The sequence below is a fragment of the Pholis gunnellus genome (genome assembly GCF_910591455.1).
Source record: "Pholis gunnellus genome assembly, chromosome: 16".
NCBI classification, from domain to species: domain Eukaryota; kingdom Metazoa; phylum Chordata; class Actinopteri; order Perciformes; family Pholidae; genus Pholis; species Pholis gunnellus.
This window is the reverse complement of record NC_136543.1, coordinates 19,031,788-19,102,572: the sequence shown is the minus strand read 5'-3', so window position 1 is coordinate 19,102,572 and position 70,785 is coordinate 19,031,788. Positions and strand designations below refer to the sequence as shown.

The 70,785-nt window shown below is 43.3% G+C and overlaps 5 protein-coding genes across 8 annotated transcripts; 3 read left to right on the top strand and 2 right to left on the bottom strand.

Moving 5' to 3' along the window:
- Positions 1-2,766: 2,766 nt before the first annotated feature.
- Positions 2,767-14,131, top strand: fndc5b (fibronectin type III domain containing 5b; the record flags this gene model as incomplete). 2 transcript variants are annotated; one of them, XM_079175746.1, is made up of 5 exons in its annotated part: positions 2,767-2,974; positions 5,891-6,009; positions 7,611-7,809; positions 11,698-11,787; positions 13,992-14,131. In XM_079175746.1, the coding sequence occupies exons 1-5, from the start codon at positions 2,893-2,895 to the stop codon at positions 14,129-14,131; spliced, it is 630 nt and encodes a 209-aa protein (XP_079031872.1). In that variant the 5' UTR covers positions 2,767-2,892. The 2 variants fall into 2 exon arrangements, with proteins under 2 accessions (XP_079031872.1, XP_079031871.1); XM_079175745.1 differs by having other exon boundaries at positions 2,767-2,978; positions 5,877-6,009.
- A 19,317-nt stretch (positions 14,132-33,448) lies between these two features.
- On the bottom strand, positions 33,449-45,076 carry ldlrap1a (low density lipoprotein receptor adaptor protein 1a; the record flags this gene model as incomplete). Its single annotated transcript, XM_079176659.1, has 9 exons — positions 33,449-33,624; positions 35,758-35,792; positions 36,322-36,449; positions 37,001-37,096; positions 37,278-37,350; positions 38,127-38,241; positions 38,413-38,525; positions 39,306-39,448; positions 44,992-45,076. 9 exons carry the CDS (start codon positions 45,074-45,076, stop codon positions 33,480-33,482), a joined length of 933 nt encoding a protein of 310 aa, XP_079032785.1. The 3' UTR covers positions 33,449-33,479.
- Positions 45,077-46,219: 1,143 nt separating this feature from the next.
- Positions 46,220-54,417, bottom strand: maco1a (macoilin 1a). The gene is made up of 11 exons (XM_079175703.1): positions 54,242-54,417; positions 53,286-53,427; positions 52,857-52,983; positions 52,605-52,728; positions 52,277-52,455; positions 51,290-51,848; positions 51,017-51,175; positions 50,394-50,576; positions 50,110-50,230; positions 49,026-49,200; positions 46,220-48,127 (listed from the first exon to the last, which is right to left on the bottom strand). The coding sequence occupies exons 1-11, from the start codon at positions 54,319-54,321 to the stop codon at positions 47,925-47,927; spliced, it is 2,052 nt and encodes a 683-aa protein (XP_079031829.1). The 5' UTR covers positions 54,322-54,417; the 3' UTR covers positions 46,220-47,924.
- Positions 54,418-54,553: 136 nt separating this feature from the next.
- Positions 54,554-57,823, top strand: srfbp1 (serum response factor binding protein 1). 3 transcript variants are annotated; one of them, XM_079176068.1, is made up of 4 exons: positions 54,554-54,638; positions 54,798-54,916; positions 55,289-55,768; positions 55,866-57,823. In XM_079176068.1, exons 3-4 carry the CDS (start codon positions 55,301-55,303, stop codon positions 57,273-57,275), a joined length of 1,878 nt encoding a protein of 625 aa, XP_079032194.1. In that variant the 5' UTR covers positions 54,554-54,638; positions 54,798-54,916; positions 55,289-55,300; the 3' UTR covers positions 57,276-57,823. The 3 variants fall into 3 exon arrangements, with proteins under 3 accessions (XP_079032194.1, XP_079032193.1, XP_079032192.1); XM_079176067.1 differs by having other exon boundaries at positions 54,769-54,916; XM_079176066.1 differs by having other exon boundaries at positions 54,557-54,638; positions 54,780-54,916.
- Positions 57,824-59,047: 1,224 nt separating this feature from the next.
- e2f3 (E2F transcription factor 3) lies at positions 59,048-62,830 on the top strand. Its single transcript, XM_079176474.1, has 7 exons — positions 59,048-59,277; positions 59,684-59,789; positions 60,364-60,604; positions 60,802-60,933; positions 61,219-61,333; positions 61,761-61,947; positions 62,104-62,830. The coding sequence occupies exons 2-7, from the start codon at positions 59,759-59,761 to the stop codon at positions 62,418-62,420; spliced, it is 1,023 nt and encodes a 340-aa protein (XP_079032600.1). The 5' UTR covers positions 59,048-59,277; positions 59,684-59,758; the 3' UTR covers positions 62,421-62,830.
- Positions 62,831-70,785: the final 7,955 nt, after the last annotated feature.

Sequence of the window (70,785 nt, the reverse complement as noted above, 5' to 3'; positions counted from 1 at the left end):
GGTTATTTGTGAGTGTTAAGTCAGTATTAAGTGTAAAAAAGTGTCATAATTTCCCTTTATGGGCATCACCAATTATTTGTATGTAAAAACATTATTTAAATAGACAAGGTTGTTGCTTTAACTTATCATTATGAAGTAAATATTAATTGCACACTATAATGGCTTTAGAATAATGGCACCTTCGGCGTTTAGATTCCCATTAAGCCTCGCTTTCACAATGCGATTCTGTCTGCAACTGTGTACGATCACCCGAGAAAATGGAGGCTTAATTTACAGCACAAAGGACGTGCGTCAACCATTGCACAACAAAAACAGGAGGATAGCACATTTATTTCCCCCGGTAGCCATCGGTATCCATCCCCAGTTACTTGAGAGTGTCAATGTAAGTTCTTTCCATTTACAATCCCCAGCAGCGGTTGAAGAGTCAGCGATTGCTGCTTAAGATTTTTTTCTCTGTCTGAAACCACTTTTTTCAAACCCAATCATCTAAAATTCCAGAGATAACATTTGTGATATATACTTAAATATTTAGTTTCAAAAGTGATAAGCAATTCACCAAATATCAATAATCCATAAAGATCTAAGCACCATTGTTTTGTTTTTTAAAGCCAGTTGCCCTCAACTTGTGTTGCCAATATGACAACCAGATGTGTACAGAGGTGGGCTGTGTGTAGAACAGAAAACAGCCCGAGACTTTCGACTCAAAAGCCCCCTGGAGATACATCACCACCAAAATATAGCCACAACTAAATATATCCTCAACGAAGATTAGACTAGATTCAATTTGTAATTATGTTCCTTAAAACTCCCGACTGATAACCGTCTGGGAATAACGTATTTTCTGTGTGAATGGTTTGAGTTTGTGATGAATGTGAGCATGCGTTTGTGTCGAGGTCAAACAACAATCTTCCTCACCTCTTAAGTAGTTTATAAGGGATTCCTCTCGCATCAAATCTGCATATCGTTATCATTGCACCAAACACATTAACCTCGGAATGGAGTTCTGCAAAAATATATAAATCTGTGGCCATCTCGGCCCACGGAAATAACAGACGAGAAAAGGCGACCTCGTTTTTGCAAAAGCTGGAGCTGCTGGCACCAGAGGTCACTGGAAGAGATTTTGCTCCTCTGAATCTTCGTTGAGTGATAAAACTGTCAGCGGCAGAGCAAAGAGATATGACTGTTGTCGTGCAAAAACGGTCTCACAACCTTCAGGTGAACAGGTGAGGAGCGAAGAAGAGGAGTGGGAGGAGATCGGCTCCTTTGCCTCTTCTCATTGAAATGAACGAGACATTAAGAGGCTTCTGTTAGGAATGTTAATGTTCATCGATCTGTGTGAGCAACTCTTGTCCCCGGGTCCCTGTATGTGTGGGCGATGAACGTCAGTCCTCCACACCGTCTGCCTATTTTACTTTAATAAGGTGCATGTACTGTAGGACCCCTGCTTCCTCTGCATTGACTGGACAGTGTATATTGCTTCTATGTCCTTTTAATTGACCATATAGGACCCTATTTGGACCTGTTTAATTTTAATGAGGAGTTATGGCACCCAGAAGTCCTTCTATTCTAAATATGACCCTTGTATTATAGAACACACTCAGTGTTGATTTCCTGTTTTCATCGTGTATATCTTTGTTTTTTGTCGATAAAGCAGATAGTTCATGTTTTATGTAACAGATAGGGCCAATGATTCATACATATATACATCAGGAATCCTATTTACTGGTTACATTCCAGACTCAAGGGAATTCGGGTTAATATGTTGGCCAAGGCCGGACAGAATGTGCTGAATAAAATTTAGAAAATTGTTTTAATACATAGACTATATGCTGCTGCAGGGCTTTCCTTTTGGTGTTGCACCAATCGTTCCACTTTGCAAATAAGATGTTTAAAGGTGGAGTGTGTAAGATCTGGCGGTATCTAGCGCTGCAGGTTGCAGATTGCAGCCAACTGAAACTGTACATGTGTGCCAAGCGTGTTGGAGAACTTCAGTGGCCGAAGCAAACAATGTAACAGGATCTCTCTGAGCCAGTGTTTGGTTTGTCCATTATGGGCAGACTACCAGAAGAGGACTTTAAAAATTATCTTTTAAATTGACAAACGTCATGCCGCAATTCATACAGTCTCTTATACAGTCCATACATATATTTTTACTAAAGAAGGGGGACACTGGAAGGGGACAGGACTTCACCTCTCTATTGGTTTTACTGGGAATTAACCCCGACAGGAAAGCTTACATGGAAGCCAAGAAGAGGAGTGAGGTGTGTGTCTATTATTTTGTGTGTTCAGATGCTCTGTGTGGAAAGTCATGGAAACATATGACAATCAGATTTAATGAACTATTTATTCAGAGAGAAAACAACAATAGGGTTAACTGCAGGTGTGTGTGTGTGTCAGAGAAAGAGAGAGAGAGAGAGAGAGAGAGAGAGAGAGAGAGAGAGAGAGAGAGAGAGAGAGAGAGAGAGAGAGAGAGAGAGAGAGAGAGAGAGAGTCACCGGCTGTGGAGGCACATTGCTCTCTGCAGCACGCCTTTAACGCTCCGCTCCCCTCTCCGCGTAGTAAAAGCGTCCGCGCGTCGCCGCCCCGTCACCAGCAGCTGGACTGAGTCCGCCGGTGGTCCGAGGGCCGTCGCCGAGGCTCCGAAACGAAAGAACGCGGTACCGAAACGCCCCCACCCCTCTCGTACCCCCATCCCCCTCGTACCCCCACTCCTCCGCTGGCCGCTGTTGTGCGCGCTTCTGCTGCAGCGTCCAAGTTCAGGTGAGCCTCTATCGTCGCGGGCACAACAAGTCCTCTCTTCGGCACCGGGGGATGCTGGCTCCTTCCCGTTAAAATGGAATGGTTATAAATGGGCCGAGCGGGATGTGAAGCCTCGCCAGAAGAAGCAGGAGGATGGCTGAACCGGGATCGTCTGCGGCGGCGGTGGTGCCGCTGCTCCTGCTGGGCTTCCTCTCGGTGTCCTCCGTTAACGCCGGTGAGTTTTACCACAGGTAGACGGGGGATGACGTGCCGGCCCATCAAACAGCTGCGCGGCCGCTGTGTTTGTTTATGGCGTTTGGCACCAGAGCCGTCTGATGGGACGCATGTAGATATATATACATAGTAGATTCTAGTGCAGCGGGTTCCTGACACGACACATTGTTACCGATGAGTTGAGCAAAAAGCGTTGTAAAATGGCAAGTTAGTCTCATGTATCAAGACTAATGTGCCGCGTTATGTAAGTTTCCCTTCCTTTGTTTGGAAGATACTTCTAGAAATAAGTCATTTTGAAATGTTACCCCTTATTTATATTACTCTGTGGTTGGTTTAGGACATTTTTTTAAAGAGATAAAGCTAATATTCCCTTAATTTATATATTTTTAAAAAGATGTTAAAACTCTTAACACTAAAAAATACATATAGAAGTGTTAGAGGTCAAACAATTACTTGATTGATAGATAGTCAGTCAATTAACCTGCAACAAATGCTAAACATTAGCTTGCTCTAATTATATATATATATATATATATATATATATATATATATATATATATATATATATATATATATAATTATACAGCATTTGCTGCATTGTCTTTGTCATATATGATAGTAAACTGAATATATTTGGCTCTTGGACTACCGGTTGGACAAAACAAGACATTTGATGATGTCGCCTTCTTGATCAATCAAGACAATAATCGATAGATTACTGTAAACCTTCAGCTTCAACATCCACCAATGTCCTGAAGGGTTATGAAACAGTATTGGATTAAACTAGGATGAGGTATTCCTACTGAAGGCCCAACATACAGCATACAATAATCATGTTATGCACGGTGGATATAGAACATCTATCTTTCATGGTGTTGCATATTTTTAACCTGCAGCCGCTTCAATTCAATGAGAACATTCATCTCGGGCGTAAGATCTCGGTTACATTGCGTCCCGATGATAAGCCGAGAGATGACAGATAGTCCTTTGAGAAGCCAAAATCTTGGCGATAAGATCATGTGGGATTTATCTCGTCCTCGGGAGATTTGATATTTATCTTCCCGAGGCTTGAGTTAATATAGTTTTAAGAGGGAGTTTTGAGATTCCGCTCTTTGGCAGCAAATGGCCTAAGAATGGATGGGAATGCCTCTCTGCTATTGTTTCTGTGTGTATGTGTGAGTGCTAGAAAATAAACAGTCAAACAGGGAGTAATAGCATTGTATCACACACATACTTAAAACTCTGCATCAACAAACACACACAGAACCTTTGGGAGCCAATGGGAGATTTGGGCCAACACCAAAAACACGATTTAACACTCTGGGCAAGGAAACAGGGAGCGCGTTATTCTACCTGTAATGCTAGTATTTGACTCTGCGAACATGTTGGAGGCCTGATGTTCAATATTTGCACAGGTGGGACAGCGTGACGATCTAATTGGCAAAGATGAGACAGACAGCAGTTCCTGCTGGTGATCTGGAGGGTAAACGGAGAGAACGAGCAGTGTAGCGCCATCGGATCACGCAGGAAGGAAGCTGTTGGTGATAATTATCTTTGGGTTTTCTGAGCGGCCACTTTCACAAAGTAGTCTTGTGATTCATTAAAAAAAGGGGCGCACACCTGGAGGGGAAGGTTAAAACTGGAAAATGGGTTTGATCTTTAAGCATTTACAAAGAAAGACGGTTTGTGTTTTAAGGTTTTGGGTTGTTTATTCCCGTTAAAACAAAATCTCATACGTCCACCTGGACTCAAGGATGGACTGATTAGACGTGGTGGTCAAAGCTCACCTCACAAAAGACCTTTTTGGCCTTAACGCAATAAATCATATGCTAATTAAGAATTTAATTAATTATTATATCACACAAATGTCTAACAGGATACAATTATGAAGTGATGATATTTTGGACAGGATATCATGGATGTAAACCTGGACTTGACTGGTTGGCGAGGCGGTAAATCTAGTTTCCCATAATTCCTCTGATGGAATTAAATGTGTATATGTGCTTGTCCATTCGTAGCATAGAATAGCACCTTTCAATGCTAATACTGTGTGTGTGTGTGTGTGTGTGTGTGTGTGTGTGTGTGTGTGTGTGTGTGTGTGTGTGTGTGTGTGTGTGTGTGTGTGTGTGTGTGTGTGTGTGTGTGTGTGTGTGTAATAATGTCAAGGTATTACTCGTCTTTTGCTTTTACAAGTCAGGCTCATGGGAAATACAACCCCGCCTCATAGAAGACCTTGAGTTGCTCTCAGCTCTCACACAAACACTTTCTCTCACGCACATTACAAATGTGTGTTTTTTTCCTCCACTCTGTGTCATTTTTACAGTTAAGAAAGGAAAAAAAAAAGTTCAGCAAGGCTGTAATTTAATCGGTCATAGCTAATTTTTTATTAGCCCAAACATTAAAATCAATTGGCGGCATGACCGAGGAAACACATCCCCATGAGTCACACATTAATGAGATGCGTGGGAGAAAGAAGAGCGAGAAGAGAGGAGAAGGTAAAGGCAGCGCAATGTGTGTGAGAGAAACACGAAGATGGCTGAGAGAGCGAGAGCCTGTTCGAGGGAAACGCCGAGAGACCTGTGTGTGGTTAATTAGGCCTGGTGTAAATAAAAGCAGAGAGATTAATCTGCAGGAGGAGAAGAGAAGGTTTTAGGGAAGGCGGGGCGACACAGCAAGAGGAGAGAGAGTTGAAAGAGAGAGAAAGTGATGGAGCGGGAAAGATATGTGTTCAGCTCTACAGTGTCATCTTTTTTTTATGTATTACAAGGTGTAACAACAGACTATCCATGACCTGTCTCTCTCAATGAATTTGTTTCCTGTGGCCATGCTACATGTGTTGTGTGTGTGTGTGTGTGTGTGTGTGTGTGTGTGTGTGTGTGTGTGTGTGTGTGTGTGTGTGTGTGTGTGTGTGTGTCAGACCCCCTGCTGTCAGCTCCGCTCAATGTGACCATCAGAGAGATTGAGGTAAACTCTGCCATGGTCACGTGGGAAATCTTGGAGGGGGACCCCGTCATTGGATTCGCCATCACCCAACAGGTATTTCTATGCCTGTCGTGTCTTTAAATTGATTGTGTGTGTGTGTGTTGAGAGAAACACTTTGAACAAAGGGTTACACGATACACGAAGCAGAGAAACGGCGTGAGGTGAAAGGGATCAGGTGCAGGCCGGAACATCTAAAAAACAACAGGAGGTTAGCTGTAGTTTCGCATGCTGCTCATCAACACGGTCAATAGTTGCAGCAGCAGCAGTGATACAGATCTCGTTTAAAACCTTTAGTGGGTCATGGTTGCAATTAGCTTATCCATCTCCTTCTCTGAGTCACAATGTTGTCAAATCTGGACACACAGACATGATGGAGAGCACATGTACCTATCAAGAATAAAAGTCCATAATTCTGCCTAAAAGATGCTCCTTATAACTCCAGAACTTGCCTGAGAACTATCACATTTGTAGGTTTGCTTCAGTATTAAAGTCACCCAGTGATAGCAGTCTGTACATACATGAGTACATTGCAAAAAGGATCTGTTAATAGATAACTCGGCATAATTGGAATGCTGCCAATTTGCCAAAAAGTAAAGGAGTATTGGCGAAAGCAAACCGTTCAAGGCTCAAGTTGTAGCCCACAAAGTAACTCACTGAATCCATGGCAACATCATGTCTCCTGCTTACATCCCACAAAGTACTCTGGGAACTGGATTTCCAAAATGTATCCCCCAAATAAGAGTAAGGCAAGGAATAATAATAGGAGTGACATAAATCAATTAATAATTACCTTTTTTACTGTTACTGACTGTCTTGATTTTTTTAAGCTTTGAGATACTTTTCAAAATGTAGACTTTCTATATGTGCAGTTTAGAAAGGTCAATCAATTGGTTATTTGCCGGGTAAATAAAAAAGCCCCGAAAGAGATTTACTCTTGATCTAGCAGGAACCAATTGACCCGAGCAAGCAGTCCTAGCTGGACAGAAACGTACATTTCAATCAGAGCGCACACGGACAGAGCAGCACTCTGTTTCGTCCCAGTAGATTACATTGCAGGACAAAACCCTGGAGACTTAATTTCAGCTTTTAACTGTCAACTGTTCAAGAGAAACTGGTTTGCATTTGCACCATATCTGCCCCGAACCAGAGGTTCAGCTTGTTGAATATTCTCAGGTGGGATCATCAGCAGGAAATTCAGAGCACCAGAAATCTGCATTTGATAGAGCATGGATCCAAGGGATCTCTGCTAAGAAGTAAAAAACTCTTTTATATCCCCTTGAAGGAGCCGGCTGAAGCCGAACTTGTGACTTTAGTTTGAGTGATTCTGATTGCAGATATTGCTACTTTGAGCCCGTATTATCCGTTCATGTCAAAGAAATTACAAGTCGTCAGTGGTTCCCTCTTGGATTCTTCCTGGCGCGTTGGAAGAACTTCAGAAAGATGTAGAATCAAACCCCACTGTAATCTGTGCTTACAAAATATCAGACAGTGGCTTGATGCACCAGTCTAACCCTGACCTGTGACTTCTACTCTGAGGTGGTGCCAAAGAACAAGAGCCTTTTCCCCTGCAGGGATCAATAAAGTATCACATTACATGGAGTGTCCTGGCCCTGATTTCTCTACCTCTGCAATTCTGTTCCTCGCTTCCTCTGCAGAAGAAGGATGTCCGCATGCTGCGCTTCATCCAGGAAGTGAACACCACCACGCGCTCCTGTGCTCTGTGGGATCTGGACGAGGACACGGAGTACATCGTTCACGTTCAGAGCATCAGCATGGGAGGCAGCAGCCCCCCCAGCGAGCCGGTCCTCTTCAGAACACCCAAGGAGTCGGAGAAGATGGCGTCCAAGAGCCCAGGTGAGGGACAACAACTCCTTATTGTTCTATTTTTACTTGGTTATCGGTGAATCTGTCTTTATATTTCATCTGTACAAATCTGGGTGTAAAATCAATTCAAAGCACAAACGCTCTTTGGTTTCTCTTTTACTTACTGAGAGAAACACTGGTGCTTAATAAGCAGCTCATTTGTCCTGAATTCCATCTTCACTTACTGTTACTGGAAGCTCTGAGCTGTCAATGCTGTACGAGGAACTCGGTTCCTTGGGGACATAAAATCTGTGCAAAAACCCTTAAAGTGATGAACTGGTTTGCAAAAAAATCATGCATTGTTTTGTGTTACAAATCGGCAAACGCTAAACACAACGATGAGCCTGACATCAACAGAAAAAGCACACAGACGCAGAAGCGATGATGCATTACATAACACAGGAGCACTCACGTGCAGATTCACACACATATCTACACACATGTACCTGAACATACATATATATATATACACGCACATATTTTAAAAGCAGCTTTTAACCCGAGGCTATAACCCAGCGTAGTACTGTTTCAATTGCATTTCAATGCTTTATCACGACAAAGAAAATGGTTATTTGACAATCTGATCCAAATAAAAGGCAGGTTGTGTCTTCGTGAGAACCCCCCCCCCACCACCACCACCACACCTCCCATACGATGCACCGTTCTAATTCTCAAACGCAGAGGCTGCTGTTATCTGGAGCGGCTGGCTGCACTTCCAATTTTATCATGTCCGACCCAGTTACGCTGCCGAGAGCAGCTGCTCATCAGAAGCAAGGTGATAAGGAAACAGGAGACATTAGGGACCGTTTGGGGGGTGCAAGACGGGGAGGCACGTCAAGTCATTTTTCGGCAGTGGGGAAGGACTTACGTTTTTTTGATTTTGGCATGCAACCTTAACTTACCATCCTTCATAACTGGCATGCAGTGGAGAGTGCTCATATCCTTCACAGCCCCAACAGGAAAGACACCTGCTCCTCCAAACGTTTCAGATTCCAAGCGGCTGTCAATACCCAGAGTGCAGTTTGGCTCCCCGGTGCACAGGGAACCCACTGGACCTGTTCACTTGTAAAAAATAATTGCACTTTATTTTAAAGGCTGCCGTGCCAACTGAGAGGGCCATGGATTCAGAGTTTTTTCCAATACTCCTTACCTTAGGTGTGAAAATAATGAAAATATTATTCATGGTAAAGGCGGGGTTATGCAAATATGATTTTAAGACTCAATACTAGACCGGAATATTTGTCATGTTAGCTGTATTTTCCATTAGCGGTTAAATTCATCTTGATGTCGAGGGGCTGGCTGGCTTGTTTTGTTTTCTCAGACTTTGACTGAAGTTCCCTGAGTGCAAACAGTGTGTGCGTGTGTGTGTGTGTGTGTGTGTGTGTGTGTGTGTGTGTGTGTGTGTGTGTGTGTGTGTGTGTGTGTGTGTGTGTGTGTGTGTGTGTGTGTGTGTGTGTGTGTGTGTGTGTGTTTACAGAAGCATTCATTAGCTGCTGATTAAATCTCCTAGCCATTACTGCTCTCCTCCCTCTTCTAAGCGGGTATTAATCACCCCGACACCCTTTAGTATCTGCAGGCGCAATGCAACACGACACACAACTGTCTGTTCCTATCTGTCTGTTGATCTGTCTGTTCATCTGCCTATCTCTCCTCTGAAGCTCATATCCAATAACAGCAAAATATTGCACCGAAGTTTTCATAATGTAGGAACATCTTTGATGGCTAGCGTTAAGGTGTAATTAGGTTATACAAGGAGCTGCAAAATCTGCAGTTTTGTAAATCAATCTCTGACAGCAGTGAAATATTACAGAGACTCCTCACTGTCGGAACAGTTTCCACCTTTAATTTATCTCTGACGGTGGTGCAGCAGCAGCAGCATGCTGCCAGTGTTCACATGCTGTACAGTGTGGAAGATTCCCAGCACAACCAGGGAGCTCTGTCAGGTACACTCAATTTTATTTGGCTTGATGTTTTCTACATAGAACAAAGAACAGATGCTTTGGCTTATACAATTGTTTCCAATTATACTGTTTACACACTTGTAAATAGGAGTGAAAGACCTCATGTATTGGATTTTGTTGTTAACCTCAGGTTTGGCACGACTCTGCAATTATCAATGGCAATAATTAGATTATAGCCCAATTGGAGATTATCGCATCTGACTTGCTCTTAGTTGACATTGTTTGCCCTGTCAGACATTAGCGGTAGAGGTTTCATGCTCTCTGACCAACTGGCTGACTGAGGTGGCGTTGAGGGGGGGGGGGGGGGGCACATGAAACCCTGAACCCAGAAAAAAACCCACTCGACCTTCCACCAGGGCTCTCGTCTTCAGTGGCTGCTGCCAGGACGCCTCAACGCACTGCCAGATGTCTGGTAGAGAGGGCGATAGGATAGACGCCTGGGCTTGGGGGGGGGCAGTGATCAATGCCAAGACACTCAAAGTAGGCGTCGTGATAGATGTGGGTTCGATGACAGAGGGTGGATGAGTGGAAACCCACGAGTCAGTAACGACATTTCTGTAGACACATCATCCTCCCCTCTGTATTACCAACTTCATCCTCCCCTCTGTATTACCAACTTCATCCTCCCCTCTGTATTACCAACTTCATCCTCCCCTCTGTATTACCAACTTCATCCTCCCCTCTGTATTACCAACTTCATCCTCCTCTCTGTATTACCAACTTCATCCTCCCCTTCTGTCGAGCCGGTGGCCTCAGCTTCAGCGCAGAATGATCACCATGGCAACAAGAAATTCGGAGAGCCGGCCTGCCGACGGGCGCTTCGTCTTTTCTCGACTCGTCCAGACAAGATAGGCGAGACGGGGAAAACTCAACCCATACTTTTCATCTGTCTTTCCAAAAAAAAAAGCGTGTTCTTGTGGTTTACCATCAACGTTGATGACGTTGATGACTTTGAATGAGGTTTTCTTTCTTCTGGAAAAGAACCTGGAGCGTTGATTAAACATTTAGACTCTTTGAAAGGCTTCAGAGGTTTGTTGGTGTTGCTCTTGAGCTGCAGCCTGGATGTTGACTTCATGTTTAAATCTGCTCTCCTGGTGAACTATGGGAGAATTATCTGCACGGTCAGAACGAGAAGGCTGTGCTAAATCATGATTAACGCGCTGTGTATCCATTAAAAACATTATTTTCCAGTTGACTAACTCACAGTTTAATAATGTTTCTTTACTTCTAAATGTAAGAACAACATTAAATGAAATACCAATTTATACATACAGGGTTGCGCTGCCAAATGGGTATTTTATTGCATTGAGATTTTATTGACTGTGGTAATTCCTTAAACTGCAGCAGTAAGCTGTTCTAGTAAAAATAATGCTGTATTTACAGTTTTATAGTTGCAAGGCCAACCCTTTCACCTAGCTCTATAGACCCCTCTTAAAAAGCAAAGACTTCTCAGTGGCAGTGAATCATGCGACCCCTTTGATATCATACAGCGCTATGCCAGGGAAATCACCAGTTTGACCGGGGGAAATGTCCGGTAGCACCAGACCTGCTACACAGAGAGTGAGAGGTTGTGTTGTGTTGTGACTCTGTTCAAAACCTTTAATTAAGTTGTGACTGGTGTAACGCTGCAGCTGCCTGTCAGCAAGAGAACCACAGTGAGTGATGGGGTTTGGGATCTTAGCCTCTCTCTGTAGACCTCTGCTCTCACTTAACTTTAATCACAACGGACCAGAGTGGAAAATTTACACCAGGCGGCCTCTCTGCTCTCCCGTCTCCCCGCTTTATTCTTTTATCTTTCCCTGCAGACTTTTCAGAGTGATGCCAATTTCACATTCTCTCTTTGGGACAATGAATCGCAGTGTGGCACTGTGTTGACTCTTTGTGTGTGTGTGTGTGTGTGTGTGTGTTCTCTCTCCAGACGAGGTGACGATGGAGGAGGTTGGTCAGGCTGCTCAGCTGAGGGCTGGAGAGCTCATCATCATTGTAGTGGTGCTCATCATGTGGGCAGGTAATATTCCTCTTCAGCGATGCACATTTATCACTGCAGTCCTTGTAGGGAAACACTGTCTTTGGGGCAAATAAGCTCTCTGACTGAGGGTCTGTGAAGAGACAAACACACCGGCGGTCTCTCTGATGACTGTTTTGTGCCCTGCAGTGCTTTTCAGGTGATTAAATCATTTTTGATGTGACCCGAAAGCATCAAATCAAGGTTTTTAAATGTTGTCCACCTGTCCAGATAGGTAGATGGGTCAAAAGTGTGTTTATTCAAATGCTAATTGTCACCAAAAACAATCTGTAAGATATTTTCACTGACCTTTCTGAACTGCATATTTTTTAGCTACTGGGAATTCTCAGTTCATTATCTTTTAAGATGTACCTCCTCGAGGCTTGAAATTTAGCAGAGTCACGGACAAAATGGTGTTTAACAGATATAAATGATTGAAAGGCAGAAGCATATGTAATATTTTTCATTACTGGCCAGTACCCCAAAGTATATACATAGGCACTTTTCCATATCGCCTGCTAGAAATATAGTGTTTGATTTATGTGCCAAATATAACGGGCTCTGACATCATAAGAAAGGTTGTAATGGAAGAGGAAGAGGTGTTTTAATCATAAAAAAAACATTTCATTTCAGTCTGAGGTTGAACTTTACCCCTAAAACCAGCAAATATGCTCAGTCTGTCAGTAAACTGAATTACTCCCATAAACTCGAGAAATGTTAAAGCGAATACTTCTTTCCAGCTTCAGAAGCTCTGACTCCCACATGTTTAAAGAATATATTGATGCCAGTCAGAGAGGATAAACTATAGCTCTCTGTTACATTCACATACAAGCTTACTTTTTCCCCCCAATGGGAATGTTCACTGGTCTAAGGATAAACAATAAGGACAATTTATTCCAGGGCTTCACATGAGTGCGTGGCCACTTGCAAAGTTGCATTTACTTCATCACATCATAGACTAATCTTTGCATCTTTACAAAAACATTTTTATATTTATTACAAGACTGTGGCTGCTTCCTATTGAAGCCTCCCAGTCGTTAGCTCCGTGCATCTCAGCATTGCTTTACTGAAGAACACAGCTCTATAAATACGTCTTCCTTAACCCACTTCACCAAATATAATGAGATACAAATATGGCCCAAATACTGTACGTGGCATATACATTAACAGCAAGCGGGCTTGGATCTCCCGTGAGAGGACGAGACGCTGAGATTCAAAGAGAGTTGGAGAGGGAGGGAAAAGAGAGAAAATCTGAGTCTGGAGAAGAGAACAAAAGAGGGCAGGATGGTGAAAAAGACTGATGGTGAATTGTGTTCTTCAGCTTTTAATTGGGCCTGGTGGGGGATATCACAGTGAGATACTCCACCTTGTCCTTTGGTATTGCAGTGATCAGATGAGTCTGACACAAGCCGATGAGCCGAGACTGAAGCCCGTTCGGGCCAGATTCCTCCCTGCCTCCCCGCGCTCCTCCGCCGTCATGAATTATTCCCCTTCTTCTTCTTCTTCTTTTTTATGCTTGTTCTCTATCGCTCTCAGCATCTACAACTCCTCTGCTACGTTTTTTAATCTTCATGACTGAAGGCGGGCCTCAAATTGGCTATCTTGTCATCAGGTCCATATCTTCGTCTGAACGTTTCCCCGTGTTCTGTTTCTCTCACTTCAGTTTGGTCTGCTTTATTGACACATCAAAGACAGTTGAGTGAAGAGAGATAAATTGCTACATATCATCACTTCCTCCACCTGTTATTGGAAAAATGTGTTGCTGGTTATCAGTATTTCTAGGCATATAGGGCTAGAAACCAAGTTAAAGAAATGTTTTTAAGTGAAAAACAAAGCAGTATAGTAGCTTTAAATGCTTCTTTTACAAGCTTGACAGCACATTGACAGTTTAAAGCAAAAACTGTGTTGAAATTGGCAAATCTGTTTCCATCCAATATCAATGTCATGGAACTGTAGATGAGAAACATTATTCTCGGTACATTTTAAGATAGATTGTCCATGTGAAAAGTTGAGATTGAAAATATGTGATTAATGCAGGTAATTTAGAGCTAAGAAGCTTTGATAGATGGCTCTTATATTTCTGCTCTTTTTTGGAGACACGGTTATTCCCTCTCTTGCGAATGGTTAGATGAGAAGCTCGATACCATCTGTGTCAAACTATTCCTTTAGCTTGATCAGCTAAAATCACTTGTTTTTATCTATCCCAGGGGTGATCGTTCTGTTCTGTCGTCAGTACGACATCATTAAAGACAACGAGCCCAACAACAACAAGGACAAAGCCAAGAACTCCTCAGAGTGCAGTACTCCAGAGCACCCACAGGGGGGGCTACTGCGCAGCAACGTCTAAGACCAGCCCTGCATAGCCTTGTGCAATAACCAACTCCTCCAACCTCAGGACAGGTGAGGAACAGGACATTGACTGTCATCCTATGTAATACCTCATATTCTAGCCTTTTTTTTGTGTCTTTGCTCCATGTTGTTATATTGCTTCTGCAACAACCTAAAGGTCGAACATGAACAACACGTATAACACTCTGTCATGGGCTTCCAGTTTTCAGATGAGTCCGCTGGAAACAATAAGCAAGCGAGAGAAAGACTTTCCAGCCAACTCAGGGACTTCAGAGCTAATTAGCTAGCTAGCTCTAGCGGATAACAACAGTTGTCGTTTCGGCTCAGGATCCTCGTTTGGAATTCAGAAGCCGGCTTTTAAGTAGTAAATCTGCCACTATTATACTGCAGTTTCTGCAGTGCTAAAAAGCTTAACAGGTGTAGCAACAGTAGACAAATCAAACACTTTTAATGATGTCGATTTTTGGCCTGGTAGGTACTGTTGTTTCCAGTCTTCCTGTCCTTGTATCTCTCATTAAGTTCAGTAAATGTGTTTCCTCCAGACGCTGAGACCAACAGAAAGCCATTCTCAGACACCATCATACCGAAGGAGCGATGAACCATTACAGAGACTCTTCTCTACAAAAAGAAGAACTCTTCAAAAACAACGGACACGAGTCTGAACTTTCAGAATCAAAGGAGGGAAACAGAGGAGGACGAACCTATACTTTGACCTTTGTTGTGGCCAAAAACTGGACTTGAGTGGACAGTCGATATAGAGACATAACATGGCTGTCACTCAAAGCATAGGAGGGGACATCATTTCCTCTTCACGACAACTGCTTGATTCATACGTTCTGGATACTTTCCATCAGTGGCATCGAATCCCAGGAGTGGATCATCAATCATGAATGTCTGAGTATTTTTTTTTTGTCCACTTCTGCTTTATATCACTGGTAAGATATAGTGGAAATGTAAGGTGCCTCGCAAGAATAGCTGGTCCTTGAGGTCCAGGTATCAGTCGGCACACAACTAAACAAGCTGAGCTCTGTTTTGAAACAAGGACTTTCTCTTTTTCTATCCCTCCATCCGCATTCCCTCCTCTCTGTCTTTATTACAGCCCTTTGTGTAGCAGCTCATCCCTCTCCCTGTCTTTCCGTGTCGGTGTCTCTCTAATAAGCACATTGACGTTTGGTGCTCCTCCTATTGTGATTGTCTGAGCCCTCACAATCCCAGTCTTGATTGCGGTATCATTCTTGTTCTTGGGTCAGAAGTATTGCACGCTGAGTCTTGTCTCCTTGCCATCAGTTAAATGATGCATCTGTTTTTTCTGTCCTCTCATGAACTGGTACCTTACCGCCCTTGTCAGTTCGGGGGATAAAAATGTGACACTTTTTTTACTGCGCACCATATTTTCCTTACGCGGGTTGGATGACATCGTCTGATTACAGCCGTGATTCAGACGAAGTTCAAGGATTGACCAGGCACTCTCTTATCGCCACGTCAACATTTTACAACAACTTCCAGGTTTTGATTATTAGAAGTTAACTTCAGTGTCAAACTTTGAAAAGACTGGCATGGCTGGAAAAATGACAGATTTAGGTTCACATCGAGGTTTATGGTTCATCACTGCATATTCAGCACCATATGCTGTCGGTGGGCTACAACAGCATGCGCAGGGAATAAGGACGGAGACATGCGGGGCATCATTCCTAATGACGTGAATACACCAGGCGACGTTTGGCTGAGTTTCCGCTCTTGTTTCGTCTGGAGAACAGCAGGGATGCCAGGCTGTCGAAGCACACAGATAATCCACTGAGCTGTGTGGCTCTTTTGAAATGTAAACCATTTTCTCTCAGATCCCCTCTTAGAAGTATCATTAAAATGCAAGGCTATAATGGGATGAAGGGAAAAAAAATGCATCAAATCCAGGTGTAAATTCACTAAAGACCCACTGCGGAGGTGATCGCCTAAACTGCCAACACTGCGTAGAACTTGTGCAGCTTGGCAGAGCAATTACAACTTGCATCATTTTGTCATCTACATGCCGAGAGATGAGATTCTTATCTTTTCAGTCGTTGTGTCTGTGGACATCGGGGTGTGATAACTGATCGCATTTGTCATTATCTTTGACATTTCATCAGGGAAATCCATTTACTCAATTTAGAGTCAATATTCCATATTTCCATTCTTGTCAAAAATCTAACGAAAAGTCCAAAATCAAAAATGAATCGATCCTTCGGTTATAACAAGTTTTGTCTGTTTTGCCAAACCTTATAAGTAGGTTATTGCTCCGTGTCATAGAGCTCCATTGTCTTTAAACTATTTTAATGACACCAATGAGCAATGACCAAACCAGTTGATGGAAAAGCACCTCATTTGCATTCGACATTTCAAAGGTTTGCTGAAGATTTGCTGGACAATTGACTGGAAACACGGCTAGTTTCACATTTCTTCATTGCTATGAACACGCTGATTATTTTAAGTCAATCCCACAGCATCTCAATCCTGTAAAATCTCACTGGTGCACCGAATGTGTGTTAATACGCAGCTGAAATTAGTCCCTAAGAAATGCACTATTTATTCTTGTTTAAGTAACATTTGCTTAAAAACTACTGTGCCGTGGTGTTTAAGGAAAGTACTGAGCTTACAGGGCCACAGGCTAGGGAAGTGGGAACGTATTGAGAGACGGACTAACAAGTTGTCGGTTTTGGTCTTTTCATGATAAAATAGAACAATGGCACCCTAATGGATAGATTATTCAATGAGGGAAAATCATTATTATTTGCAGCACACTTCCCACCTGTTTAGTTTCTACTTCATCAAGGGTTTCATGTGAAGGAGCAAAGGACTTCATCAGAATTATCTGAGATAAAGATAAAGCGTCATTGTCTTCTTCCTGCTTCCCCATTAATTATGATGTGTTATCCACATAACTGCAAAACGTGTCGGACCCCCGACCCCCCGACCCCTGAGTACTGACGCTCACCAGCTGAGTGCACAGAAAAGTCAGACAGAACATCGCCGCGGAGCTGAACTCAGCACACTTGCAGCCGCATTAGACATAATGAGTGAACGTCTGAATGCCTCGCTGGGTTGAGATGACTGCTAATCAGCAACACGTACACACATGCTGGATTTCACACAATGCCTTGACCATTTAAATGCGTCCCCGTGCTGAGAGAGTCAGCCATTACTTTCTCATCTCAATCGTCGGTTGTGCCAGCACACCCTATCTTTCACCCTCTCCCTCCGTTATCAGCCTCTCTTTCCTCCTCTTATCTCCAGCCGCCCACATCATCCGCCGTCATTCTCCCATTTATGACTTTCCCCTCTCTCTCTTTATCCCTCTGTCGCAATGCTCTCTTTCTCGTCTATCGCTCCATCCCTTCCCGGGTTTCTCCCCTTCACCGGTCTTGTCCTCACTTCTCTCACCTCCCAGCTTCCCTCTCCCCAGTTTCTCATTATTTCCACGCTCAGACTCCCGTTAGCCGCCTTCTCCCTCCACGCATCAGCTCTCTCTCTCTCATTCGGGACCCGGCTCGCTGCCTATCCCTCGCTCCTCCGCTCATTTATCACCTGTTCTTTGCTTCAGGCCGGCCTGGATGGACGCTTCACCTGGTAAACAAGAGAGGTGGAATAGAGTAAAGGGAGGAGGAGAAACAAAGAATCAGTGAAAGGAAAGATAAGGGATAAGGAAGGAAAAGGAAGCCCTTTATTTACGCTAATAATAAGCACACGTGGAGTTCTTTAAGTGCTTTTTAAAAAGGCATTGGAACAAGATTTGTCACAAAAACTGTGACTTGTTCGCTGAAGTCCACCCCTGAACGTGTTGAGGCATGGAGCCAGTATTGGGTGTTTAAGACCGCACTTGTTTTAAGACGAGTCAGCTGGAAATATAACAAAGTAAGCCAGAGAGCGCGTTTCAATCAACTCATGGATCTAATGTTTAAAGCTTAATTAGCTAGCTGGCCACAGCTGATTAAAAGTCTACCGGTGATAGACATCAATTGCTGGCTAGAGACGAGACGTTATTCTGCCTCCATTTTTACTGTAAACTACATACGTGTCGTACAAGAACAGACAGCTCGACTACTGCAAATTAAATCAGGTGGGGCTTAGCGAAACGTCCACTGGAAAAACATTTAAAAGTGTTTCAAATGAACAGTTGAGCAGTGATCCTATAGGTGTACCCCAGGGTAACGTGACATCACCTTTTGGTGTGGTTCTTGTAAAACAAATGCATCTAGAGTGAAAGAGATGTAAAAACAGGACTGTGTAGAATGAATAAGTGACTCCAATGGTGGTCTGTTGACTCTGACATAAAGAAAGAAAGAACCCGCACACACAGAGAGAGAGAGAGACCTTGGGGCATGGTGGCTGGAGAGTGGAACGCGGCAGAATTAAAGAACAAGCGCGTCCGACAAAGTAGACACTTTGATTTGAATGTCAAGGTTTTTTCAAGGGGAGTGTAGCTGGTGGCCGTCAGAAGCTGGAGTCAGAGTGGTTGTTGTTGTTGCTCCCGTCTGCACAGGTGGGCCAGGGGAACGCAGGGAAAGACTCCAGTCAGCAAATCAGTTTCCTCGTGGCTGTGATGCATTTAGTCTCTTTCTGTGATGAAGAAGAAAAACAGAACACGGACCCGATTATTATGTATAGAAACTCTCCCAGCATTTCTTTCTGACATCTGATACGTATAGTTTTCCGAAACCATTGGGCCAGGATTAGACCTTCTCTCACCAGCTCCCTTTTTTTCATTCTTGCCACAACTATTTCTGTCACTTTTCATATAAATGACCATGTGCAACAATTTCAACGTCTTGAATGGCTCAAGTGTAGCGTTTCATAACAACTCTTCCAATTTCCGACGCGATCAGCCAACACGTCGTACGAACTAGTTTGATCGAGTGTACTTTAGCCCCGACTAGCCTGGTTCCAGACCTCTGATCTGCTGCAAACAGGTGCGGTGTTGTTCCATCACCTCTGGTTGGATCCCATTAGAGCTTGTTGGAAAATGTTCTTTAAAAAGCTAAGTAGCTACTTCCATTGAAAACAGCACAATAATAATGGCGACAGAAATGTCAACAAGCAATAATGAGGATTTATGCAGCTGCACACGTTTTTGTAAGTAAATGAATAAACTAACAACTCTTGAATTGAATGCTGCTACATGGACTGAGACTGGCAGGGCGGATAAACGTCAGCATCATTCAAACAAAACAATACATCCAACAACAAATCAGCCAACATGAACACAATGACGAGCTCAATGAATGATGGGAAACTAAATGGCAATTCAGTCTGATTGTCGGGCTACACTTGACCATGTCCAGAACCTTTTGTTCTTTCAAAAAGGGGATTTTCTCACCTGTCAAGAGTTTGAAGTCCTTTAACTATTGACACCACACTCACAAAGTAACGGCTGCATCCTGCGATGTCTTTGGGAAACAAGAGTCTCTCTTTTGTGATTGATCACAGGAAACACGCTGTTGAACATCTTGTCTCAAACATGACACGGTGAACTTTTTCTACATTTCTCATTCAACTGTGTTTCATGGGGGATGAACAGTATCTGGATCATTGGACATTAATCTGATGTAGTGCGCGATTAAATTACGGACGTGCCTAATAACCGTAATGCTATTGAACCTGAAGTGGTAATTGCCCTGTATCGGGTCTAATCCAAGCACACACTTAAAACTCTCACTGGGGGCACCAAGTCCATTCTCCAGGCTGGCCGCGGTCCAAACTGACACATTTTTGTGAAGCAGCAGAAGGCAGACATGGCCCAGACAGCTCTGTCTCTGCCTATCTGAGGGCTGCAGGGGGCGACTCGACAGCTGCTCAAGGTGAACGACCTAAAGAAGGGGAAGATGAGTCAGAGAATCCGAGGGAATAAAATTGGAAGTGACAGACACAGAGAAAGAGAGAGAAAGAGAGGATCAGTATGCTCAGCTGGGTTTTGAGTGTCAAAGCACCGAGTGCAGTCCTGAATGATGAGCTGTTTCAATGTGAACAGAGGTGTCGGTGCGTCGTGGGAAAAAAACCTGTGCTGTTCATCATTCTAGCAAATATGAAAGGAATGTATTTGGAAAGCATAAAGGGAAACATCAAAATGGTGTACACAAGGCATGAAATGTCACTGGCCAAATAATATCTAATCGAAAGCAACATCATTTATAGGTTTTAGTGAATTAACACCCCTGGATTTAATTTCAAACAACATGCCTGCTTGCATTTACGCTCCCTCCAAAGTACGATTATCTCACTTGATTGGATGTTTAAGGCGCTCAAACGTAAGAAATATTAACATAATAGATAATCCAGTAGTGCAGTTCGTCAAACTGCTACACAAGTTTAGCGTCTCGTTAACCCCAGCCTTAAACCAAAGCCCTGCTTACCTAATCATCATGTGCCGATGGAAGACTACAGAAGCGGTTAAAGTCATCACATTCACCCTGGTTTGCCTGTTCTGTCCACGACTGGACGAGTGACAACTGGGAACCTTGAGTACTCACCCTGACGTCCAACACATAGTGAAGAATAAGGCCGTTTACTTATGGCGTATATTTGTACTTGATGTCGAAGCAAATAACCAAGAAGCATGGATTTACAGCAGAATAATGGAGTCGGTGTTTTATGTACAATCATGACGTCTGTGTTTGAACCATTTTGATGTTCATGGGATAAATCCTGTTCATGAGGGCTAGCATGACTCTGCTATTGTTCACACCCATGGTATATATGCTATTTCTATGAAAATATAAATGTCTAATTATGTATTAACACAGGAAAGAAATAAAATATTTTCAATGCACCGTTCATGTGTCTTGGTGTTTACTGTACATTCTGTCAGTTAGAGAAGTAGGATGACGGGAAACGCTGAATGTAACAGAATGAAAAATATAATTAAAATATATAAAATGATCGATGTTGGAAAATGATTATTATTATGAATCCACAGCAAAGTTTTTACATAAATGTAAATTACATTTTGGTTGATAACTTGTCATGGAGTTGATGTTCAAATTTCCATTTCTTTCTGAGAAATGAAAGGACTTTTTGTCCACGTTGGCTCATTCATCACAAAGTCCATGATCTTATCATTTGGTCTTCATCGGGAAACCACCTGACAGCCAGCAGATCCTTTCAGTAAAAGTAGAAATACCACAGTGGGAGAAATACTCCATCACAGGTAAGAAACCTGCGTTCAATATTGTAAAGTGTTATCAGCAAAATGTACTTAAAGTATCAAAAGTAAAAGTACCAATGAAGCAGAATTGCTCATGTCAGTGTCCTGATATGACGCCTTGTTTTTGTATCATATAATCATGTTTAATCCATAGTAATGTATTATATTTTATATATTGTGTACCTTCATCACAGGTGTTTTGTTTGTAGTAACGATAGCTCGCAGTACAGAGTACAATATTTGACTCTCAAATGAAGTGGGGTAAAAGAATAGAGTAGTGTGAATATATTCAATATATATATATACTTAAGTACCTCAAAATTGTGCTGAAGCACTTGAATACGATGCATTCAGAAAGTATTCAGACTTCTTTCACATGTTGTCATTATGCTTCATTGACATACATTCTCCGAGCGTTTGCTGTGACTCTTGAGGTTTAGTTCAGGTGCTTCCCGTTTCTCTTGATATCTCTTTGAGATGTTTCCTTGATTGGAGCCCACCTGTGGTTGATTTAATTGATTGGACGTAGATAGGAAAGGCACACTGCTGTCTATATAAGGTCCCACAGCTGACAAAGCCTATCCAATGCCTAGCCTCTCAATGAAAGACACGTGAGAGCTTTAAAGGACTCTCAGACTGGTCTGATGAAAATAACATGAAACAGTTTGGCCTCAATGATATCAAGCAGGAAAATGGGCACTGCTCATCACCTGTAGAACACCATCCCAACGGTGAAGCGTGGTGGAGGAGGAGTCATTCTGTAGTGGGGGGGTTAAGTTGACTGGTTAAAGTTGAGAAAGATAAACAGATCCAAGACAGAGTACAGAGATACCCTTAATGAAGACCAGGACCTGAGCACACAGCCAAGACCACACAGGAGTGGTTTAAGAACAACTGTGTGGATGTCCTTGAGTCCCAGCCAGAACCAGGAATTAAACTCATTTGAACATCTCTGGAGAGACCTGAAAATCACTGAAAATCCCCAAATCTAAGTGTGCAAAATTGAGCCCACTTCGCTCAAGATGTAATCCAGCCTTTGGGACAACTGTGATGGGATCATGAACATGTGCATACTTGTATTGAATCCAATCAAACTGCAAAATTTAAATCTCCCACTTTGGTCCGGTTACCTTCCCATCGCTCCAGGAACAGCTGTGAACCTTTTGAGTTTAAATATGCAATCAAACTGAATCACATCCATCAAATAGTCCGTTCATGCTGGCCCGCATCTGATCATTATGGAAGACCTGAATCGGCCCAATACATCAGCTCACTTTAGTGTTTGGCGGATGCTTTTCTCTGTGAATGCTAATGAAGGCTGTGGGTGGCCAAAGATGGCCTCCAGCATATGGGGCGCGACAAGGTGCGATTGGGATTGATGTGGCACCAAGCTTTCAAACGCAAGACTAGTTTATGAGACTGGATGAGCAGCTGCCGTGTGTCAATATTACATCCCCTAACACACACACACACACACACACACACTCCCACACAGTCCTGGGCATCCTGTGGAACCGAAAGCATAAATTAGACTATGTTCACACAACCGCAGGTGTTCACAAACTTGGACGCTGCGCACACACACACACTCGCACATGAGCTAATCTGTGTCAAATAAAATGGTCATATATTTATATATTGCTTCATAATGAATGGGGTAGCGGGTAAATGATGACTCAGTAGATTGTCAGAGGAGGCCGACGGAGCCTAATGATGCAAACACTTCTGTTCTCTCTTCTAGCCTTCGACGGCAAGAGGCGCTGGTGTCTGTGTGATGTGACGTGGACGTCAAAGACAAGAACATGAAGACGAGGACATACAGAGACACACACACACACACACACACACACACACACACACACACACACACACACACACACACACACACACACACTTCTAAACTCAGCTGTATCTCCAAGTCTTTAATAAAGTCTCCTTAATCGAGCTGCTTCTCTCTCAGCCTGCACTCACTGCTGTTATCTGAACATCTAGAGGGAGCAACAATGCAAAATTAATGTCACCACTTCTCCATCCAACCGCTCCCATGCATTAACTGCGGCCGCTGGCAGGCCACATTATGCAATTTATCAGATATGTGAATTAAGAATGGCATCGATTTGCAGCCAGCGTAGATTAATCGTCTTGGAAAACCAGAGCTATGGATTAGTTCCCTTGAATGTTTGCTCGATGCTCAGCCAGTTTTTACCGCAGTGCTCGTCTCGGCTGAACAACATCACCACCGAGCAAACAGCAGTGAAGTTGTTTGTGTGCAGGACATAACCGCCGCATACCCCTCTTTGACCGCTGCAAAGTCTGTTTACCCATGAGATTTTACAGTCTGCCTTCATGTTTAAAGTGAGCAGGGTGTTCATCATGTGGCTCTGTATGTTTGCCTCTACAGAGCGCTGCAGGGAGGGTGTTGTTTTTTTTGTAGGCCAGCCCTGAAGTTAGCGTCGCGCTGGTTCTCTCGCCATGAAGCCGATGGGATGTTTCCACGGGTTTATGGATTATTGCAGAAAATATGCATAAATAAGTTTATGATACTCGCATGTTTTGCTTAACGAGATAATCTTCACAAATGAACGCCACTTTTTATGACTTTTGAAGCGTGAATGCAATCGTTAGAAGTAAAAAAAGTAACGTTGGGCTATAAAGAAGAACTACCCCACCGTGGTACGAACACGGGGCTGTTAGCCATTTGTTTGCAACCTTTTTAAAGACTCATAAAAAGCTTCAAAATTCACAAGAGGAGTATTTACTGAAGCATTTTATGTCAGAGTCAGTGTTCTTTTCAGCAAAAAAAAAAAAGGAACACCAGTTAGTTTAATACGGGGCAGTCAAACAGTGAGTTTTGCTGCGAATAAACACTCGTCCATCCGGAATCACTTGACCTTGATTCCTAAAAAACCTCACCATGAATCTTAAGCCCTTATTGCCGTTTAAGTGCGTATCTGTCCCCTTTCCTGAGACTTCTGCCTGGCTGTATCGCACTGTGCATGGTTTCATCAGTTGGAGCTCCCTTTTGAGGAAAGACTGTTAAATAATGCAGGTGGTTAAGTAAGCTTGTCGGGGCGAATTGTAAAAAAAAAAAAAAGCCTTGCTTCACTGAGTCAGAGCCTGTTAGAGAGAGAGAGGGGGGGGGGGGGAGGCTGCATGACTTTCAGCCCCTCTAGAGTCCTGTTCATATACACACGGCTTGAATACAGAACATGGCAGGGAACGTGTGTGTGTGTGTGTGGTTTGGCTAGCCAGACAGGCTGAGGACCCCTGCCATCGTGTCCTCTCACTGGTGGTTTAAAGATCAGTCTGACACAAGGGTGGTTTTACCTCCTCATGACATCGTTATTGACCCACACTGCCACTTAGACTGTAGGGACTGGAAGAGAACGGGCTTATTAGAATTAGACACGTTACAGCATCATCGTCTGCCAACTGGAGAACATCAGATACTTCTGCAGCCTCAAACGGCAGTCCTCTTAACTGTACTGTGTGTGTGTGTGTGTGTGTGTGTGTGTGTGTGTGTGTGTGTGTGTGTGTGTGCATCACATGGTTGGATAGTGCAAGTCTGCCCCCTGCTGCTGGTAAAAACAAACTGCACCCTCATGTTTTAAAGGGAAACTACGCCCATTTGAAAAGAAATAAAATGAAAAAAATGTATTTTTATAGACTAAGACATTCCAAAAGATTTTAGTAAACATGAACTCTCACAACTGCAAAAACAAAACATTTTGGTATAAATAAGAAAAACAACAAAGTCGGTCTCCCATGCATTGTCTATTTAAAAGAAGTAAAGACAAAGTAAAATATTACTTTGGAAGAAGAAATTAAATTGAAGGACATTCAGCTACAACTAGATCAAATGTTTTTAGACTTGACATAAGAAGTGTTCATTAGCTCAAGAGCTAAGTGGCTAGAGGAAGGGGAAAAGAACACACATCTATTTTAAAGGAAATTATTAACGCTCCTTATTATTGACGGTGCTTCCTCAAACATCCAAAGTTAATCGCCAATTTTGTCACAGCATTTTATGAAAATTATATAAATCCAAATGTAATGCAAACAATTTAAGTTATCTGGAAAAAGCATCTACCTATATCCCCTCAATTGATGAAGAACTTAAATCTATGTGTGACTCTGACTTGACAGCTAATCAAATCAAAGAGGCATTATTCTCAATGAACAAAGACTAATCCCGGCTAATAATGGTCTATCTCTAGAATTGTAAATGCATGATGGGAATTTATTCAAAATCTATTAATCTGAATGTACAAAGATTGCATCAGTCGGGGAGAGATGGCAACTATGATCAAACAAATCATTATAAGTCTTATCCCGAAACCCCATAAAGACCCTTTATTAATAGAACAATGGCAAAACTCTTCTAACAATAGAATTTACGAGTTTGGCCTTAATATATGCAAACTGATTACAGAAAGGGCTGGATCCCATTATTATTTATCACAGGATTAATGAAAAATCGACATATTAGTTGTAACAGAAGGATCATTTTATATTTGTTGGATTATACAGATGCAGTTTAAGTCTAAGACTCTTATTTAGTTTCTTTTAAACGGCTTTTGACACAATCAAACACAAATTTACTTTACAGTCCCTGAAAACATTTGGCTTTGGCAATAACTTTGTTTACACTGTCAGTATGTTTCATGAAGGTATTAACAGCTCGGCTATAATTAATTTAAATACCTCAAAAGATTCCAGGTCAGTGTTTTTTCATGTTCCCTCTTTATTTAAGACCTTACAAAAGGTATAAAAACAAAACACATTGTAAGAAATGACTTTTATACAAGAATTTCAACTGATTATTAACTATAACTATAACACTCATTTAGAGAATCACACATTTCAAAGACACAGCAAGCGCTCATAAGACATATAAGGGAATAGTTTATGAGGAGTATTAGGAATACAAATTAAATACGACGAAAACCAAACATGTTTATATTTTTCAAACTAATTTCAAACCTCCCTACATGCTCTAAAGTCACGAGAAGAAATCTTCTTTTTAACAGCAAACATGCAAATAAAGTTCTATTTGCAATGGACTGCAAGTGATACAATGAACAGATAAATGATATATGAGGTTCTGTAGATACAAAGCATGCAACCAAACATATTAATCCACAAAAGTAAAGTAAAATATTTAGTGAAACTGAAATAGGAACTGAGAGATCGTGTTGCAGTTAAAACCACGATGTCCGCTGCACAACGAGCACTCAGCCGCACGACCCTAAAAAAAAGCAGAAAAATATAAGTCAAACTATTATTGTCTTTCATGTAAAAAGTCAGACAGGAAGATCAATATCACTCTTGTATTTGTACAGCTATCATACGCTTAGCTTAGCACAAAGACTGGAACCAGAGGTAAACAGCTGGGCTGGTTCTTCCCAGAAATCTGTCTTGCTGCACCTCTAAAACTCATTATCATATCATGTTTGTGCAACTTGCCAGGTATACGCTAGCTGTTTCCCTCTATATTAAGTCTCTGTACTAATAATATTAACTGAACAGATATGACAGTGTTATTGATCTTCTCATCTGACTTTCAGCATTAAAGCAAATTTGCTTATTTTCCAAAATGTCCAACTAATGCTTCAGATATGCAATTCAATCAACCAACCCACAAAATAATTGTCTCCCTTGTTTAGAAAAATACAAAAAGTACCTTCATCTTTCTTCTTCTTTTGCTCTTTGTGAAAAGCCTGCCCATCCTTCAGGGTCCAGCGGAGTTTAAAGTCTGATATCCCACTTTTCTCCAGTTTAGCATGCAGCTGTAGAGAAATGAAGTGAAATCTGTGAATATCACATCATTACCTTATAACCTTTATTACACATCTCCCTTTGCTCTCCATCCACTGAAGAACATAAATATGTTACCCAGAGATGTCTTCCTTTCTTGAAATTTTTAAATTGTATTTTCATTTGTGTAAATTTTAAATCTTTGTGTAAAAAGACTTGTGCACCAGTGTCCAGAATCTAAACAAACAAAAGAGCAAAGTTGTAAGAAAACCCTGAAACGGTGTGTTTATTTTCTCTGAAGGAAGCTGCAAATGTTATCATGGCCTGCTGCTAGTAGTGACCTAGTTTACACCCAAACCAAGGAGAATACCATCAGTTTACTGAGGTCATTTGTGGAGTTACAGGTTACTTTAGAAAAAGCTCCATTCAGGACTAGCACCACCTCTGTTATGGAGCCGGTCCAGGATGCTCCTTCATGAGAGTTTAGCAAACGTTAGAGTTCCTGGGGAAGTTGACACTGCAAAAAAGATTGTTACCAGGGGGAGCGTTAGGTTAAGCAGCTTCAAGATTACTGTACCTGCTCTGTAATCTGCTGCTGAAGGGCGGGATCAGTCAGGTCGGCCTCAGACTGGAACCTTAACTTGAACGTTTGTTGCTGCTGACGTGTATAAACATTTTGACAGATGAAATAGTTAGTCACGTTACAGCCAACATCCCACCACGTTCCTGTGGTTGGCTTGACCGCAACACAGGATTTCACCGCATCCCCTATGTTTTTAGGCTGGTACTGGTTCCAGTTAGTGAAGGTGGTGGGGGTCTGGTCGGACCAGTAAGCCCAGGTATGTCTGTGGAGACCGATCCAGGCGAAACCAGCATATGTGAAGATTGAGGCGATGTCATTACTCTCAGACAGGTTCCTCACACTGGCGAGGTCTGTGTAGTTGGACCTACAGTATGTCCTAGCATCGTACCAGTTCATCTTTGTGTTCACAAAAATTAACTTGGTAGGACCATTTTCTGAAAGAAAAAATTGAGTTTGTCATTATATCCATTAAGGTAAAGACAGATAATCTTACAATAGATTCACCATTGAAGTCTCTGCAGTATTTTCTGACTACAAATAATTGTACTTTCGTGCGGCAAAAAAATTCTACAACACCAAGATTATCGACTTTCTCATCTGATCGCTGTCATTGCTTGTGTGCATGTGTGTGTGTCTGTGTGTGTGTGTGTGTGTGTGTGTGTGTGTGTGTGTGTGTGTGTGTGTATTGAAGTGGTGAAATAGATGATCTTGTTGTTGATGAGCGGAAGAGAAGGTACTGACCACTCTGCCCAGGATAGGATATGCTGATCAACACAAACAAAAACTCACCTGATCCAATTAAAAATGACACATGTTGTTCGGTTTATAACCTGTAGGCTATATTTCATGACACAAATATCTAGCATAACTATAGTGTATTAATATAGTATTATTGTATGCATTATTATTGTAAAATACACCATTTTTGCTTCATGTAATATAATTCAAATCTAACACTCAAACATAAGATTGAAATTAAGATGGTATATCAAATTTTACTAAATTATTTTCAATACACGTTCGCATGAGAGACAAGTTAGGAGTGAGAGTAATACAGAGGGTGAGAGGGAGAACAGTTTTACTTGAACATTTTCATTAAACATTGTCAACAATCAGTATCAAATGTTTTGTGATCAATTTAGCCTCTTTTGTATTTTCAGATTGTAGGGAGGAACCATTCAATGCAACATGTAACCTATTCTCATGTTTTACTGCTTGACATTTATACTAATGTCGACTTTAATGCTACCGTTATCAAATTGTTGCACTGCAAACATTTTGAAATGGACCAAAATCCCCGTACTGGACCTCGGTATTTCTAAAACCAGATGTAGGACTATGAGTCAGTTCAGTTTAATAACAATAAAGAACATTTACAGTAATGTATTTACAAATCATGTAAATATTCAAATGCTACATGATGGATATAATGGTTATTAGTGATTGATTTTTATTGTAACATCCATTTTTAGTGTTGCTATAGGGTTGGAATGTTGGTTGTTTCAACACTTTGCTGTTATGAATCTTTTTTATGAATAAAACTATTTTAGTGATGAAGATCACATGAGCTGCAAACCAATCAGAGTTTAAAATCATTATGTCAAACTAAATGCAAGCTTTTAATCTAACTTTTCTCCTTGCTTGAGTCCCTGAAGAATATTTTCTTTTCTTTGTGATAAAACTGTTATAAAGCAACTTGCAACTGAACTCGGTAAACATCTTTCTCACCATAATAGCAGACTGCACGATAGGGATCTTGACACGGAAAGTCAATCCAAAGCCCATCTGACTGAATCAAAGTGCAGGTCTCGTTGTAGTTCTTATTGTCAGGCTCATCTATCTTCCAGTTACTATACTCATACGCATTTCCCAGTGCCCACTTCCATCCCTCCATGTTATCATAAAGCCCTATCCACGCATAGTCTCCTATAAGGCCCTTCAATTCACTGAGCAGCCTGTCGTTGTCGCTTTGATTTTCTACGGTGGCAAGGTCAGTGAACTTCTCTCTGCAGTAACTCTGAGCGTCGGTCCAGGTCTTCAACATCTCTACATAGTGGTACTCTCTGATGACGCTGGTAGACCAAGCAGACAGCACTGGTGGATAAAGGACTGTTTTTAATTTACACTCATTTATTCTACTGTACTTCAATAACCATGCAACAAAAAACAACCATTGTTAAATGTATATCATTATCACCACTGTAAATATGTGTTACTGACTCCTTTACACACAACTTCCACAATCATTTCTCTGACCTGAGAGAGTGAGCACCAACAGCAGTGTCTTCTTCATCCTGGAAATAAAAACATAACTTTGTGCAGTTGTTTGTTTCACAGGACACGGGACAGGAAATATTTTTTTACTAAAAGTAAAAATGCCTGAGATTACTGAAAATGTACATAAGCAAAGTCAAACAAATGCAATTTTTAAGACAAAAGTCCAGGTTGATTTGTGGGGAGTGTTGATAGTTTGACTCATTGTCGTGGAGTTTACGTTTGTCTGCTTCCATCGATTTGTATGTACCCATGTATTTATTAATTCCATTAGGACAAACTTTGTGTTTTTAGAAATGTTCTGCATCATGATACTCTTTATAGTTGTGTTTTAAATCCCTAATACAAATCAAATCCATTCAAATGGGATTAGTGATGAGAAACATTTGGGAAATGCAAGTTTTAAATCGAGGAATTATAGCTTAATTATTGGCATATAAGGTGAAATTGAAATGACCTAAAACTTTACAACTAGATCACTCATACATATAACAGGTCGAACAGTTGTTTAGTGAGGTAAGCCTATCAAACTCAAAGAAGAAGATAGAAAACATCAAAGAAAGGAAGAAGATCATCAGGTCTACCTCAGAAAGTTCCAGCTCTTGTTCCTTCACGTTGTTTCAACACATCTCAAACCTTTAGTTAGTATTCCCTTAATTTTATTCACTTTCTCTCCTCCGTCTCCAAGGTAATATGCAAAGTAATGTCATTGATTTGAATCTGACTTTGGACTACAGGATGTAGAAATATACAAATCAAGGTGGAGAAATTGAGCTTGTGACCTTCAACTCGGTCACGAGCCAACAGGCATGAAAGCAGCTGGTATTAGTATAAAGAGTAGTTAACCCATATGATAACGTCATTTTAGAGAATGTCTATCAAACCAGCACCTGCATATCTTGAACTGGAGAGAGAGCCTATCCCAGCATGCACTGGTGGAGGAGCACAGACAGATACCCGAACAATTCATTACAGAGCTTTTTGTTGATTGAGGAGTTCATACATTCACTTTGATAATTGATAGAAACCTTCATTATGAACATTATTAGATATTTATTTTAAAAGCAGCAATACTACAACTTTTAACATTACAAGTGAAAGTTCTGCATTCAAAACCGCATTTGAGGAAAAGTAACTATGAAGAGTTAAATGTACTAAAAGTCGAGAACAAGTAAAGCATCAAAATATGTCATTTTTTAAATAAAACAATTCTCCAAATACCATCTGTTTAAGCCCATAGTTTAACCCCACTAACCCCATAGTTTAATTTCCCATCTGGCAAAGTTGACTGGGAAATATCTTTGGTTGCTATCAGTGGTTTAGGAAATACTAAAGTAATTATGTTTCAGTCAGGAACACTCTCGTTATAGATTTTTACCATTTATTGCAACAAATGGAATACAGTTAAACTTGGCGATAATGGCTCCGCTCTTTGAATGCTCCCCGGATTAGCCAGCAGCTACTGAGCTAAGACCGGGAGCACGAGCAATAACCCCCCTGGGTTTACAGGACAGAGGTACATTTTTTTAAATACATTTCAAACATTTGCCAGAAGATGAACTAACAAAGAGGTGGAGGCTGGGGTGGAGGAGGCGAAGCTTCGCCAGCAGTGAGGTCTGTAGCAGCGTAGATGTAGAATGAATCAGTGAGAAGGAAGCCATATTTAAATAAACCTCCGTGAAGTGAGAGTGGGCTGTGATTGGTGCGTGGCCGATCGGAAGCTATGATTCAATCGGCTGGCTGTCAGCTGGTTACAGCTGGGGCGTATAACTTCCGTGTCCTGCATGAATTTACGCAAGCTTCATAAAACCCAAACTCTTCATCTCACTGGTCATTTATTTGCAGAGCTTGAACTCAGATTTCCATGAACTATCAGGTGGTGAAATGAATCATACGACCTACTGCTCCAGGGTCATTCACATCATTAAAGAGGACATATTATACAAATGTTCAGGTTCATATTTTACATTTTGTTGTTCTACTAGAACACACTTGCATGCTGCAATATTGAAAAAACACTTTATTCTTCTCATACTGTCTGCCAGTGATGTAAAATACTGTTTCATAGTCAGGATGTTAAATTACTTTGTGTTTCGTTGCCGTCTCTCCCTCTACATAATCGCTTCCTTTAACATAAACACCTACAGCATTACATGTATGACAAGAATAAGAAGCATGGAGAGGCGGTCTGCTTTTTTTTAAACATTTTAAGGACTTATTTTCCATGTTAATTTAAGACACCCCAGATAAATAGGGTCAACATTTTACTGAATAGATATCACTGAACGTTGCCCAGTTGATATCTACATTTAGACAATTATTGTAAGAAATTGTATGACAAGTTTTTTGAAATTATAAATATGCAAATGAGGCACTCTTATCAAATACGTGCAGAAATCTGAACATTTGAAAGCCTTCTTGTTTTACAAGAGTCTGAGGAAAAAAACCTAATTTGGAGAAAAAACACCTTTAAAGATATATTTCTTAAAATTAGACATTTTGAAGAAAAAGAAATATCACCATGGCACATCCCCAGTTGATGACGGACATTAAGACAATTACAAGTTCTTTAAAATGTTATTATCTAATGCTAACTTTTGGTGAATTTGACGTTTTCACTGGGTTGTCTCCTCTTAAAAGTTCATTCTTGACCGTGGCAACAATCAAAAGCTCCAGAACAGCTACTGAATTGACATTATGGTAAAACTGTAAGAACGTCGCCACTGAACTGCAAATAAATTACATTAATACACCAGAAAAGTAGATTTTTTTTATTCATGAATATATTTTAATTCTTTATAATGGCGGTAGATTACAATGTACATTAAATGGCCACAATGGAATCTGATAACCTTGAACACATCTGGGGCTTCATTCGATTGCGTGCCGTCAACGCTGCAGTGGATAAAAAGCACCGCCTGTAACAACACGTCCCGAAGGAGCCACTGCTACAAAAAGGGTTCTTTATAAATACAACTAGCTTGATTTTCACACGTTTAGACATAAAACAATCTTCAGTTTACATCCGAGGGGGTGAAAGAACAAATCCTCGCATGAACGACATCCACTGACACATGAAGACATCGTGTGGCTGATTGTCCTGCTGTTATTAAGGCCTGTTGATACAGTCTGTACATCAGTCGGAATTAAATCCTACTCTTCATCCATAAAAAAATAATTACAACTCTATAAATTATAACTACACACACATACACATAAACACAGAGTATGATGCCAAAACTACTGAAAGATATAAGCAAAAGGTGACATAAGTTTGTGAGGATGTTTGCGGTGTAATAACAGGACAGATGCAGTAACCTTAATAAGGATGATGTTATTGCTTTGGTGTCCCAAAGAAGGGAAGAATTGTCCACGTGAAGAGTGCAGCAACAAGGTGAGGAGGCCAAACGTTATCTCACAACTACACTTATTCCCTTGTGGACTTACTGCAGCCTCTTAAATACACAGTGATGCCTTGTTAATTCATAGGAAGACATGGAGACACCTCCCTCCCTCCCTCCCTCCCTCGGTTGTTTTCTCTCTCTGCAGTGTTGTTGGTGGTCAGAAGCCGAAGATATCGTCCCCGAACGGACCGAGGCCGTTGGGAGTGTTTCCGTTGGCGGTGTCCCAGTCGGGTTCGGTGAGCCAGTCCTGGGGCGTCACCCCAATGTCCAAGACCTGGGGGTTAGTACGCGACACTGCCAGTCTGAGGAGACAGAAGGGGGAAAGAAACAAAGATGAATAGACCAGTAAAACAACGACAACTCAAGGGAAAGGTGCTATTAGCTCCCAGGTATCAGAAGCTAGCAGTGTTATTTGCATTGTCAACTAAAAGAAAAGAGCTCCGTTTCATGTTGTAAAAACATTCAAACAAGATAAGGCTGATGTAATTCTATTTTCTTCTCTCTTGGTCCCATTCATAGACCAAAGGCAACAAAGGTTAGTCCATCTCTCAATACTTCACTGTGACTTTGAATCTCTGTCCTCCAGCTCCTGCTGAAGACACACATCTTTAAAAATGGCCCACTAATACACTGCACTGTAGCTTTTAGCAAAGGTTACTCAGACAGGAGTAGATAGTGCTTTTTTTTTTTTGGGAGACTTATTACATTTGCAATGTGCAGGGGCAGTGCAGAGGATTTGCTGGAGACAATGTGCCAGACTGAGATATACAGGAGGTCAGGTCTCATAATCCTGAGGCGAGAAGCTTTCAGAGAGTCTGTCTGTGTTGGACTTGTTGTAGTTCTTGTTCTGCACCGTCTGGTGTAAAAGTTTCAAGACCAGTAAGTGATGCCTGTTAGGATGTAGAAGGCCTACTACACCGTCAGAGAGACTCGGGTAAGACACCGCTTAAAAACACTCAAAATACAAGTATAAAATGATTTAAGGAGGTGCTGTATTATTTACACAATATTATCATATGTGTATTATTACCATTATATCAATATTTCACTTTTAAATATCACGGTTATCTTCAATACTGGTACGTCTCAGCACCTCTATGCCTGTGTTCATGGTCATGAAAGAAGACATTATGCAGCTAATTGATGTTTTTGGACAACAATGGAGGCCTTTGGCTCAGAGGAATAAGATCGAGCTTTGGAATAACAGGTAAAACGTGTCAGTAGGATCCATTCATGGTAGTTTTTAAGTCTTGTTGTGAGATTTGTTGTGAATGGGAAAAATACAGAAAAACACCAGCCTCATCCTTTAAGACAGCAGAATAAAATACGGTTATGACATAAAGATTTTAAAACTAGCCTAAAGATGAAGATGTGTTACACGGAGCAAAAGCAAAATCTGCCAAAGTAAATCAAATTTTAAAGTACACTGCACAGAAAACGAAGATAGAAAAAAACAAAACTACTTGTTTGCCTCATAATGAACAGGCCTGGGAACGGCATGCAGTCAGAATAGCAGCTGAACGGTTGTTCTTTAGTTTCTCCCTTTAAAGTTTGGGTGAAGCAATACTTTGAATGCAGCTCAGCCTCACAGATACTTCTGAGCAACTAAGGCCTCAATCTCTTCTAAATAAGGTCCCTCCACCCTTTTCTCTCTGGGATAATAATATTTGCAAAGCCCAGCTGGAGGTCAACCCGATTACTTCGAGACATTCAGTTCACTCGAACCACGAGATGAAATTGTTTTATCGGCCACTAGGCTCAAGTGACCCAGTGCTCCACTTTCACACCAGCGACCGGCGGAGAGAATAATTGCACAACAAAGCCTTCAGTGTGTAGTGGAGTCACATTACTCCCACTGATCCAGTCCATTCATTGAAAGACAAACAGACTATGAAGAGGGTTATCAGGGGGGGGAAAAGGCAATTTGTGTGAAATGAGATGGGAGGTGACGATACTACTTTGAATCAGCTTTCTTTTCAGTCCACGATTATTCCATCTGGGAGGAGGTAAAGGACACAGGAAGCTACTGATAACATCACTGACCCGTTATTGTAGTATTGGGTTTGGTGGTGATAGAATGGAACGGGTTAGTAATTAGGACTACTACACTAAGTAAGGCTTGTAACAGCTGATAGTGGTACTCTACTTTACCTGGACATGAACCATAGCTATCCAGAGCACAGCTGGAGACACAAACACACAGCAGATTGAGGACAGTTTTAAAAGTTTAGCTTTTAGGATTTGTATTCTGCAGTACACAGAAATCAGCAGTAGGTGGCGCTGTAAGGCAAAGCAGCACAAGCATGGCTGACAGTGCACAGAAAGGATGTGAGGAGGCAGAGGTTGGGGACGGGGTAGTTTATTTTAAACAAGCAGCAGAGAGAATCAAGTAGGATTATTCTTATTATATATTAAAATATGAAGACATGTCTCACCTGGAGAAGGCTTCATCCAAACCATCTTCTGTCTCCTGGAAGAAGAAGAATGTTGTGAATATCAGACAAACATTTGTGGTAATGGTGTTTTATTTAACTTAAGATTAGACTTCATGTAAAGAAATCTCGTTATTGTCAACTGTATTTGACATACGCTTAAAGGGACAGTACACCCCAAAACCAATGCAATCAGTGCAATTTATCAATCTAGATTGCTTTGATGTGAGTTGCCAAGTTTTGGAGATATCTGCTATTTTTGCAGAGTGCAATATCGTCCCATTATATTGTAGAAAAGGCAGACCTCTCTACAGCAGATATCTCCAAAACTCACACCAAAACAGTGTAGATTGATAAACAGCACTACAGGTAAGAGGAAAAATGTGTATTTTAGTTTTTGGGGGTGAACCGTCCCAAATCAATTTGAAACACAGAAGACTTGAGATCCAACCGTCAAACACAAGTTTAAAGAAAACTTAGTTGAGCTGCTTGAGCCTCACTTGTCTACAGGTGTAACATAGAGCACAGAGGGGGGGGGGGGGGGGGGGGGGGGGGGGGGGATCTTACACAGGCGGGGTTGTTGTTGTTCTCAGGGGGCCTGTGGTTATCCAGCTGATCCTCCTCTTCATTCCCATTGTTCTCCACGACCACATTCACACCGTCGTCAAAGTCCAACAGGTTGTCTGTGGCAACATCTACATGAGAGGTGAGGGAAGGACAACCCATTAGCTGTTGTTGTGTTTACTAAATGTATGTTAAAGAGGCTTAAAGTTAACTCTCATGTCAGCATGCTGTCCTGTCAGGCTGTAATCTCTGTAACCAAATAAATAACATTAAATATGTCCTTTTTGTCCCCACCAAACATCAGAAAATTCGACAAATGAAGTGGAAAACTTTATCAAAAAGTGTAGATTTCTGGACGCATTAGAGTCAACTTGGGTCTCTATAATATTTTGTCATTGAATCTTATTCATCCTATATTTTAACCCTTATAAATCACATGGTTCTTTAGGGTAAATTAAGGTTGTACTATGATTGTTTTACCTTTTTTATGTGAAGCCCTTTGAGATTTCTCTGCATTTTAAAGTGCGCTACATAAATTAAAGTCATTATTATTGTTATCAACTTGTTAGGCTCAGTTTCAAATTGTAAGAGCTCAACTTTCTCTCTCAGCTGCACGAGGATTTAAGAAGAGAAAAAGCGGAACACTATCGATGTGACTCGAAGTCTTTTGGGGGCCTCTCACCCGTCCCCTTCAGGCTCCCCAAGCTGTTCGATCTCTCTGAATGGGAACTGCTGCTGGCCTCTCCGGCTGAACCGGACTTCACTCTTTTCCCTTTCTCTAGAAGAGAGAAGAGATGCGACACAATGAGGCAACAACGTGTTCGTTGCAATCTTACAGCAGATAGCAGCGTCCTTGGAGCTTCAAAGCTGATTCAGTACAAACAAACAACTAGTACTTTGTAGATGTCACTGCGTGTGTCATTCCCAGAACTTGAAGGGTTTGGGAGTTTGGTGCCTACCTTCTTTGGCCACTTGCCAGAGTTCAAAAGCTACTGTGAAGGCCTGGGCTACCGTCAAAGCCACGGCCTGAGCCTGGAGAACAGAAAATACACTTTGTTACAGATTGGCCTAAAAAAAAAGGACATTTTGGTAAACTCTAAGTAACTGAGTAAAGATGACTCGCTCTGGAATGATTTAAATTGGAATAATGCTTTTCATTCATTAAGACTAGACCTCGGGCTACTTAGACGGATGGAGAATGTATTTTAACCTAAATGACATCAAAGGTCAATAGTCATGTCAAAGTAGTCAACGCTGGGACTGAAGAGCGGTAGACGAGGACAAAGAGTTCATCACCACCGTCTCCATCAGCAGGACCAGAGAGAAGCAAGTACTGAGGAAGTAGGGTATTATCATTAACTGAGAGAGAGAAGGGGACGAGTGTGGAAGCAGGTAAGACGAGAGGAAGAGTGCCCTTCTGTTTTTCAACACACGCACACAGGAACACAGGAAGATGACAGACGGTTCGGGCAGCGAGACTTCTAGGGTTTCCTCTTAAGAATGGAAGATGAGAAAGAGGAGCCATCGTGTCAAGAGAGGCACCGGAGAAAAAAAAAGCAGAGTTGCAGGAGAAATGACGTCTCAAAAGGAATGAAAAGCACTCGGGATGCTGGGTGTCGCCCGGTTTTCACTCAGGAAGTGAAACTAAAGCTAGATTAGATAACCCACCCAACCATGAGGAGAGGTTTACCCCAACTCAAACTCAAAGCAAATGGAAAAATAAAAAAATAAATCACTGCTCTGGAACTTAATTTATATTCATCATACATTAAACATAAAAACACTGATTCTGTACTCAAACAACTCACCACTTTCCTCTTGGAGCAGAGGTAGGCGTGGCACTCCAGGGTCCCATTGAGGGTGTTTTGAGCGATATAAGCAAAGACTTTATCGTGCAGCTTGTCCACAGTGCAGTAGGATATTCTGCAGGCCAGAGGTGACAGGTTAGAGGAACAGCACACCGCGGAGGTCACAGGGTAAGCTCGGCTACACGGCAACGCTCTGGTCAGGTTGTAAACTTGCACTTAGCGGCTTCGGAAGTGCAACAACTCCGTTAATGATTGATCTGAAACACGTGTGCTGCTCCGAACATACCTGTATATGGAGACATTTTCCAGGAGTTTGTTGGTCGAGCTGTCGTTCAGGACGATTCCCTGAGGGGAGACCTTAAGAGCAACCTTCTGAGGCTTCTTCCCACTGGCTTTAGCCTGTTACAGACACGATTATTAAAGAGAGACGGTGGTTTAATAGCATGCTAATGTATTCTGTACATGCAAAATACTACATAAGATGAGTCTGAAAACCCGACGGGACTCTTCAGCTCTTAGCTCCTTTAATCATGTGTCATCTTGTTGTGTCCTAAAAACATCAACTGCTTTCTCTTTTGCCAATTTCCTGGAACTTCGGTGCAAATTTGCGCTAAATTTGGATGGAAACTTGACTAACGTGACAATAATGTCAGGGGAAAACTCTATGAACCCAATTTTACTTTATCTTGAGTAAATGGCACGATCCTTTACGAGTGGGGAAATTCTACAAGCCTGAGGCTTATTCAACATCAGAACACTGGATGAACCTAAATGTGATTTATAGGTTGGTTTTTTTTTAAACTTAATTGCAGGTATTTACATTACAAGCCGTCAGTTACATCACTTGTTATTCATCGTGCCAGATTTATACCTGTGCGTTTATAAACTATGCGTTTAACCAAAGGAGTGAAAAAAAGAAATGATGATAATAAATACAACAATGATAATAGCAGTAAATAAAATGAGTTTATAGGAAGATGGGCAGTGTTTTAAACAAATGATTGACGGGGTTAATAAATAAAAGTTGTTTTAAAAAAAGTATTGATTTTGGAGAGACAGTGTTCCAACAAGGGCAATGTTCTGTGCTAGAAATCCCAGCATGTATAGTACTTGTAGACGTAACGAGTAATTGAGGAAGCAGTAATCCTGTTGACTGTATGACACCCTGACAGCTCTCACCGTGGCCACGATCCTCTTCACTGCTGCAGCCGACAGGTCCTCTCCTTTGGGCTGGTCCACGAGTGTCATGCCCAGGTGACGGAGGTTAAAGGTCATGCCCTCGACGATGGTCTCCCGTGTGTCAGTCCAGTTCTCTGGAAGCTCTACAGATAAATATAAAAACACATTTTAAAAAAAAGAAAGAAAAAAAAGGAGAAGAGTGCGTCAGTAAATAGATCAACAGGAAACTGCTGGTGTTGAGCCCATGCATCAAGTTAAAAACATCCAATATTGGTTGGTTTCACTTTCACAGGCGCTACGACTCGCCTGCCTTCCCCCTTTTCCACTTCATGTTCCAAAATAAATTATTTCAAAGCGCTTGAGAAAAACACGAATCAGAGGAAATGTAAATAGCCTATGTTGAACTTAAAGTTGAGACATTTCATCTGCTCGCTCCCTGAAGTGGAGAGGCAAAAACAGGGTATCTAGGTCAGAGGTACGCTTTATGCAAAGTAAATACTTTCAACTCCAAAACAACTTATAGGGCTCGACAATGAAAAGGCAAAGAGTTCGGAGCAAGTATACACGGACTCTGACATGCTGCGATAAGAGGAAAGTGGGGTTTTCTTCTATGAAAGAAACATAACTTAATGTACGTCCCTCTAGTCTCACTGCTTGTGTTCCAAGAATGGAGAAGATAGCACATTGATATGTTTCTATGTAAAATCTGGAACCAGTGAAGGAACAGTTGCTATCTGCATGTGGTGTCTTATCAGTTTGTGTATGGTGCCGGCCGGCCCTGACCCTCTGGCTGTGTTTACAGAGATTTCCTCAGAGAAAGAACGGAGGGGGAAAAAAAAAGGGGGGAGACGGGTGAGGTAGAAAAACATCCCCATTACCTAGAAATCCATCCTGCGAGCACTGAGCTGCCTCTGGGATCTTTGTGTGCGGTATGCACACACGTGCAAACGCTTGTTCCTACAACACTGTACGTGAGGAGGACTGCAGCTAAAAGATGGGACTCGTTTTCTGAAATATGAGAATCAATTTCATGCCAAAAAAACTAAAAGGAAGCATTTACAACGCCGAGTGAAAACCATCCATTAAAAGTAGCTGAAGTTTGAAACTGGGGTTGTGAATAATGACACTGATTCATACCAAAGATTCCAGCTTCACACAGTCTGTCCTTCTGCGCGTTACGGTTAAAGATTAAAGCCTCGAGGGACATCAAGACTCAGAGTCTGCAGCACCGTAGCACCTCTCATGACAATCCAATCCAATCCAATGTTTTCAGCTCAGTCTCTAATATCTGCCGACTGGCTTTCATGGCGGCCGTAAGTGACGATTTGGCGAAGCTCTCGTTAATGTGAAAAGGTTTCCTTGTACCAATTGTTGAGTTGACATCTCCTGCCACAACCACAAATGGACACAAAGGAGATTACGTTTTATACAGTTTTATGGAAAAGGTCACGAACATGGTGTGACCTTTAAAGCTGATATTTCATCTGCCTTCCAAAACAATAGAAACAACAAAAAGAAACAAGATAAAAACTTTCCATTTAAGCCCAAAAGAACGTCATTATTTTATCCGAGGCTGTCGTCAATCAAAGAAAGTTAGTTCATTAAATCAACAGAGCTGTAAAAAAGGAGTTGATCCACAAAGAAGCACCACTTTAAATATTGTGTTTACAGCAGATGGGCTCATAAAGTTTCTTGAAATAAATCACTCGGCATGAAAAAAGTATAAAAAAACAACTTAAATCTAAAGAAAGCTTTGTCGACTAAGACTAAAAATGACTCAAAAAGGGGACAGCCACACTTTTAACAACTCTTTATGGCAGACTGAAGCAGCTTTCATTGCAGGTTTAGACGCCTCAGTAAACTCCTCTCTCTATTGTGGACCAGCTGTGGTAGCGGTCCAAAAACCATCACAATGGAGAAGGACCGCCCCGAATGGCCAGCCCGCCTGAGAACACGGCAGCAGCGTAGGTAGAGTACCAGGCACCGCTGAGCCAGACGGCTCCGGGATCAAAAAAGGTCAGCGAGAGCGACACCTGCAAGGAAACAGCTGTGTGCATGTGTGAGCCGAGGCCGAGTACAAACCAGCTGACCCTGCTGTAAATACACGTCGACCTCGCTGTTCGGAGATTATCCACCGGGTGAGAAAAACAAAGACTTTTCTGATGGCAGGGTAAGAGGAGGCGTCTTGCATGACAGAGGAAAGAAAGATAAAACAACACACACACACACACACACACACACGCACCCCTTCGTCACCTATCAAACCCAACACTAATGGAGGAGTATCCGTTCCATGTATCAAAGCGCAGAGCCTTTGTTGAACACTGTGGCAACAAAACGTGCTGATGCAAAAAAAAAAGGTCCAACTGACAAGCGATTCACATCCTGGCTGATTTGTGCCTCTAAACCAAACACTGAATCACTGTGGAAACCACCAACTGTGGCCCTAAAACTTAGGACCACTACAGAGCCAAACAACCTTTAAACAAAAACAACAACTTCTGCCCCCATTTAGCTTGTCTTTTTAGCTCCACACAGGTTACACACAAATCCAAATCCTTCTGAGTGCATGTGCTGGTTTCTACTGACGCAGAGAAATATAAAACGTGTTGGTTCTGAAGTCTCTGCAGCTGCAAAGTTAAACAAACAGTTCAGAGGCATTTAGCCTCAAGTTGACTCACCGGGATGAAGCGTTGATGGGCCAAATAAACACAAACTTCCATAACTGCATGCAAAATGCAAAACAGACTTACCAGGTCACTTGACTTGGGAGAACTAGCGGGTTCTTAAACAGGCCAAAGTCTGTCAATTAGGTGAGATCATCGAGTCTTTTTTCCACCTAAGCTACTTTGTTCTACAGCATTCTCATTGCAACTAATGAAGTGATGCATTTTGTGTTTTATTTTATTTTGTCAAATGAAACCAAACTTGACAACTTGTTCCTCCCGATGGTAGTTTGTTCATGCTTCTTCAATTGTTTGCTGGATGTTGATTTGACAAAAAAAACAACAACCTATAAACCAACCAATAAAACCGTGAACCACAGCTGTAAAAAGTGTTCAGTTCCTCGTGTTTTTGCAGCTGCAGAGCCCGTGTGTTTGTATGATTTAATTTTGAGAAGACCTTTAAGCAGACATAAATCTCAACAAGTATTGACTCGACATATCTATCCACGTCATAATGGAGTTCAGACACATCCTGCGTAGAACTGCAGCCCTCTGGCACTGAACAATATTATAACCTCCCAGTCTGAAAGGTGAGGCCAATGTTGAAGTGCATTAAACCTGCATTCTCTCTAGTGTCCACCAGGGGGCGACTCCTCTGGTTGTAAAGAAGTCTATGAGAAAATGACTCTACTTCTCTCTTGATTTATTACCTCAGTAAACATCATAAACATGAGTTTATGGTCTCAATCTCTAGTTTCAAGTCTTCTTCAACACAGCATGATGTTCATTAAGTAAATTATAGTCCATTTAGAGTCAAACAGACCATAAAGCAGAGTATTCTTTAGGGCGAGGCTACCTTGTGATTGACAGGTCGCTACCAAGGAGTTGTCTGTTTTCATCTTACAACTTTAACCCTTTTCACACTGCGTTTTCAGTTCATGATAGTTAAATGTAACATTTTGGGTTGCCTAAAAAGTGTAATTTACAATCACAATATAAGCACATTTAAAACCTATTTTTGTGTGAAATAAATACTTGACAATCAGACAGAAATGTTGCCATCCTGGCAGTTGTTTTGCCAAACTGACCACGATCCATTTGAGAAGGTCCCTATATAGAGAGAAGGCCTCTCTTCTGCGGACAGGCCCCCTCTGGCTGGTTCTGGACTCTGGCAGCGTGCCGGTGTGGGTCGTCTAGGGCGACCAAAGCAGGCCAGTAAAAGCAAAGAAGCGGGTAAAGAGCAGGGAGGCCTTTGCCATTTAAAAATGGGGCAGTCTCCATCGATTGAATAGGTTTCTCCTAAATGCAGACATGTTAAGTTGAGCGGCTAAGCCTATAGAGACACATCGATGGCAATATTTGTGCAAAATGCTGGTTCTTAGGTGCTACAGCTCTATTGGTGAACTGCATTCACCTGATCCTGACTGTGTCCCGTAGGCGAGAGTCGGACTTGGGAAGTCGGGCTTTGGGATTGCATTCAGGAAGCTTTTTTATTTCACTAATTATAAGATTAAGAGCCCAATTAAACACCTGAGACGTAATAAACCAGCTCATAGTCAGAGAAATGTTACTGCACTTAAAAAAACAGGCTGGTTTAAAACTTGTACAACATAAAACCGGTTCACAATGAACATTTGAATGCTTGGTTATTATAAGATTCTGTGTTGCTTCATTAAAACAAGCGATGGCGCAGAGCACTCCACACAGCCTGTGCGTGTTGGGACTGTACTCGTCTTGATCGTTTACCGAGGGGCATTTAAATCCGTACACATCGTAAAAAGTTATCAATTTAATTCACCGCTCACGTTCTGTAAATATTATCCAGGAAACAGGTTGTCCCACGTGACCGCAGGCTTCCGATAGTAAACGCATTAACATCTGGCCGTCACCCATTCACACAGAAATGTGCTGGCAAGACATCCGTTCGCTTTGGACGAGTGCCTCTCAGATTCCTGAGGCCTTCCCCCTCAGGTGAGCTCCTGAGGTTACACAGCAACGTCTGCTCACTCCACCCAATGTGTTCTAATGATCCTCATACTTCACAATGTCCTCTCCGATGGAATTTAAAATAGACCAGCTTGAACTCGAGCCAACCAGGAGCCCTGCACCGACTGACTCGCAGCATTCCTGGCTTGTCGTCTTGGTTACAAAGCCACCCAGCATCCCCCCCCCCCCACCCCAAACTTTACAGCCAGGATCAAGTGAGATTTAGCTTACAAAGTGGCCCTTGAGTGCTACAATGGGCAACCAGAGTTCCTTATAAGAGTTTCATGTTAATGTTGCAGTGTGAGCGAGCTCCTGACCTGCTGAAGGGCCCTTGAGCAAGACACAAACAAATCACTGTAAATTCTAGCGCTGACCCCTGACCTCTGCACTTCCTCTGGTAAAGGAGATTGGGATTATCTACAAATCCAAGAGCCTGCTGTAGTGAGAACATGTGTAAAGACAACACAAGGGTACTTTTCTTCAAACGTGTGATTTAACCATCTCATGAGATAACTTTATAAATATAAATAAACGTGATATTTAGAGTTAAGTGTCCTGTTTATTCGTGAGGCTGTGATGTAATGTTTTTTCTGCCTGGTTTCAAAATAACATTTATTTCCGGAAAATTCCTCAAACAAGATTTAACCGCATTGCAAACAAACAGACAATCAACGCGGTACGAAAAACCAGGAAAACATTTGTTTCTTTCCAAATTAAACGGAACCAAACAAGAAGAAAATCGCTTCTTTAAGTGTATATATATTTTGTAGTTTTTGTCCTTCTATCAAACAAAGTGAGACGTTTGTATCGTTAACATTCACAAGTTAAAAATATGTTAAACTTTGCTGCAACAGCTGTTTTCCCTTTTTTTTAAACAAAACGTTAAACTTTGACAGAGTGAGCTTACACGTGTGACGTCATTTTGTTACCATAATTAAAATAAAACACACAGCTGTAAGCTCTAAACAAACGTTCAACTTCTGCAAAAAAAACTAAATGTAGCTTTTTCTCCCAAACTAACGACCATTTCTTACTTCTGTGTCTGCCGGCGGTCCAGGACTGTTTCGCCATACTCGGGCTCCGGATAATAGCTCTGCCAGCCGACTTCAGTGCATCCATGTCGGCGTTTGAAGCTGCGGAGGAGTCGGTGAAGTTTCGCAGAGAGAAGTGTTGTTGACCACCGGACTGCTGATGGAGGAGGATGGACTTGTGGTGCCTTCGCGTGCTGTCAGACATACCGCTATTTACGAGGTCAGCGCACGTGAAACCAGCCCACACGAGAGAAGGCGTGCCGCATTTGGGTAAAATGGGACATTTGAGTACCGTTTAAGTTCAGACGGAACGAGAATAATACAATCAAGGCAATAACAGAACAAATTAGTTTTAATTATATATTTGTGCACTTTAAAAATGGTGTATCAGTGTATTAAAGTCAGTTACTCTCTGTTGTGGAATAATGCTGCTGAGAAAGTCTAAAACTTCAATTATACTTAATTTTTATCTTTATATTGTATATGAGCACATTATTATTGCACTGTTTCTGTTGTTTCATTACACTTGAATGTGGCACAGTTGTTGAGATGTGACATTTAGTCACATCACTAAATATATGTATTTTCAGATTTTTTGATTTGATGTTTCTATTGTTCAGATGCTATTACATTTTGTGAACAGAGCTTGTATAGCGTTATCTTACCAGAACTGAGCAGCTAACAGCTAAAAAATAGTTACTTTATATTTATTTCCGCTCATTACAACACAGACACAAAACCTGCAGAACAAAGCAGCTCTGTGCCCTCAACATTTCTATTTAAAAAAAAGTACATTTGGTTGTGTTGTCTGCCTGAATAGCAAATGAGAGTTAATATTAAGAAATGGTATTTACAAGGAGCACCTGAAGGCATCATAAAAACCACAGGGCAACCACTTATTTTCTGATTTTAAACACTGGAGTGATATATTTATAGACAGAGGATGTCAAAAATATTCATCTAGCTATGCTGAATGCTTCATGGAAATGCATTACATTTGTGAATGTAGAGAATGTGGCAGTTAGGTGTTTGTGGGTGATTTCGGGGGGAAAAGTTCAGCTTCTTGCCAAGAGTCATAAGAAGTAAAACTCCACACACAGATGAGGACGCGCACGCACACACACTGAACAGCTTGCATTGCCACCAGCAAGACTTTCTTTATTAGTGATGGCCAAAGTGAAAAGAGTGACACAGCCACCATCACTTTGAGTAAAGAAAACAAACATGGCAGAACAATGAAAAGATAAAACAAAAGCACTTTTCCTTTTTTTTTTTTTTAACTCCCTTCTCTTCCTTTTACACAAACCTATAAAAGCAACTTCAGAACTGAATTCACAACACCAGAGCGATCCACCACAAATAATACTTTTTTTTTTTTTTCCTCCAGGTAGGCAACATGACAGCACGACATGGTCAAAATGGTTCAAAATGGTCATACATCACATTCACACAGAATCCTTCCTGGTAGAAAATATAGGAAATCAACTGAATATGATGGGAAATATCAAGGAGGTGCCACTCAATAAAGGTTTCTAACAAATAAATAAAACGGGAGTTCACTGACCACCTGCTGCCCCGAACCTTGTAAACACAACACCATCTGAACATGGTCTAATGACAACAGCACTCATTATGCTAGCTACGTCGATCGAAGGATGGATGGGCAACCGAACATCAACACTTGGCACTTAAGAACGGAAACAAACAAAGAAAACATTCCTCAGTAAGTTAATGTACATCGTTGTAAACAGCTAAATGCCGACTCTTAGGGCACGATGAGAGACAATCAGTTTGGTTGGCGTTTTGGCGTACCGAGACTCTGTCGCTATGAAATGACGCGTACCGTGTCCAGTGTTCTGTTTTTCCCTTTAAGTCTGTGACATCGTGATCAACTCGTTTTAGCCTTTGAATACTGAATTGAAAAGGATCAGATTGAGAGAAGTCTTGAATGAATGAATCAGAGCGAGAGAGAGAGAGAGAGAAACACGGCTTTGAAGCTTTTTGATCCCAGGATTGCAAAGTATGTGGTTTCTGCATCTTAAAAAGAGAAACTGCAAGGCACTGTAAAATCTGCAAATCACGGTAACGACCGGTTACCTCGACATCATTAAATCCGGTGAACAATGTGGCCTAACGGGTTCTAATTTGGTCCATGTGAGAGGAAAGGTGTCTGCAGCAGAACAACAGGAGAACGTTAACATTTTGGCAGTGCCTGGTCAAATCTAGCAATAAAGAGTTTTTCTGGTTTTGCTTCGTCGACTAACCGATAATCCCTTCTTCAGCGAGACTTCAGCGTGAAGAGGATGAATCATATTGGAACATCTGAAGGACGCAGCAAACGTTTATCCGTTCAATATCTTTTCGAAGAAAATGTACAACGTCGTAAACTGAAACGTTACAAAACAAACGATCACGGATTTCAGTGAACGGGAACAAAAACATGAATAGTTTTTACATTCATGTCACTCACTGGGCTTCACTTTACAGGAAACTGTCTTCTGTCTAAATACAAACCATCAAGTAGAAGTTAAACGTCTGTGTGTCGGTTCACTTTAGAAGAACATATGGCCGGGGAGGGGGGGGGGGGGGGGGGGCATGAAGAGATGCATGGCGGCTCTTCGGTAGACTTTTGACCAATGACTCGTGTGTTCCTGTCTCCCCCTTCAAACAGATCACGCTGGCTCTAATGGCTAAATCCCAAAACTCCAAAAAAAAAGAAGAAGAAAAAAGTCAAGATTGTACACAACCCTCTCAAAATAATAGTTCTCATAATAGAACCAAAAACACACATATGTATGGAGGGGGCTTGTGTCTGTATGTGGTACATTAGAGTGCAAAGACCTGTCGGGGGGGCTGGTAAACAAAAAGCAGAGCGCTTCGCCAACGTAAAGAAAGAGACAAAGTTCTGTCTGAGGAAAAACGCGTGGCTGTCAGAGTCACTTCTTGAGGGGCTGGTAGACCGAGGCGTTGGGGTCCAGGGAGGAGGGACTGTTGTCCATGAACTTGGAGGAGTAGTGCGGGGCCACGGGGCTCAGGTTGCTGCCGTCTGAGGAGTAGGACAGGCTGGGCATCACCGCCATCACCTCGGCTATCTTCTGCTTCAGCTCGGCGATCTCCTGCTCCCTCTGGTGGATCTGACCTGATGGGACGAAGCACGCAAAAGACGTTCAGATGAGGACCAGCTCGAGGATCACTCGTACATACAAAGAGAGTCTTTCCTACATGTTGGCATCGGGGTGGGCATTATGGATATAATCCTCTATCATGGTATGTATGATTATATATCACAATATGGATATTTATCATGATTATAGCTCGGTTTGTTGACAATTAAAGACAGAAATGCTTGTTTTTTGGTTATTTCAGCAAACTAAAATCCCGACAAATCAAACTTCTTCATCACAACAATATAAAACTCCATTAAGTATTCCTGATTACTGATGTGAAACATTACCTACGATGGGCTGATACTCCCAGAGATGTTAAAGGGGCCGGTACCTCTGTATGCTTATTGGTTTTATGCCCAAAAGCAGAAAATATTTTTTCTACGACAACATTTACAGACGACTAACACAATAACTTGGGTATTTTTCCACCTGGACTTGAAACATCTTGAAACTGGTCAAATATGAAACGCATTGAAACGGGCTGTAATGTAATCGCTCGGGGAAATTCCTCACCGCCAATGTACGTCCACTTAAAGTGTTTGTTTTTGCTTCTGAACGGCTCCAATTGTTATCACGAGTGTCTTCATGTAAAAGAACCCTACGGTGAAATAAAAACTTTTGTCTTCACCGTGCGCTCTGATTGTTATCGTGTTGTGCGACTTGTTGCCAGAAGACAATAGAGAGAAATGCAGGTGTTGTGTTGGAGGACAGAAAGCGTAGCTTAGTGTCTAAAAGAATTCCAATGTCTTGACTCAATATTTCCATAATCTGAGCCTGTCTGAGGCAGAAACCAGCAGTCTAGTGGAGGAACACTGACGGTGAGGACGTCCTCTAAAATGAAAACGACTACTAAACAGTGGTGCTCCCCACCTTGTGCTATCTCCAGCTGCCTCTTGGCGTCCCCCAGTGCAGAGAAGAGGTCCAGCTTGATCCGGGTCTCGGCGCTCAGGCTGTTCTCCAGGTGCTGGGTCTTCTCCTGCATGGCCGACAGCGCCGACATCAACACCTCTGTGTCCTTCTCGTTCTCTTTGTACTTCCGCAGCTCCTGCATGCGGCGGGAGAGAAAAAATGAGACGAAGACGAGATGACGCTACAAAAGCATGTACATTTTACACCAGGTACACCGACAAGCAGCTCGGGAACTACCAGTAAGAGCATAAAGGTTCAAAGAACATGGAAAATTAATGTTTGCGCATTTAGCTGTCAATCAAACGAGTTACGCTGCTTTCAACTTCGCCAAACATTAGGCGATGTTAGCGGACTTTTTTTTCACCAATGTGAACGATAATCCTGAGTGTCCCGTTTGTGGTTGCGAGCGCGTCAGTCGGTAAAACATTTAACACTTCACCACAGCAACTTTCCCCCCCCCCCGGCTGGTCACAGTCTACGCACAGAGCAGGTGAAGGTGTCTCTGTTTACCAAACCGACAAAAGAAGGCCATTTCGGGGCGCACATCCCAACGAAAAAAAAAAAAAAAAGCCCTTTGGCAGGGTTGTAATAGAGGCGGCTCCTGAAACGTTATTAAAAAGGGCCATAAAAGTAAGACAAGACATTTTAGTGATGTAAAAGTCATTTTGTCAAATTAGCTGTCAGGGGGGGAAAGGCTGGAGCCCTGTTTTACACTTATTATGAGCCACTAAAGCGCCTTACTTTGTAAACAAAGCTGTGCTGAATGCCTGATGCATCAGAAGGCACAGGGGGTCTATTTATTCAATTACATCAATTACCAAAGCTAAAATGGGATATCATTTTAGTAAAGTGATCACCAGCTGTTGTTGTTGTTAGAGACTCAAGTACAGCAGCAGCCTGTTAATGAGAGCTTATTCACGACTACCATCACAGAATTTGAATCACGTATTTCATAATCTCTTTACTGACAAAGGAAGCAGAACTTCATTAAGCTGAAGCTCTATGTCATCAGAGAAAGATAAGAGAGCCTCCTCCTCCTCCTCACCTGACACTTGCCCTCCAGATCCCGGATCTGCTCCTCCTTCAGTTTCATGTCCATGCTGAGCTTCTTGCACTCGTTCTCCAGCTCTCTGATACGACCACGCAGAGAGTCCGTCGACTCCACTCTGTTGGCCACAAGAGAAAAAACGACACTTTCAATAATGGAAAAAGGCAAATATGCGCAAGAGTGAACCGAGCTGTTATTTCCCGTCTCCATATGTGCCGAGTCAATCTGTCCAATTAGCAGAAGCTCATGTCGATGGCAGAGAGAGAGCTGGGCTGGAGTACCTGGTGGCAGCAGCCAGAGCCACGGCTCGGGCAGCAGTGGCCTCCTCCATCTTCTTCCTCTTCCTCTCATCGGCCAGCTGTTTCTCAGCGAGGGCGCGAGCCTCCTGCTCGGCCTTCAGCCTCTTCTCAAGCTGGGAGATGGTCTGCTTGTCCTTCTGCTTGGCCTGGACGGCGCTGTGGAGCCTACAGGGCGGAGGGAGAATGTGGTCAACCAGGCTGGAGCATAAGATTAAACACACTGGAGATGAAATGAGGAGATCGTGGTCCGTAATAAAGCTGATCAGGAGGAAGTGACGCACTGTGAATCTGTGAAAGCTGCTGTGTGGTGGGATGCACTACCAACAGGGTAAAGAACCCAGGTGTGGTTTCACAGGAAAAACTGTAAAATAAAATGCTCCACCTGTTTTAGTTTGATGTATTTGCAGGGAGCTGGGCTTGCAGGGTTTTTGTCAGACAGGATACAAAACCCAGTGCTCCTGTTCTGTGACTGAAACCCTACAGAGACCATCACAGGGTCCTGAACTAACCCGCCGCCTACCTCAACATACTGCCATGAAACCATTGTTGTCAAGAGTTTCGGTGAATACTGCATATTCTTGTGAGTACACTGCACATGTACGCACTTGTTCTGGAGCAGCTCGTTGTCCTGGCGGAGCTGGCCCAGTTCGGAGCGCAGGCTGCGGTCCTGGCTGCTCAGGGAGGAGAGCTGACTCCGCAGCTCCGACTCCAACTGCCGGTTGGCCTGAAGATCGGCCTTCAGACGCTTCACGTCCTGCTCCAGCCTTTCAGAAACAGAAAGAAAAAGGGACACGAGATCATCAAAAAGGCAAAAAAAGTCTCCTGTAAGAAGCCCAGTACGGAGACAATTACTCCACTATTGTATTAGTGTGTCTTACCGTACGAGAGCGTCCGGCTTGCCCAGCTGGTTGTTGGGGATGCAGTTCTCCACCGGGTCCTTCTGCCCCTTCCCCGCCCCCTTCTGCTTCTTCTCATTCTTACTGGTGGAGGAACCCGGCGGGACGCTGCCATTTGAAGAACTGTGGTTCCGCGGGGACGAGTTGGAAATGTTACCCCCACCCCCACCGCCGCTGCCTCCGCTGGCATTTTTGTAGTTCTTCCCCGCCCCCGCCGTTTCCTCTTTAGAGGTCGAGTGCATGTTGGTGTCGGCGTGCGTGTTCTCTCCTGCCAGGTCGTTATTCAGTCTCTTCGCCCCGACGTAGTTCTCTATATACTCCGCCTCCTGCAGTTTGGAGTCCAGTGCGTGTATAATACTGTTGTTATTGATTCCAACCGCGTTCTGTTTTTTGCCCTCGCGCTCTTTCGCGGTACTGTCCTTCCCTTTTTCCCGGTACTCCAGCTCTGGCAGCGGGACTGGAGTGCTTTTCTTTCCAGGAGGTGCTCCGTTCTGGGATACAACGGCGGGTTCCACCTCGGAGATCCCTTTAGCTAAAGCAGCTGGGAGGAGAGCACACGTAGGCAGCGTTAAGACACATATTTGGACAAAGCAATCTGGGAACATGACCATCGACATAGATTGAATGAAGGTCTTTGTGAGTGCGAGTCAAAACAGAGAACATCTCCGACCAGCAGGCTTTTCCAGGAATACTTTCTGCTTTCTATTAACTACAAAATAGACTCTAAACTCTGGTGCATTTGAGCATTCGGTTTGAGTTGTTTCTGCTGGCGGTAAAACTCTAACGCGGACAAAACATCTGGGCCGAGACCTCCTGAAAAGTCTCGGTCTGGTTCTGTGTTTGTTTGCAAAGCAGACCAACCCCAGGATCATGAGATAGTAGATAGCAAGCACCTGTCTTCTTTGTTTCCCCTACACATGAGTGAGCTGCTGACATTGTAATGGGGTTGTGTGTGTGTGTGTCTCTCACCCTCCTCTGCCTCCCTCTCCTGTCTCTGCAGCATCTGTTGCTCTGGCGGTAGAGCCTGCAGTAGAAGCTGCATGTAGAACTCGTTCTCCTTCTGCACCTCCTTCTGTTTCCTCAGTCGCATCTTGTAGCTAACGTAGCTCTTAAAGCCGAAGCCCAGGGTGACCACCGGATAGCCGATACTGGGAGGTGGAGAGAAACACAAAGCCGCCTTTAAATACAAGAGCGTCCTTATGTTTTTTTAGCCATGAAATATTGAAGCATGTGCTATTTTATCGTGACTTTCTTTACTATCAGTGCACGGACAAAAGGCCTCTCCTATGGCGTTTACCAGTGAGCAGCAAAGGGTCGACACAGGTCCACGTGAAAGTTCTTCAGGTCTTTGAACCGTATGGCAGCTTCGATGTACACAAACAGGATCCACAGCGATACAGTCGGTAGACAGACTCCTCTTTCTGCAGGAAAGTAACAGAAAAAAAAAAACTGTCACTGAAAGAACATGGAGACTATGGAGTCTTTGAGGTGAAAGTGGCCGTTTGGCCCAGGCAGAGACACGAAGGGTACGCAGGAAACTGTGACTGACCTGTGTGCCAGACGTACTGGACCCAGACGTAGGTGCTGGCAGCGAAAAACAGCCATTGGACGGGGATGAAGAGGAGGCAGATGATGTCCGACGTAAACGCCACGCACACGAAGAAAACAGAGAAGGCCTAGGTGTAGGAGGAAGACACGGACAATTAAATATGGCAAAACAACTCTGTGAGGAAAACAAACACACATGTAATAATATAGTGGCATGTGTGCACACTGTACTAAAAGCTTGTCTTGCTGGTTTCCCATCCTACACATGTAAACACAGTACACGTGTTTTTACAGTTGCATATAGGCTACGTGCATTAGAGAGGGATTACATCTTTATTGTGCATCAATCCAGATGTGCTCCAGACCACCTCATAGCATTTAAGTTAATATCTGGTGGGAAAAAGGGGTCGTATATAAACAAAGCTCTTACCAGTCCCTGGTATCTGAAGGAGTCGTAGACGCTTCGAATGAAAAGCCAGAAGGGCCACAGGTACTCGAACCTGAACTCCAGCACAAAGTCGGCCAGCAGAACTAACACCCACACGACCAGGAACTTCAGGTACAGGAACGTACTGCGGGAGAGGATGTTTAAAAAAAATAAAGACACAAGAAAGAAACAGAGGATTTAGGCGGCATCATAACACGCATCAGGTTTTTACAAGGCCCTCTCCAGTGTTACCTCAAGTTCCTACTGTATTTGGAGGCATATACATATATGATAGGTATAAAGAGAGCGTCAGTATGCATGTGTGTCATGTCTGGACATGTTGCTTAAAAGCACAGCTGGTTTCTTTCATCTGGCTTGCCGTAAACAGATCTATAGGTAAAGACACGCTGCTGTGACAGTGCATCTCCTTAATACACGAGCTTTGTTCCAGTTTGAGCCAAAACAAATTTTGGGGTTATTGTTTCTCTGTCGTATTCAAATTTTAGACCGCTGATGGACAAAGCACAGGTGAGAGCCCCGCCGTCGGCGTACACCCCGGACGTCAAAACGAGCGTCCCCCTGACATTGCTGCTGTCATCTCAACCCTCGAGCGTGATTATTCTCTCAAATTCACGCTTTTTTTTAAACAAAAACAAAAACTGGAGAGATTTGCATTGAGCGGAATCTGTTACAATTCATATTTAAATCCCAATTTTATTTTTATTTTACGCCAGAATTGTAATTTAACCATCAAGCCAGAGAGAAATAAAAGCACCAAATACAACACAAATAACGTTAGGCCTTTAATGATTCTGACATAAAGCGAGCATGTTCATTTTAGCTCGTTAGCAACAACCAACGCGTGTCAAAACATGAACGCAGCCTCGTCTTGACATATGCAGAGAGGCGCCATTGTTACACAATAATGTCCCAGCAGCCCCCTTCTTTTTTTCCCGTACCTGCTATATATACCCTCGGTGATTCGGTTCCGTTTTAACGGCCGTCGGAGTTTGCTGCAGTCCGCATTGCGCCGCTTCATCCTCCCCCTGTTTGGTTCACTGGTGATATCGGTCTGGTGGTGGCTGTAACTGGAAATGTCATCCGCTCATCCTCAATGTTCCCACTTCTTCAATTATCCAACCATTGTTGTTGTTTTACGCACATGAAACAAAGAAATAAATAAAAACAATCCCGCTGAAGGCCCCTCCCCCTTTCACGAGACGCAGCGTCCCCCCCTTGCTGGCGTCCGACGTCATTACGTCGTCTTCGGTCGGAAAGCCTCGGAAAACATGGCTGCCCCATCGCGAGTCGATACGTTTCTCTCAATTCTACGTGTTTAACGGTCGCTTCTGAACGGTAAGTGTAATAATAACGGGTTACGGGGGCCTTGTCATGTCACCCGCTCACCCTCAATGTTCCCACTTCTTCAATTATCAACCATTGTATTTGTTTTATGCACATGAAACAAATAAATAAATAAAAACAGTCCTGCTGAAGGCCCCTCCCCCGTTCAAGATACGCTGCGTCTGACGTCATGACGTCGCTCGGCCGGAATGCGTTGGAAAACATGGCTGCCACCCTGCGGGTCGATACGTTTCTCTCAATTCTACGTGTTTAACGGTCGCTTCTGAACGGTAAGTGTAATAATAACTGGTTACGGGGGTCTTGTTTTAGTTAACGGAGCCACAGGTTGTTAAGTTAATGCTGCTGCTGTGTAAAATAAGCCGATATACGTACGACGTTACTTGGTAAAAGTTACCCACGCTGGTCTCAACCACGTTTGTTTGGCAGCCGTTTCTCCCTCAGCAGAGATGTTTAAATTCTCAAGTCTATTTAGCTGTGACGTCACATGAGACAATTTAATATAATTTCTCGATAAAACAGTCTGTGGTGTAATGCGAATGTATTATGGGGAGTTTTAATGCAGCATAACCCATTTCACTATTTTATTAAATAACATTTTGGTTGTTGCCATTGACAAGTGATCATCTAAGATGTTTCAACAGATCTTATTCACCATGGACATGGTAGAGGAAATGATTCCACCGGCAGAGGAAATGATTCCACCAGCTGAGGCAAAAGAGAAGCAGCAGGAAGAGATTGAGGAGGAAGATTTAGGAGGAGAAGATGATGCTGCAGATGAGGAAGAAGAGAAGAAGGGAGATGGTGAAGAACAGAAAGGTGGGGATGAAAAGGAAGTCAAAGCAATCCCACAGGCTGCAAAAAAAAGAAAAAAAAGCAATCCATTGCCCAAAAAAAAACCCAAAGAGAGAAAGAAGGACGAGGTTCTGAACCTCAACAACGAGGTGGTGAGGATGAGGAAGGAGGTGAAGAGGGTGAGGGCTTTGGCCACCAGAAGGCTGATGCGGCAGATCACCGCGCTGAAGAAGAAGAAGGGCAAAGAGATCGAGATCGAGAGGAATCAGAGGAGGGCTGCCAGACTGCTGGAGGAGATCCACGCCATGAAGACCCTCTCACCAGACCTGGTATGCTTCTTAATACCTTCTGTTCATCCATTACTGGTGAAAATGTTGACACACTTTGTGAAATGTCTAATTGGATTGTCTCCCCCCCTGTTTCCAGGTGACAAAGACAGCCTTGCAGAAGGATCTACACTTTGAACAGGTGTGCAAAGACCCCAAGTCTACCATCTCCGACCGGGCCACAGCGCGCATCATCACTCACCCTCAGTTCAACAAGAAGATCGAGGAGATCAAAGCTGCTGTGAAAGCCTTCAAAGAGGAGCGGATGAAGGGTGGAAAGCAGAGAGGGAAGGAAAAGGTGCAAAATAAAGGTGTGAATGTGACTCCACAGTCAGCAGAGAGAGAGAGTGAGAAAAAAGAGGACGTTACAGTGGAGCAAAAGGAAATCCTAGACAAAGAGGAAGGAGATGATGTCCCTAAAGACTCTCAAGATGCAACTGTTGCCGAACCTGAAAAGGAAACAGTGAAGGCAAGTCCTTCAGCTGATACTGCTGCTGATCAAAGGAAAGAGATGCCAGAGGCTAAGAATGTAAGATTAGAGTCAGTAAAAGGCATGGAAGGAAAGGACGTTGTGAAAAATACACCTCAAACAAAACATGCAGAAAAGAAACCCGATCTTAAGTCTGCACCTGAAGTGCTTCAGAAAAAGGAACCCGATCTTAAGTCTGCACCTGAAGTGCTTCAGAAAAAAGAACCCGATCTTAAGTCTGCACCTGAAGTGCTTCAGAAAAAGGAACCCGATCTTAAGTCTGCACCTGAAGTGCTTCAGAAAAAAGAACCCGATCTTAAGTCTGCACCTGAAGTGCTTCAGAAAAAGGAACCCGATCTTAAGTCTGCACCTGAAGTGCTTCAGAAAAAGGAGGATGAGGAAGAGAGTGATCTGGAGGCATCAGATGATGAAGAGAAAGTGTACTTTGACGACAGCACAGAGGAACGTTTCCACAAGCAGTCCTCCCAGTCCGAGGAGAGCGACGACGGCTTCTTTGTGGGAAAAGTGAGCAAATTCAAAAAGAAGAAGAAGCATGAAAGTGTAGAACGGGACAAGGCCGATGAGGGGCGTGAAGGGAACAGTTCAGACCGGGTCCAGAGGGAACTGGATGAGCTGGAGTCCAGGCTGAGGTCTAAAGGGACCTCTCTTCAGTCCGTCTTTTGTTCTACCCTCTCTTCGTCTAAGCCGGGCGGGGGCAGAGGGAGAGGTGGGGATAGATTTAGGGGCCAAGGGAAACCACAGAGGGGTGGTGGTCTAGATCGAGATTTCAGTAAACAACCCAAGTTCCAAAGGCAGGAGAGAGGAGCAGAGAGACATCCAGGGTCCAAGTACAGCAAGCCCGAGTCCTCTGTGGGCAGAGGGAGGGGGCGAGGGCGAGGCAGGGGTGGAGGCGGAGGTGTCTTTACCCATCAGGCACCAGAGCAGCCACTGCATCCATCCTGGGAGGCCAGTAAGAAAAGGAAGGAGCAGCATGGACAAATCCTGGCCTTCCAGGGGAAGAAGATCAAGTTTGACGACTGAGACCGTTTGGTTATTAATGCTGAAAACATTTTGTTTGCGTGTCGTACACACCACATTTGTCTTGTCCTTGTTATCTGGCACACGAGTGAGGCGTAAACATCGTCACTCAGTATGTTGGAGGCTCAATACTAGTGGAGATGATTTCTGAGAAGATTTGTTTGTATTCAATATCAAGAGAAATGTGTTCGAATATTTTTATTCCCAAATAAGATTTAAATCTAAACTGTGAAATGCATCACCTGAAGCATGTCATTTGTCATGAAATAGGTTTACTAGTTAACAGTTTGAAGAACACATAATTTGTAAGAGGGCCAATTCTGTTAGAAATGTATATTTGGGAAGTGATACTTTTTTTTAATGTTTTTTTGAAGAAAGTATTTATACATCTGTACACGATTTCACTGCTTTGTCCTAAACTGTAATTAGGGTCCAGTTATTGTATATTACAGTTATTTTATAGTGACAGACCTTTTGCAACAAGTTCTTTGATTTTTGGTACTTGTCCCTCACCAAGATGTGTTTAACAAAATGAAGTTGATATAGCTGCAGTGATAATGTACTTCGCTGTCTTTATTTCAAGGAAAAACTGTATTAAATGCAACATGAAATGTTATCTCAATCATAAGAACATCAATGCAGCACATAAAGTAACGTTATTACTTACTTTACTCTTGTAAAAGAACAGTAATCCACTTTGTTGCGGAGCATTGCAGCCATTGGTCGGCCACAGCTGCGTCAGACGAAAACGTCATTGCGTACACAGGGTGACAGCCAATAGTGGTCGACATGCAAATCTAGTTTGAAAACGGTCGCGGGGACTCGGCAGTTTCGCGCGAAGAATATCTCGTGCTGGGCTCTCTATCAACTTGATTATAATATTTATTAGTGGAGGTACTTTTCTCAAGACAGAGATGGATACGGAACGATATATATCATATATACATAACCCTCCCCGGACCCGCTACACCCGGGACAGACGTTACAGCACGGAGGACTTCAGGTACCGGTACTGTAAAATCGGATTATTCTTTAGCGTGGAGCTGGGTCGATTGGATGGAAAAGTTAACATAAAAATGCTAATATGCTAAATTGCTTCGTGAGTAGAAGCGACATCGCATATCGTATTGTCCGTTTTAACGTTACACATCACCCATTTTTCTTCATGGGTTCTAACGTTTTACGTTAAGGTAACGTAAAAAAACGCGTAACGCTAGCCATAGCTGCACGTGTGGACGTGTTTGTGGTGTAACCTTTACGAGCTTCTTTCTCTTGGTAGATTTAAATATGATATATAATGATGTTATAAGCTTTGCAACATATCTCTAGCTGCTCGTGTGGTTTGTCATATTAGCCAACGGGTCACAGTGTATTTTCTCTGCGACATCAGCACCATTTGTAACTCGAAATACAACTTTACTTAGCATTCGTCAAGTACACGAAGAGCACTGTCGTTGTTAACGGAAGTGCTCAATCCGTCTTCAGAATAAAGGCAAATATAAAATTGTCATCCTAAGTAAAAGAAGGGGAAGACTGCTTACTTACTTAAAAACAGAGATAGCTACTTAAATGTAAAATACAGTTCTAAATGGGAGGATAGTGGACATGCTAGTGAAAAAACGGTTTGGCTCCTCAAAATAAAACAACCGTGCTAACGTTCCTTTTGACGTTTATCAGGTTAAGCCTGTAGTAACGTTGCATATATGCCGATGTCTTTGCTTTTCACAAAATACATGTCCCGCCTTAGTTTCCCGTTTTATGGTTGTGTGAAAAAGTATAACTATGTCGTGTGGTAGTTGCGTGCTTTTATTTTGAAGGTTAATCTGTGAAGCTTCAGCTACATTAATGTATTTCCGGTAACTTTACGCTCGTTTTTTTTTTACCTTTTGAGCTGAGGCATCACACCGCGCCTTGTCGGAGCATACTTTTGCACACTTTTGTTCATCGATTGCCGCACACGCTGACAGCACACTTTAACAACCGAGTATTCTGCGGGAGTACAGTGGTAAGCAGGTTTAACTGTAAAAACCGCTCTGTGTTCATTAATGCTGGACGCAAACTCACGTTACTGGTAGGCCGTGGGTGAGCGTGGGAGGGGGATGGGGAGATGTTGTTCCAACTAGCTAAAAACACTGGTGAGGGAGGCTAACCCCCAGGTTATGACAATCCTCGTTAGCGAGGGAATAAACCCCTCCACATGAGCATAATATTTAATGCACAGGCACAGTCATGGCTTCTAACTACATGCAGATTGAGTCACAAGTGAATGCAGTGGAGTCATGACAAGTTTATAATGCATTATCGCCCAAAATGGCTGCCCTGTGACACACTTGATGCAATGAGATAATTGGCAATTAAAAGTTTTAAAATACATGATATTTATACCACAAAATGTTTTTTTTTTTGCTCAGGCAAAGAGAAGTCTGGAGCTGGAAGCCGGTGACCCCCAGGACCTCCATGATGGTGGCTGGACCTCCAAAAAGCAGATGGCCTCTCGGTCCCACACAGGAGGAGCGGGTGAGACTTTGGCAATTAAAAAAAAACAACCGTAGCACAATGTTCCAGTGACTGGCAACAGAGGTGGTAGATACCAGCCTTCTACAGTTATATCTTCTGTGTCACCAGTCCATATGTTTTGTTCCGTCTTGGTCAAGTCAATGGTGGAAACTTGCAGTGCTGTTATGTTTGGCAGCCCTTGCTGGTGGTCTCACACATGCTGTCCAACATGGTGACCAAGCTAAATGGCTAACCTTTCCTCAAGTCTGTCCAACCAACTCCTGGCTGCTCACTGACACCTTCACCAAACACTGGATCTAAATAGAACAGCCTCCATCGTCTCGCTCCGAGTATTCGGTTTAAAGTAAAATGATGGATTTCATGATGCCCAAACGGTGTCTAATGTCATTGAATCTTTGAAATCGAGGCGTGAGACACTTCTTGTTTCGCTTCGTGGCAACAAAAGAATTGCAAATGTTAGAGGAAGTGTAAGAATAAGCACACTACAATATGACAGAACAGATAAATGAATAATTAAAGAATCTTCAAGGGAATAATCACACGTTCTCACCCTTCACCTGTGTTTCTTTTCCAGCTCCCGCCCCCAATCCCATAGCGCGCAAGTCCCTGTTTGAGAAGTCTCGCTGCGACACGTCGCTCGGGCTCTTGACGCAGAGGTTTGCGGCGATGCTGAGTCGCTCCGCTGACGGGGTGCTGGACCTGAACCTCGCCGCCCAGGAGCTCAAGGCCCCCAAGAGACGCGTCTACGACGTCACCAACGTCCTGGAGGGGATCCAGCTCATCAAGAAGAAGTCCAAGAACTTCGTCGAGTGGTTGTAAGTACGCGTGGTAGTGTAACGCATACGAGCATTATGTGACCGACTGTCACAATGACTCAATATTTTAAAGACTGACAGATTCTACTACGTACAGTTAGTGTTATTGTCATCTTATTCTTAATTGCCTCATGACCATTACAGTTTGACGTCTTTAGTGGCGTTTGTTGAGGTTTTGATGCCGTGTGCGTGCACAGGGGCGGTGAAGTGAACGTGCACCTGGATCAGGAGCTGAAGGCCCTCGTGGAGGAGGAGAGGCGGCTGGACGAGTTGATCCAAAGCTGCACGAAGCAAGTTCACCAGCTGTGCGAGAACCAGAACACTCTGAGATATCCTTTTTTTAATTTTGTAACTCCGGCTTTGTTTTGTACTGTTGTTGTGACCCAGGTTCAGGGTGTGGCCCCGAAGCTTTGTGTGAAAAGAGTCATTGGTGACACATCCCAAGAGATAATCCAGAGCAACAGCGCTTTAGATTCAGGAGGCATCGGAGGGATCGGTGCCTTCTACCTTCTGCCAGTGTGTCGCTTATGATGGGCCTTTTGGGTTTAGTCATGAGTGTGTCCTGTACACAAGCCCATCCAGGTTGATTTATGTTCCTTAGCCCCGAGGATCACGTTTGCCTATTTGACTTACGAGGATGTCCAACGGATTCCCAGCCTGAAAGAACAGACTGTGATTGTGATCAAAGCGCCTGCAGAGACAAAACTGGAGGTGCCGCACCCAGAAGAGGTACGTGTTTCAACATAAACACTCAAATCACATCTGTTGTTTTTTTTTTCTAAACTAGAAGACCCAATCGAGAAGCGAGTGTGGGCGTCTGGCTCATGTTTTCAAAGCATCTCCGTTTGTGCCTGTCCTCACTTAAATCTCCCCTTTTTAAAGGGTTCTAAAACGCCAGATTACTGTGGACGCTACGAGCTTCAGAAGCTGAAACGTAGCGGTGTGGACGTAGCCTCAATGTTTTGATTTGCATCCCCGGTCGAACATTACGGCGTGCTTAATTGCTTGGTTTTTTACTGATGCAGCGTCGGCTTGAATGAAAGTATGCTCTTGCCGCGTCCTCCCAAGACGGCGTTCACCGTGAGCGTCCCCTCTCGTCTCGTGTTCGGAGAGCGTTTTTTAATGAAAGCACTCCGTCTCCTCCCGCTCTGCTCAGAGCCTCCAGGTCCACCTCAGCAGCACCCAGGGGCCCATCGAGGCGTTCCTCTGCTCCGACCACCCCGTGCCGATGGAAGCCACGGACGGCTCTGTAGCCAACGAAAGCCACTTAAACTCCTCGGCCAACAGGAACAACGCCGCCCCCCTCGTGCCTTACTCCTCCTTCGTCCAGGTGTCTTCCAAAGGTGAGTCTTCCACTTAAACACCCCACGGCCGCAAGAGAGGGAGGCAGGTACCCGTGGGGGGCCTTTTCCCCACACAGGAAGCTTTTTATAAGACACTGTATTTACTTCCACCGCTCATCTTTTGTCTCCTTATCCACACTCCCATTATCTTTCCAGACAACGCGATCCGTACCTCTGGAGTCGATATTATCTCCAGCCCGCCGTCCGAGCCGACACAACACCTCACATCACCCGTCACCGTCACCCCCGTCTCCCCCATGCACATCTCCTTCCAACCCCCCTCTGGAGATCAGCAGAGCTTTGTCACCCTCACTCCCCCTCTAGCGCTCTCTGTTGGCGGGGAGGAGTACCTCGTGAGCCTGACTGAGGACGAGGGCATCACTGACCTCTTCTCTTCTTTTGACCTGGACCACTTGCCTCTAGATATGCCCCATCTCTCAACAGCTGCTTTTGGGGATTCCATAATTTCGTAGGCGGTTGCCACCTTGTCACAAGCAGGATATCAAGGGGACACAACACAAGAACAAAGCTGTTGTTTTTTTTTACATTTCCCTGTCCTGGACAATGTGACTGGGATGTACTGATGCTCAGGTATGTGGAGGATTGAGATCTTTTCACGGCTTCCTTGGTGTCTTTAGGACCTGGACCGACGCACATGCTGTTATAAAGAAAACACTATTTCAGAGCTTTAATCTGTTGCGTTGTTGGGCGTCCTCAAGTGTCCTTCTCCGGGTTCTGAGCGCGGCGGTCTCAATGCAGGACTTGTCCTTGAGCGTGTCCCGGGAACGTTTTGTATTGTGATCACATAGGAGCCTTCACAACAAAGCCTGGTGATTCAGGCGACAGTTTAGTGTCAAAGAAGTGTTGATTAAAAAGCATTAAAGATGCAAAAGAACCCTCGTGTCTCGTCTTGACTCCGCTACAAGGGATGCACCATCCAACCTTTATTCCCCCGATGCCAATAAAGTACCGTAAGTCTGGGTTTCTGCTGATACAGAGTACTGGTTCTATTCTATTTTGCATATACATAATCCCTGGACTCCTATTTATGTAAAGTAACATGAAGTCAGGGTTTGCTGTAGCACTAAAAACTGACTTTGTGACATTACACCGAATTTTATAATGTCAACGCGACACTAACGTTGTCATCCTAAGCTTTAATGTGGACGGGACACGGCTGATATCGATCCATTCATTAAAGTCCGTGTCGTCTCCAGTCGCGGCTGCACAGCTTCCTCAGGGCTCTCCAGTAGCTTCTACCACAGGTGCAACTTTGTAGATTCACAAAGAAGTTGGATATTAAACTGTTTTTAAAATGCTCTGTCGTTGGGAGCGCTGTGTGTCTAGATTGTAACAATACTTGTTGGCCTAAAGAGGAACATCCTGCAGCTCTCAAGATCAGGCTGCATGAAGCGGTAGAAAGTGTCCTGTTGAACATGGAGGCCACAGACTTACAGTAACAGTCTGTCCTCTCTCTCCACGCTTCATTCAGAACCTCTGAGCCGTTTCATATCAAAGCCGTGTCCTTGATTGCAGAGACATTTCAAGTGTGGCACTCGGGAACCAGGAGAGCACGGTTCCGAGTGTCAATTTTGGGTGTTATTAAAGACATCAGACTCGTACAGAATGAGTGCTTTCAAGAGTCCAGGTTGGCACCGATAAAGCCGCCGTAACACCCGCTCTGATTCCCCTTCATGTTAACACCGTTGGTTCTGTTAGCATCGTTAGCTGCTAGCCGCCGGCTCAGCCGACGCCGTGTTCCGAGTGGCGTAGAGACAATCCTTCAATCATAGAAAACTCTAAATGTAGCTTTTTATCTGTTAACGTAGCGTGTAGACACTGTTACCTGAAGACTGAAACACGCGATCTTTGTCTTCATTTCTTTAAAACACGGATCCCTTTGTGTTCGTCACGCTACTCTTCAGACCAGTGTTGTATGGTAGTGATATGTGAACATCGTTTGAATGTGTTTGGTAACATTTTTATCTAGATTTGCTCAAATGTTCTGTGTTTAAATCACAAGGAAAGAAGAAAAACGATTCCCCTAAATATATCCGATGTTTCTTTACCTGTGAAATAGTTTTTACTTCTACACCGAACAAATGTATCGATAAATAATAAAAAAAAATGTATCGTACAATATCATTTATTTTCTGTGACGAATCGACTCATTTCAGTCGCGTTCATTGGCTGTCATTACGATAAGTCATTACGATAACTGCAGACAGTATTCAGTGAGCTCTAGTTCACAGGCTGGAGTCTTGGGTCAGCATTCATTTAGTTTTTGATAATATTACATGTAAAATACATGTTTTATTTATGGTCTCAAGTAAATATCAGATGGGGAACATTATCTGTTTTCTTAAGAACAACCGTCCAAATGCATACAGGTGTTACAGAACAGCTGCTACATAAATGTATCCAAAGCGTTTGACTTGAGTAGATGTTACCGCTGTCGGAGCACTTTATGGACATGTTGCCTCCTCTCCACAGTGAAGTCCAGCTGCTCTGTTGCAACACATAAGCAGCCACTAGGAGGCAGTGTGCTCCCACAGAATCCCTGCAGCCGTCACACAGTTGGGCTGTTTTGTGACTAAAGTGTTGCCCATCTGGCATCAAGAATTACTTCAGACCCCTAAACTCAGCGGTAGTCTGTTTGGCTTCCATATCAAAAACATGACCAAAGAAATGTTTAAACTCATGCCCATGTGCCCTCCTCTTGAGGCGGCCACAGGACCGACACCTGTGTTACATGTTGAAACAGAAGATCAGCTCTACATTACAGTCATTTAGCAGTCGTCTTTACCCAAAGCGACTTACAATTCAGATTCTATCTCTCCGTAGGCTACGGTGAGCAATTTGGGGTTAGGTGTCTTGCTCAAGGACACATTGACATGTGACTAGTGGAGCCGGGGAATCGAACCGCCGATCCGCTGATTGAAGGACGGCCCTGCTCACCACTTAGCCACTTAGAGATGCACTAGAGATTGTGTCGTTTAAGCAGCAATACAGAAAGTATTTAGAAACCTGGAGAAAAGGTTTGAGTGACATCACTGGTTGTGATGACCTGATTACTGTTCATTTAGGCCGTTGATGGACAGGTTAGTGTATCTAGGGTAGTTTTGAAAATGTGCTGAATATACAGTATTCGTCTATCACCATTGGAGCAAGTTAGATTTAAATGTATGAGACTCTGTAGTAAAGATGAGATGTGTGCCTACGAGTATAGTCATCAGCCCAGATGGCGATGATTGATCAAATCATTTGTTTAACTCGTGTAGATGTGGAATTTAAAACTCTTCTTCCTGTATTCGTCCACACACACGTCTGTTAATTATTCGCTGTAAATCTTTCCCGTGTAGCATAAAACTCTCTCCATCCCTGCTTCTCTTTGTCTGAGCCACAGCATCTTTTTAGAAAAACACATCAGTGCCCTCAACACGATGATGTAATGTGTCGGTGGAGCCTGCAGCATCCGGACCCGTCCGTAGGTGGCAGTGTTGCACCTCAGAACCCCACGAAGAACCCATTCAACCCGGTTCCCCACAAACAGCGGCACGCTCCCCCCCCCCCCCCCCCCCCCCTCTTGAGTTCACGGAGAGTCGCTGGATCACTGCTGTTATTGATTCATGTGTGTTTCTGTTGTTTTTCTGTGCCACAAAGATTTGCACTTTGAAAAAAAAAAAAAAAGAAACACCCAAAGTGAATATTGAATTGGGTCAATAGTGAATTAGGCCTGACGTCAGCCCCGCTCCCGTCTCAGGAGGGCTCGGTTAAAGATCAATCAATACGGCTGTCAATCAGCCAATCAATCGCTCAATACAGTTTCATTTTTAGAGTGCCTTTCCCTGTCACCTACGAGCAAACGGTGGACGGTAGGAGGTTTACAAAATACCACAGATGGCTGGACTTTAAGGGCGAGACGAGACTAAGTCTCCACTTAGGACTCTGCCCCTGAGGGGGGAGGGGGGGGGGTAGGTAGGAGTGACTTGGAGCAAGTGCAATCTACCCTGAATGTGTAGTGATAGTCTAGTCCAGCTGTCCCCTCTCCCTAAAAATACAGCACTTGTTTCTATGCTGCGCTCTCTTCAGCCAGGCTGTTGTTTTGACTGCTGTAATGTGGAGAGAGAGAGAGAGAGAGAGAGAGAGAGAGAGAGAGAGAGAGAACAAAAATAAGAGAGGGTTAAAGAGGGAGCACGGAAGCGAGAGAGAGGGGGGAGAGAGAGAGCGAGAGAGCGTACTACTCGCCTCTCATTGGCCACCGAGAGCACGCCGTCTTTTTGCGTGGCGCGCTCCCAGCCAATCGGCTGCCTTCAGCGATATTTTGGGTTTATGAATGAAATGAATAGTGAGAGAGCAGGACAGGAGCAGTTTTTGATTCATCACCCAAAGCTCGCAGTGTGCGGAGCGTACCCGAAGAGACGGGTGCGCTCGCTCGCTGTGCAGCCCGGCTGGGAAAAAAAGGGCCTCCGGATATTTTGGGGGAGATCAACAGATGGACCACAGCAGACGCACCTCTACCTGTCTGTAGAGGCTTCTAGTGACCCAACCTCTGTCCAGACAGATGTTCCAGTGAACAGCACCGCTGGGCTGGGATGAAGAAGAAGCAGCTTCTTCACTTACATTCAGTTCCAGACTTTTTTTTTTTAAGTTATTATTATGCTTCCAATAGAGCGCTGCAGGAATGCGTCCTGAAACGTGGAAATGAGTCGTCATGTTTCTATTTCTGCTTCCCCTCGTCTGGAAGGTTATAGTCGGTTGCCTAAAACAAGGTCTGTGGTTAACGCACGCTCAGGAGATTTGTTCTATAACGTAAGCTACGTCGGTACGGAGCACCATCACTGCTCCGCTTTTAGCTCTGTGGTGGTGACGGTAACGTCATGTGATCGTGGTGTAAAACATCAGCTTTCTACCTTTTTTTTTTAGTGATTGTATTCACGCTTAGAATATCATAAAAACTGTGTTCATTCGTGAAAATTCTCTCGTGTTATTGCACAGAGTTTATTTTCTGCAGTAATTGAATGGAAAAACTCCCGTTTTGCTTTTTGTCGAGGGATCCGGTGCGACGCTAACTTCCTGGTTGGCCTCCAAAAACATGCAGCATCCTTGCAGCACTCTAGTGACTCTGCTGCTGGTCCTTCATCAGTCAGTTGCATCTGCAGTTCTTGGCCTTTCTCCAGAGAAAAGATTGAGCAATGCTGCCATCTACACAAAAAAATCTGTGACATCGCCTTGTCCTCCACACCTCGCGCTCTTATTCTGTATGAAAGACATGTCACAGCAGGTTAACTGGCCATAAAAATGACCTCTTCTGATTACTAGCAGATGGTTGTGAGGTGGGTGAGATAACGTCATTAATGAGGAGAATGTTGATTACATTCTCTAAAACGTAAACATGTTTTTTGGTCAGGCACACATTAGCAGTCTAGACTCTGGCTCTGGGCCGTTAGACGTGGAGTGTCCGGGGTGCAGTCGGGTGTCTCTAAATTGGAGGATTTAATGCGTACATGTGGATTTCGTGGATGACGTCAGAGCCTCGCCGTCGTGCCGCGTGGCGTCCATTGTTGCACGGCACCGTCTTTGCTCTCGCGCCTCGTTTTTTCCCGCCTCTCTTCACCGCCAAATGTTGTGCTCTTTAAAAAGGAACCAGCCTCACCACAAAGTAGCATCCTTAGCAAACAGACGGCGATGAGGGCTTGGTGATGTATTAACTACTCGCGGGGTTAACTGGTGAACTCCTGCAGCTGGTGAGCTAATGACCGGGAACGTGCTTTTGTAATAGTCGGTCACAATGGCTCAAGCTTCTCTCTGTTCTTTGACCGTCCTTAGTGTTTTGTTCTTAGGATTGTACACCTTTTTAATGAAGAACAATAAGTTCATTCGGTCGCATTGTGTCCCGTAACTCGGTGCAAACCATTTCTCTCTTGTGGAGCAGTTCATTCTCCAACAGGAGGGTTCAATAAACCAGTAACCTGTCGACGAATACAAAATACTCTGTTCAGAAAGAACTATAAAAAGAATGTTTCACATTTTTATTTCTTCCTGTCAAAGTAATTTATCATTCTCGCCATCTGGCACGCTGGAGATAATTGAGGTTGCAGTGCTTGTGGATTGTTCCTTTTTAGTCCACAGAACAGCAACACAGCTCAGCACAGCACAAGTTATCTAAGGTAACATCCATGTGACTCATTCTTCAGCTCCGTGTCCTTCGGAGGATTGACGGCTGAGACCCCCGCCGCCTCCTCAAAGGAGTTAACGTTGGATTAACTGTAATGTCACTCGACGTCCCCTCCCCATAGCCGCACCAATACAATCGACCGAGCTTCGGATTACTGAAAAAGCTGGTCGTGTCCTCCGAATTCACACAGAAGAAGACCTGACACACGTGCTGCTGAAATGTGGGCGGAAACTCCCGTGAGAATCGCTCAAATGAAATGTTGAACAGTAAAACTTGAGTGGGTGTCGAGCTCCAAGTACGAGGGAAAAGTGCGGGAATTAAAAGAAGAAAAAAGCAGAAGCTCCTCTGAAAGTGAAGCGTCCACCCCTGTGGATGGTTGAGAGGGGATGGAGAGGAATCAATTAACCGCTCCTGTCCGCTGCGGTCCATAGTGTGGGTTTGTCGTACGCACCGGGCTTTAGAGTGTAAAGTGATTTTCCTCTGTCGCGTGGTCTTGTCTGAGCAAAGGTTTGACCTCTGCACAGGAGGCTTTGGCCTCAGGTGCACCCTCAGGTGCTAATACGACTCCGACCGGATCGCCATATTTACATGTGGGCTACCTGGGCCCTCGATGTCAGAAGTGAATCTATGAGGCATGGCTCCGGATGATGTAGGAGTTGGCTGGATCTCACACACACACACACACACACACACACACACAGCTGGGCCCTGGCTTTGGTGGTCGGAATGCAGCGTCTGCTCCCCGCTTGTTCTCTGGTCTGAGGTCTGTATTTTTCCTCTCTTTTTGTGGGTGTATAATGCTTCAGCTGTTGTGATGACAGCCTCCTGACCTGTCGTGAACCTCCTCCTTTCCTCTCCAGTGGGTATTTACTTACTTTTAGTTCCACTCGGCTACGCCAAATATTTGCATCGACCAAAAACTGGACCCGAACCCGTCGGCTGCTGCCCAGCAGCCAATAGAGACCAAGACCGTCGGTTGTCATTTGCATGTAATTTGCATTGGATCCCCCCCCCGTGACTGTTTGCAATGTCAGGAGGCCAAATTAACCAGTGTTCCGTTTTAGCCAGATTTGCATCTCATTTACATTAAAGTTGCTTAATGAGGGTTACTTAGCCGAGTGACCCCTGTGGAAACTCCTTGCCTCGCTCACAATGGAAGCAGATAGTGCGAACGGCTAATTTCATTAAGGGAAACAGCCGTTTGACTGCGAGGGTGCCTTTGGATGTAATCATTAAAAGGGACGAGGGCTCGCAAGCTGTTTGTAATAAGGCTGTGTTTTCGCCCGCATACGGACATTGTGTCATATTTACTGTAAGGATGAAAGATTAGGCGCGGAGGGGAGAGCGGGCGGCATCAATCTCACTCAGCATCTTGGAGCGGGCGCATTAATCATCCCATCTACGGGAAAATCATCCTCATCAAAACGCGGGGCCACAGTGTGCACACATGGCGACGATCACTGGGTGCAGGAAACGGACAGAAGGAAAGTTAGTGGCTGACTGAGCAGAAGCACCGCAGCCAACGCTTCTTCATTGATCCTCGGGACTTGGACTGGATGTCAGACGGTGTTTTGTCCCGCTAATGTGTTCGTATGGCGGTGCCTGGCTGCGCAAACGTCCCTGCAAGCCGAGCGGCTTCACACACACATACACACGCGCACACACACACACGGGCCAAATCGTTTTAAGTTCTGCATCCTCTCAGGTTCATCGGCGCCTCCTTTTTCTTTCCCCCAGATTGGCTCCTTGGTTCCTTTTCATTAAGTGAGGGCGACAGAGAGCTTCTTGAGCAGATGGATACCCTCAGATATTATTTGGTGGATTTCAATAAGGAGAACTAATTCTGGCTTTGTTTGTAGAATCAACCCACACGGCACACTAATGCACACACACACACACACACACACACACACACCCAGGGCATATCATCCGCAGAAATTTCATCACGTCGTTTGTTTGCTTTTGAAAAGAAAAGGGCACAGGATTCAGAAATAAGGCCCGTATTCCACCAGGAATTGTTGCACCGTATTGTGTACGCATCTCCTCCAGTTCTACCTCGCCTCTCTTCATGAAAAAGAAAATGTTACATCCAGTACAAATGTGATTGAATCTTTACTTTTTTTTCTCTTTTTTGCTCAAGGATTCCTGAAATGCTTTCATACATATTGTATACACTCGTTGGGCACGGTTCCAGCAGCCTTTTCTCTCCTGTTGAGTGGTTTTATTAGGAAAATGTGACTCCTGTTTTCTGTATGTGCACTAATCCCATCTAAAGAGGGGAATGAAAATGCCCTTGTTGGCTAAATCTGCAATTGTTCTCCATGTAAGCGGACTAGCCAGCACTCACACTCTCATTACCAGTGTTTAAGTGTTTAGTGTGAGGTGCTTAGCCGCGTACATGCACACACACACACACACACACACGCACACTGCGAGGCTGGTGGTCGGTTTAATGGGGGAGAAGGCCTTGAATGGTTCCTATGCTGTGATGCATTAAAGCTTAATAACCTGTCCTTTCAGCTCGCTCTTAAGAACATGCTCCGGAGCTGATAATTGGAAAGATATTTGCCTCTTTCTCTTGCTCTCTCTTGTCCCTTTTGTCTAATGGCTGCTTTCAGTTCAGCTGGGTCCATTATTTGTCCTTGAAAGATTCTTCTTCT

What these genes read in the sequence shown, in the direction of transcription:
- srfbp1 (XM_079176068.1), top strand. Translation starts at nt 55,301, where the DNA reads ATGGACATGGTAGAGGAAATGATTCCACCGGCAGAGGAAATGATTCCA. An exon ending in AGACCCTCTCACCAGACCTG is followed by an intron (nt 55,769 to 55,865) that starts GTATGCTTCTTA and finishes CCCTGTTTCCAG; the next exon opens with GTGACAAAGACAGCCTTGCA.
- maco1a (XM_079175703.1), bottom strand. Translation starts at nt 54,321, where the DNA reads ATGAAGCGGCGCAATGCGGACTGCAGCAAACTCCGACGGCCGTTAAAA. An exon ending in ACCGAGGGTATATATAGCAG is followed by an intron (nt 53,428 to 54,241) that starts GTACGGGAAAAA and finishes CCTCTCCCGCAG; the next exon opens with TACGTTCCTGTACCTGAAGT. An exon ending in CCAGTACGTCTGGCACACAG is followed by an intron (nt 52,729 to 52,856) that starts GTCAGTCACAGT and finishes ACTTTCCTGCAG; the next exon opens with AAAGAGGAGTCTGTCTACCG.
- e2f3 (XM_079176474.1), top strand. Translation starts at nt 59,759, where the DNA reads ATGGCCTCTCGGTCCCACACAGGAGGAGCGG. An exon ending in GTCCCACACAGGAGGAGCGG is followed by an intron (nt 59,790 to 60,363) that starts GTGAGACTTTGG and finishes TTTCTTTTCCAG; the next exon opens with CTCCCGCCCCCAATCCCATA. An exon ending in GAGAACCAGAACACTCTGAG is followed by an intron (nt 60,934 to 61,218) that starts ATATCCTTTTTT and finishes CCCGAGGATCAC; the next exon opens with GTTTGCCTATTTGACTTACG.